Below are 62,209 nucleotides of genomic sequence, written 5' to 3'. Positions count from 1 at the left end.
AACACGCCATAGATAGGTATATATGTCAGCTCTATATACTTCCGGGAGATATAAATAGCAGAGTGAGGTCATTCTTAAAATAGGAAGATGATGTCATTCTAAAAATAAAATTCAAAATGGCCGCCGCGCATGACGTCATTCTCACGCATGCGCAGTCGTGGGGCCAAACCGGCCCCTATACTACTGTCGGCTTTTGTGGTGATTTTCACGATGGGTCTAGTTTTCCCATATGTTTGCGATAACTGTTTTTTCATATACTTTACAAAAGTCTGAAGAGTGATTAACACAGTAGAAAGGTTTCTTGAATCAACTCTATTTTTATTACGTCCTTTTATGTTTCTGACTGTAAAAGTTCGTGTGCAATATTAGAATTTGTGCTTTTCTTCCCATGTAATCATGCATAGCATGTATATGGACAGCTTTTTCATCTGCTTTTAACATAACATTTACAGCCTAGAAATACATGTAGTATAACTGAATATTATCACATCGTTTGCAAAGCTAAAATACCTGCAATACCTTTCTGTTAAATTTAGATTAAGTACTGGACTCCTTTGCGCTATATAAAATAGTTTCACTCGTGCGAAAAATCGACGGGTCTAATTTTCCCATTATGATTCTCATTTCACCGGCAAACACTTCATCACTAATAACACCATCATCAAAAACATCCTGTCAGTATTTTCATCATCAAAATTAGCAGCAGCAGCAGCAGCAAAAGCAGAGGCAACAACAACAAAAACAATGTCGTCATAAATTAACAGCATAACTACATGTCATCATTTCCCTATAAAATAACAACACCATCATCATCAGTGTTATCAACATCATCAGCAGGATTCTCATCATCAGTATGGGGAACATTAGTCAGTTACTTCCCCTGATTATGTCCAAGAAGTAGATTGGTCCTTCCTCTGTTTTTATCGTTGACTTCTTTGTAATTTTCAAAAGCAATCTATATACTAAATTCCATTGGATTGGAAAATGATTAAGGACATGTTTTCTTTAAGTGACTCTCTGCCAAATTTAGGTCCGAGTAATCATTTTTATTTAGAAACCTACACATAAAAAGTATATTTATTTTGACTTACCGCAATATCTTGGACAAAGGTTATAACGAAAAAGTCAGAGGAATCCAATTGAAAGGGACCAATGTTACATTTGGTTATCATTGCGCTTTATCATACAACATTTCAAGGGAAGTAACAAGCTAATTTTCCTCATTATAAAAGAAATATTGACAAAGGCAATATCAGCATGCTTTGCATGAACATTATGATTATCATCCAATGACGCAGTAATAATTATCAGTCATCATCATCATCATCATCATCATCATCATGAACAGCACCAGCGGCATCTCCAAAACCTCCTCGTTACGCTACTTGCCTTCTTTATTACCTTCGTCATATAATCAATACATCTGATATGAACAAAACATTTGATTTTGACTTTGATTTTGCCTCCTAAATATTACTCAAAGCTCACTGAAAAATCACATTTCAGAAACCACTCCACATTTTGTAGTATGCCATGAAATGTGTTATACAATGTACCATTTTTGCTACTTCCTGCTGAAAAGCGAATCAATTAGGGCAGTGAAATATTATTTACTTTTTACAGAACGCTAAAATGATAAAGAAAGTGTTAGTGGTATTATGTGGGATTATTCTGGGATATTGGATAATAGACGATTTCGACCCAGGTACACGTTTTGAAGAGTTTTAATATTGCTATTTAGTCTATTGATTTGAAGTAACGGGTACTGTTAATGTGTATTCATGATGTCCGGATCATGACAGGACGTAGCTTGAAATAAATGTGTATTGTGCATGTAGTGGCTGGTAAATATATATAAAAGTATTAGGATAGGTTTATGTGCATATTATGATCGTTTCTGATTTCCTTTAGTAACTTAATTGCATTAAACTTTAAGCAAGATATTTGTTGATAATGTAAACTTATATTTCTATATTTTATTCTATATTTTTACCACCTGAAATGATCAGCATATGACTGTTAAACTTTACCCAAATCTATTTTTGTCGTATAATCGATAAATACCATAATATGCAGATACTTTGTTTAACATATAAATCTCATAAATGTGTATTAAACAGAATGAAATACAATATAAATTACCACTCACCCACGTTTTACTCCAGATATTCCCTAACAAAATGATACGATTATGTGTATTATACATGCGGTCTATTATTTAATAAATACTTTTTGTTGTTGTTTTTTATTTACTAACGTTTATTTAACATCGCGTAGAGAAATGCCTTAGCATATGACTCCCCTTCATTCTCATTCCCACTCTTCCACTTTAGCATTGTTCAATATGTATTCAACATAAATAAAAAAGACAACTTTGTTGCTATTTATTAAAATAAGATCATCAACACTGTTTTGGTTCAACTTGTGACATCTGTATAAAATATTTTAAGATACCTATCAAAGACTCACCTTACGATCAAACTTAGGTTCTATTGTGAAACGGGTCCATGTTGTTCTTTACATAAAATTATACTTTTTTCATTTAATTGAAGGGACAGTGAAGGGAAAACGTGTAGTTGTGACAGGGGCTTCCACGGGTATAGGAGAACAACTGGCCTATCATTATGCAAGACTAGGGGCTAATATATTTATAACAGCCAGGCGGGAAAACAGGTTAAAAGAGGTATGTTTTGTAGTTTATTCTTTGAAGTTAGATTTGATGCCTTTCTTCGAAGGTATGTCAATAGAAACTTTAGCAGTATAATTCGATTTTGGAACATTTGAACTTATTATATAGTTCTTCGCAAGAAAATGTCAACTTCCGTGGAGAACAGTTCTCTTCTGTCATATATTTACAGATTCATCGTGTCTACTTGTCTAGTGATCGAACTTACAAACTTATTCTCTCCCAGCGGAGCATGGAAAAAGTTTATTTTATGTGTTCTGTCCAGCATATTTACACTTATTTTGTCATACTTTCAGGAATGGACTGGTACCCGGATAGAAATACAAGCCTTCCTTCTGCCGCCTGAATGACTTTATTACATAAACGAATTTGATGTTAATTACTTGAACCAACAGTTTTGAGAGGCAATGGATTCGTAGTCAAAAATTATAAATGCTAGGCCACGGATATTATGTCTTTATTACATAAACGAGTTTGATGCTAATTACTTGAACCAACAGTTTTTAGAGGCAAGGGATTCGTAGTCAAAAATTATAAATGCTAGGCCACGGATATTATGTCTTTATTACACGAACGAGTTTGATGCTAATTACTTGAACCATATAATATTCTATTTATCCTGTCATCCATGTGACATAGCGAGGAAAACATATTTTTGTATCTTATTTCGTTAAAGCAAGTTAAAGGGCTATTTTTTAAACGCTACATATACAAAAAAGTGAAAATGTCGTTTAATCAAGAAAACTGCCTACATACCGTTCCCTTTGAAGTAGAAGGGAATAGAAAGAATACAACGGAATAAACTAAAATCGAATAGACAACATTGCATTTTTTATGGCGGCAGATATCACTAGCTGCATGATAAAATATTTGGTTGATCATGAATATGTTTTCCTCGATATGTCACATGGATGACAGGATAAATAGAATATTATTTGTCTTTGTGTGCTTGAAATTCTTGGGTTTGTCTCTCTGTTCTCAAGGCTCGGGGGCTCCGTGGCCGAATGGTTCAGGTCGTTGACATTTGAATTACTTGCCATCTCACTCGGGGCGTTGAATTCTTCATGTGAAGAAGCCACCCAACTGGCTAACGGAAGGCCGCTTATTCTACCTAAGTACCCGCCCATGATGAAATAATAATACGGAGGGGCTACTGGGTAGGTCTTTCTACGCCACCAAAACCTGGAAAGTTGCCATTAAATTAAAGTACAGAAGATACTAACTTAACATTCCCTGTTTATAGCATATTACCGTCATGTCGGAGCTGTCAGAATTTTCTGCAAACCAAACAGATACGTATATGTATACACTTACTAATAATGACAAAAATGAAACAACAAATGTTAAGGTAAGAAAAACATAATATAAAATGAATATTTCATGTGTAATGTGAAATTTTTCTTACCAGCTTTGTATTTTAATTTCAGGTACTTCAGAAGTGCCGAAAGTTGGGCACAGTAGAGCAGACCTATGGTTATGCCGTCGCAGATATGATGGAGCTGGGTTCCATTGAAAATGTGATAGAGGTAAATAAACTCATACTACAACAGTCCTGAACTGAAATATCTTAAAAACCTAAGAAAATTAAATATATGTTTGCAATGTGATAACAAAAAGTGAACGTATGTGACTCCGTAAGTTCTGTTTATGCTGAGAAATGTTACAGAGATGAATGCAAAAGAACTGAAAGTTCTCACGGACGATTCTTAATTTCTATTTATCGTTGAAAATAGCACAGCGTGTGAAAAAAAAAATTGACATGGGTGAAAGTATACGATTTCAAACATTTTGTTTAACATACAAAAAGTTACAGTGGTGACATTATGCGATTCAAACTTTCTTGTTTATCGTAGAAAAGGTAACAAGTTCACACCTAATATAGTCATAGTTAAATACAGTATAAATGTGCAACACCTCTCAACACTGAAAGTTCTTTATCATTATAATTCATGACTGTTGTACAGACACTTCATCAAGTAAAATTAATTTGATGAGGATTTTTACATATAAAATTAGTATCTAAAATTAACTATTTCAGTGGATATATTTAAGCTGTTTATCTTATGTGTTGCAAATGCAGCGTCACGATTTGGTTTATCGCAAAAAATGTAAGAGGTGAAAGTTTCTGTTTATCGAATAATTTTGAAACTCTCAATTTTCTTTATATTGTAGAACATGTTTAAGAGCTAGATCAAAGCAAATGTGTGGATTTCAAGCACTTCAGTGACTTCTTTCCATGGTTTACCTAAAATAAAAGTACATGTGTATAAATCGTGAAAAATCTCTCTCATTTCAGAGCGCTGTTCAACAGCTGGGTGGTTTGGATGTATTAGTATTGAACCATATCATTTATTTCCCTCTCGGTGTATGGAAAGGTTCAAAAGAGAATTTGACGTCGGTAAATAAAGTGATGACTGTAAATTTTGAGTCCTACGTCCACCTAGCCTCGTACTCGCTGCCTCATCTCGAAAAGAGCAACGGAAGTGTTATCGTGTTATCTTCGGTAGCAGGTAAATTCGGTAGCAGTTAAATTTCAATAGTTGGTAGCTTTGGTTGCAGAGGTTGATTCGGTAGCAGTTAAATTTCAATAGTTGGTAGCTTTGGTTGCAGAGGTTGATTCGGTAGCAGTTAAATTTCAATAGTTGGTAGCTTTGGTTGCAGAGGTTGATTCGGTAGCTGGTAAATTTCAATAGTTGGTAGCTTTGGTTGCAGAGGTTGATTCGGTAGCTGGTAATTTCGGTAGCAGGTAAACTCGATAGCAGTTAAATTTCAATAGTTGGTAGCTTTGGTTGCAGAGGTTGATTCGGTAGCTGGTAAATTTCAATAGTTGGTAGCTTTGGTTGCAGAGGTTGATTCGGTAGCTGGTAATTTCGGTAGCAGGTAAACTCGATAGCAGTTAAATTTCAATAGTTGGTAGCTTTGGTTGCAGAGGTTGATTCGGTAGCTGGTAAATTTCAATAGTTGGTAGCTTTGGTTGCAGAGGTTGATTCGGTAGCTGGTAAATTTCAATAGTTGGTAGCTTTGGTTGCAGAGGTTGATTCGGTAGCTGGTAAATTTCAATAGTTGGTAGCTTTGGTTGCAGAGGTTGATTCGGTAGCTGGTAATTTCGGTAGCAGGTAAATTCGATAGCAGTTAAATTTCAATAGTTGGTAGCTTTGGTTGCAGAGGTTGATTCGGTAGCTGGTAAATTTCAATAGTTGGTAGCTTTGGTTGCAGAGGTTGATTCGGTAGCTGGTAAATTTCAATAGTTGGTAGCTTTGGTTTGCAGAGGTTGATTCGGTAGCTGGTAATTTCGGTAGCAGGTAAACTCGATAGCAGTTAAATTTCAATAGTTGGTAGCTTTGGTTGCAGAGGTTGATTCGGTAGCTGGTAAATTTCAATAGTTGGTAGCTTTGGTTGCAGAGGTTGATTCGGTAGCTGGTAATTTCGGTAGCAGGTAAATTCGATAGCAGTTAAATTTCAATAGTTGGTAGCTTTGGTTGCAGAGGTTGATTCGGTAGCTGGTAAATTTCAATAGCTGGTAGCTTTGGTTGCAGAGGTTGATTCGGTAGCTGGTAATTTCGGTAGCAGGTAAAGTCGGTTGAAGGTAAATTAATTCAGTAGCAGGTAAATTTGGTAGCAGATCGATATTATATAACTGTGATTCGGTCTAAAACTATGGTGTCGTGAAATTGTTGAAAATGTCAGTACTGAATTAATTCTACCTTTACCTTCTATCGACAATTTATATGCAAAATTGGATCTAAGACCGACCTTGTCCTCGATATCCAGAGTTGTTGCAAAGAGGCCAGAGACCTCAACGCGCATTGATTTTAAACCAGAGTTTCATAGCTTTTTTGAATTATTGATCTCTGACGACAAAGTGACTGTCTATGCACGCTTTACATTGGGAACATCCTGTAAAATTGTACCTACCAGGTAAGAGACGGGTTAAATCAAGGCTGACGGATAAGTAAAAGTTTATCTCGCACTAAGTTTTCCCTATCAAATCATTTAATGTAACGATAAAAGGAAATATCTCACGTCATGACGTTACCTATTAAACAACAGGACCCAGGCAGCCAATCGTTGTGTCTCTGGAATTTTTCGCCTTTGGTGTATGTTGTTCATGGGCATTGAACGAAACCCGTTTAGGCTGTAATTATTACGGTGTATATTTTATGATATTTGCGAACCATATTACAATGGATCATAATAGTTATGTGTGAAATTTAGTTGTTTTCGTTTCACTATGAAATACAATATGTATAGGGTAATACTCACAGAACCAAAATATATAGAAGCCTGCAACGGAATGAACATTTAAAGCGATGTATTAAATTGGCCCGGAAGTGGTCTCATTTATGAGAAACAAAGATATTTCGTTTTGGTTTTAGCTTTACGTGATGTAGAGGAGATTACGTATTCTTAGTTTCTGAATTAAATGTCACTATTCTACCTTGCACTGATATAAAATATTTTAAAGGTCCAGTGATACTTGAAGGGTAATACTCATAGTACCAAAATGTAGAAGCCTTTGATGAAATGAACATTTAATTCGATGTATTAAATTGGCCCGGAAGTGGTCTGAATAATGAGAAACAAAGATATTTCGTTTTGGTTTTAGCTTTAAGTGATGTAGAGGAGATTATATATTCTTAGTTTCTGAAATAGATGATACTATTCTTCATTGAACGGATTGTTGTTTCAGGTATCATAGGTCAACCATACATTGCGTTATACTCCTCCTCAAAGTTTGCACTAGATGGATTTTTCAGTTCACTTCGTCAAGAATTGAGATTACGTAACAAGGATGTTTCTATAACGAATTGTATTATTGGACTAGTCGGTAAGTTAAGTTTTAAATAATATATGAACATTTGAACATGACTTTACCATTAACCTTACCTGTAACACATGAAAAGGTTTATTCATTGTAAAGCTTGTAAACAGTTCTTGGCAGGTTTATTCCCTCTAAAGCTTGTAAGCAGTTCTTGGCAGTTTGATTCCCTATAAAGCTTGTAAACAGTTTTTGGCAGGTTTATTCCCTCTAAAGCTTGTAAACAGTTCTTGGCAGTTTGATTCCCTATAAAGCTTGTAAACAGTTTTTTGGCAGGTTTATTCTCTGTAAAGCTTGTAAACCGTTTTTGGCAGCTTTATTCCCTGTAAAGCTTGTAAATAGTTTTTGACAGGTTTATCCCTATAAAGCTTATTAACAGATTTTTGCAGGTTTATCCCTGTAAAGCTTGTAAACAGTTTTTGGCAGGTTTATTCCCTCTAAAGCTTGTAAACAGTTCTTGGCAGTTTGATTCCCTATAAAGCTTGTAAACAGTTTTTTGGCAGGTTTATTCTCTGTAAAGCTTGTAAACAGTTTTTGGCAGCTTTATTCCCTGTAAAGCTTGTAAATAGTTTATGACAATTTTATCCCTTTAAAGCTTGTTAACAGTTTTTTGCAGGTTTATCCCTGTAAAGCTTGTAAACAGTATGTGGCAGGTTAATTCCCTGTAAAGCTTGTAAACAGTTTTTTTGCAGGTTTATCCCTGTAAAGCTTGTAAACAGTTTTTGGCAGGTTTATCCCTGTAAAGCTTGTAAACAGTATTTGGCAGGTTAATTCCTTGTAAAGCTTGTAAACAGTTTTTTGCAGGTTTATTCTCTGTAAAGCTTGTAAACAGTTCTTGGCAGGTTTATATCTGTAAAGCTTGTAAACAGTTTTTTTGCAGGTTTATCCCTGTAAAGCTTGTAAACAGTATGTGGCAGGTTAATTCTCTGTAAAGCTTGTAAACAGTTTTTTTTTGCAGGTTTATTCCTGTAAAGCTTGTAAACAGTTTTTTGCAGGTTTATTCCCTATAAAGCTTGTAAACAGTTTTTGGCAGGTTTATCCCTGTAAAGCTTGTAAACAGTATGTGGCAGGTTAATTCCCTGTAAAGCTTGTAAACAGTTTGTGGCAGGTTAATTCCCTGTAAAGCTTGTAAACAGTTTTTTTGAAGGTTTATCTCTGTAAAGCTTGTAAAAAGTTTTTGGCAGGTGTATTCCCTGTAAAGCTTGTAAACAATTTTTGGCATGTTTATTCCTGTAAAGCTTGTAAATTTTTGGCAGATTTATCACTGTAAAGCTTGTCAACAGTTCTTGGCAGATTTATTCCCTGTAAAGCTTGTAAACAGTTCTTGGCAGGTTTATACCTGTAAAGCCTGTAAACAGTTTTTGGCAGCTTTATTCGCTGTAAAGCTTGTAAACAGTTCTTGGCAGGTTTATTCCCTCATAAGCTTGTAAACAGTTCTTGTCAAGTTTATCCCTGTAAAGTTTGTAAACAGTTATTGGCAGGTGTATTCCCTTTAAAGCTTGTATAGAGTTCTTGGCAAGTTTATCCCTGTGAAGCTTGTAAACAGTTTTTGCCAGATTTATTCCATGTAAAGCTTGTAAACAGTTCTAGGCAGGTTTATCCAAGCAAACCATGTAAACATGGTTTTTAAAGAAGTTAATCGTCGGAGACGCTCCAAACTGATGCTTGTCAGAGTAAAACAAATATTAAATAGATTATCTGCTCTTTTGTTATTTATAGATATTATAGATACAAGATGCACATTTTATACCTAACTGTATATGAAGATATTAAGCATGTGCGAACGAGATGCATATTAGATTTACGTATTTGTGATTACATCCGAAATGGAATGATTATTAAATGTGTTTCTAGATCTTCGTTTCTTCTTGCAGGTACAGAAAATGCTCTCAATCATCTCTCAAGCTTTAAGTACCTGCTAAGTGTTGTAAAGGCAGAATCTCCGAGCGACACTGCTTTAGTTATTGTTAAAAAAGGCGCGCTGCGTGTGCGTCAAATGTATTATCCGCCTTCGACTTATTGGTGTTATCTATTCAGGGATTGGTTTCCTGAACTGTTGGATTGGGTGAATCGATATTTGTATTCTAAAATATAATTAAATTTTACATTACATTTTTTATTTGGCCTTACTTATACATTATTTACACACTTCCACAAGAACAGCGTGTACGTTGGTGATTGCTTAAATGGCAGTTTGAAAAATAACAAAATACCATACAATCTACAGAATTTATCAAATGTGTTAGGGAGGGTACAGTTCAAGTATACAGGGCAACTAAGAAAGCAATATATTAATCCCATATATTACAAGTATCAACATGATGGTAAATTGCATTTTCTCTTTGATCTTTCTTTAACGTTTTTATTTTTTAGGTTTCTCTATAGTCTTTTATGTATGCAGGGAACGTACTTCCATTTTAATTGGAAATTAGATTTTAGTTTTGCGTGCTTTGTCGGCAAATAAAACACGGTTTTGAGTTCAGATTAATTACGACGCATCTGGACGAAGAGATGAAGGGATATTACACGATTTTCATACAATTTACTTTGGGTCGTGTTAGGAAGATGTTAATCCGCTTATATATGTAAATGATTGATTGAGATTTAATTTGAATAAATAAGTTTTATAACTACAACAGCAACTTTGTCTCATTAATATTGTATCACGATACGATTTAATGCCTGCATAGTTAAATTTACAATGTGTGTTTCTTTATCTGTATATGGCACGGTGCACAATCACGTGACTTGTTACGTTTCAACTGGGGTATCACGCCAAGCAGAATTTGTAAACAAAACGTTGTTTTTGAAGGTAAAGTTTTTAAAGATATATTTTTGTAAAATGACTACTAGCTGGTGTAAGTCCTTATATCAATGCGTACCTCCGGTGATATAGCATATGTCAGTGTCTGCTTTAGTTTTGCTGTTAACCTGGACAAACCGCAATGCTTCCACAGCAAGCATATTTTCAAATGGTTTGTTAACCAAACCCAAGCGACTGTTCCTTGATGAACGACCAACTAGTTGGCACTGCTGCGTTCTCTATGACATCTAAGATCATTTTGGTAGGATTTTCGCTAAAAAAATGGCGTATTTCTGGATAGATCGCCGAACTCGAAAAATGTCCGTTCTAAAGTCCAAAAGCTCTCACAGAAAGCACTATTTTAAATCGCGATTTTCTAGTTCCTTTCGTTGAATGCAATGCCGCAATTAACGCAGGTAACGTTTTTCCCTACCAACGCAATACTTTGTAAAGTTTACTGCACGTGGATAGTGATATTTTCAAGAAAATGTGGGTAGCTCAAAAACATGCTCTCAAAGCCCGTTACTTTATACCAATGTTGTCACATCAAGCAAAAATCTTAAGCTGACAGTTTAACCACTTTCTACTGTTAATTTTGCCAAGAAGATAAAGCAAAATGATTCTTATTTGACATATAGTCCTTTCCCAATTGGATTTCACATGAATTTAGTTGTATCGAGACAACACTTGAATAATCAAAAGATATAACGCAAATACTAAATTTGCTGCTAACATGCGGTCAATACAAAAGGAGCATCATGGAAGGCACGTGCTATTTTCCCGCCAAAATGATCGTCTGTTTCCCGTTACATTTGGAAATCCTTTATGGCGTATAAGATTGCCCGATATTTACGCATATTTAAGTCGAGTTTTCATTCGTTTAGGCTGGCTCTTTACAACTTAAGCCCACGTTCAACCAAATGCTCGGAAAATCTACCGGTCAGTTGACGGAAATGTATGGAAGATCTATATTGATCTAGTACAATTTCTACAGAAATACGGTTTTGGAAAAGTCTTGTTGAGCCAACGGCATTATTTTAAAGCATACATGTATCATGTCCCGACGCCGACAAGGCTTGTCATTTCATTGGACATGTCACCTTTATATTTTAGTACGATGTAGTGTAGATATTTATATACATTTACATTTTTATTGAAGTTTTTTTTTTTTTTTTTGGCAAAGAATTTCCTATTTATTTTAACCATACTAGTGTACATGTTTTATCTTCATTCCAAAAAATTGGCGAACAAATATCTCATGTATATGGTAAATATGTATGGAAAGCCGACACAGTATTTTGTAGTATCAAAAATCTATTATCATCGTTCTGTGTTGTGCATTTGAAGTTTAATTTGACAATTTAGAGGAGAATATTCCTCCCTTTTGAGGTAGTTGTGGAATGAAAATTACTTAAGCATGAATTCTTATGTTTCGCAAAAGGAACGTTAAACTATTTTCCCTAGTAGAATATGCACTTTAATTGTAATACACATGTATTTGTTATATCAATTGATTTGACACGATGCTATCAGTTCGACAAAAGGGAGGAATGTTCCATCTTTTGTGTCAGTATAATATACATGTACACCTTATTGCTAAAAGTATGTGTTGTTGAAAGTTTCATAAAAAGGAGGAATGCTCCACTCTTTCGTATGTACAGTATAATCATTATTTGGAAAACATGTATTGTGTTATAAATTTCGAAAGTAATGTGAAATATACACTGTTTACATATGATTTCTCAAGTTTAGCGAAAGGGAGGAACCTTCCATCCTATCAATAGTAGGAATCCGCCTTATTTGTAAAAGACCCTAGTGTTTAAAGAGGAGAAATAACAAGTTTTGCAAAGAGAGGAATGATTCATCCTTGTAAAAACACGTATCGTTAAAAGGGAGGAATATCTCTCCCTTACAAAAAAAAATTGAAATAAAAGCTATATCGATAAGAGAAAATTTTCTTTTCTGGTCTGGAACTCCAAATTTAAGTAGCATGAAAATTACACTACAAAGTGAGGTGTAAAGTCGTAAAAACAAGAAACTTGATAGGAAAGTATTGATGAGTATGAGCCAATATATATAGCCTACAGAAAATTAAAATACTTCTTTCATTTCTTATATTGCGGAGCTTGCAGTTTATTTATGGAGGTGAGGCTTGTTTCCGTACATGATTGTGCTGGATGTAGTATCAAAACAAAATAAATCGTGTTAATGATGAAATGCATATTTCATCTACATATTTTAAGTCCGCTCGCTAGACGGTCTTGAACAATTTTTTATATTGAATAAGCATATCGAAATCTCGATTTATATATGCTTACACAATTATCTTAAAAATGAGAATACAAATAGTATAATTTGTTATTGAATTAATCTTATCAATTTGTATGTAATTGTAATGCAAAAAACACTTGGTATATTTAAATATTAATTCAGCTCTAGCCTAAACAACAGTACTTTTTAAACATTTTATTACCTCCCTTTATTAGCAATTAGGAGTGACCTGTCGCTTTTATTTTTAGATTTGGATTTTCCAGACTGTTCCATTTATTAAATAATGGTTTGAAAGATATTTGACTTATTTAAAACTATAAATACATTTCCAATACCGAGTAGATTGAAATTGCATTGATAGTTCAGTTGGTACAATTGAGGAATCTTGCTAGTGATCTAACTTTTGCGATTAGGAGGCTGTGGGTTCGAATCCCACACAGGGTGATTTGTTTTATGATTAAATTTGTTTTATTTATATCTTTCATGTTTTTTTATCTCATTTTTAATTTCATTCATACAATTTCAATACATTTCAAACACACGCCCCCCGTGGAGCATCCTCACAATCGCTGGCGGCGTCGGTTTCCTCTGAATCAATCAGTGTCTCAGCTAGTTGAATGACCAAATTGTCAAGAGCTATGTCAACCATGTTGAATAATTCACAATCAAAAATATATTTGAAAAACCTATGTTATATGCGAAAATAGCAAAATGATACAAGTAATGCAATTCAATTACATCTTTAACATTATTATCATTTTAAATATATGTTACCAAAATATAAATAAAAAAAAAATATATAAAATGAAAAAAAAATATTGATCTCCGTTGGAATTCGAACTCACAAAAGTTAGGTTCTAGAGAAGTCACACTTACCACTGCACCACGGTGTCTAATTGTCGACGAGGCAGTCATTTAAATATTTATTATAAAAATAAGTTATAAAAAGGTAGGATACCCCTTTACTGAAGTGGTTTATTCCAGTAACCTTTCAAATCTATTAATAAAAGCGACAGGTCACTCCTAAATGCTAGTACATTTTGATGAAATTTATGTAATTGAATATATATCACTCTTTCATAATAGCCCCTTCTCAAATTATATGCATGCTTTACATTCCATTGCCAGAACGAGGCTGAGATGGGTCAGTTGTAAACATTATCTCAGAGCAGTATTACTGCTTCCAGTGTTAAAGTACACTGTTTATGATAAGATAGGAAAACACACAAAGTTTAATAATAATTTACTTTTAATGTGTTCCAAAGTGTAATTCAAATGACTGATGTTATTTTAATCTGAGTTTTTATAAATTTTCCAAAGATGAATTGGGTAGTTAAAATCAGGCGAGATGTGTGTCAGTGAGTGATTTCCAGGTATATAAATATTCATTATAATCACATTTTTTGTATTTTCGAAAATGAAGTTTGCAGTCAAATAATTTTTTTCAAAAATAAACAAACTTCATTAAAGAAGGTTATTAGAGTAATAGTATATTTGCTAGTAAAATGCATTTCCAATTTTACCATATTTATTCTTTATACCATAGATTTCTGTTGTTGTTTTCTGAACAGATCTCTAAGTCAGCAGTTGTTTGTTCTAGCACTTCAAAAATGAAAATTATACAGGCTGACCACAACTTAAACCAAGACGAATTTCAAAAAAGAACACTTAGTCTAATAGTAAGAAAATAAAATAATTGCTGACATTATGTTTTGTATTGTACTTCAGTCATTTCAGTTTTCAGAAATGAAGGAGGCTGTTTTCAAATTCCTTTAATTTATTTATTTTCTGACAAAAAATGTGAAACAATGGACAGTACAAAAGAACCATCTACAACTGGAGGAAGAACATTGACAGCAGTCCTACTTTATGTTGAACAAGGACCCGGAAATATCAACACTGAAGGACTGGAGCTGCGCTAGAAAAATTAAGAATGTATTGTTTTAGCCAGCCAACTTAAAACATTTAAACTTAAATGCTTTGTTATTTCTCCACAATTGTTGAGTTTGTTTTTCACTGTAGTCCAGCCAATCTTGTTTCTATATGATGATCATTTCTTTTCCCTGAATTTAACTTGAAGGTATTTGATCTTTAATAGCTCAAGTGGAGGGATCTCTAGTCGGATCATAGACCTGTCTGTCTGGACTTGTATCTAACCAGGGTGCCCTAAAACTGACAACCAAATAAGGGTTTTTAAATGGTTTTCACAGACTTAAGCATACCGTTTGGCTGCTGTTGGTACATAAGCTAGCCTGTGTTGGTGTCACTTAATATATATGAAATAATATGGTTAGGAAAGAATCTGACTGCTCTGAACAAACTTTACCATGTAAACAACTTACTAGCCCCAATAGTACAAGCAATCAGTGTTTATAATCAGAACTTAAAAGCTGGCCACTTCTACAGCTGCATAAATTGACCAATTAGTTACAGTTTTAGAGATAAGATGTGTATTGATGATTTAGTTTCATACAGGTAAACAAGCTGAAAAACAACAACAACGAAAGTATAGATATTTGATCTTACTTTAAAAATAGTGTATGTAGCTTTCACTATAATATTCATAAATATTCTTTAGAAGAGAACTTGTAAGTTCCAATATAATCTTCAGCAGAAAAAAAATGTTATATTAGGGATTAAACCGGTATATATCACTATCACTATAGTAGCTGCCATTCTGCTTATCAGCAATGTTTACAACTGACCCATCTCAGCCTCGCTCTGGGAATCTCATTCAATATTCAGGAGATAATATTAAGAAGGGCCTATTAACTTGTGAGTAGATTGAGTAAAATTTTATTTAAACAGAATCTAGCATAGATTTTCATTATATTACTATCTGTAGCATTAAATCATTCTCGCATACCAGAGGTCTACCGTGGTTCCCCGTCTCGGGATTTTGACGAACCTCTGATGGATGAGAATGCATTAAATAGGATCCTCCCCAAAATCTGTTCAAATGGTTGCACTTGACTCTTCTCAGGGACAATTAGTTTATACCACATACAGTTATTACTATTCATGGTTCAGCGTGTCGTAAATGCATTCAAGTTAAAACAGTCAGGTCAGGTGAGTGACTTGGGAACACTACTTAGAAGCCCGCTGGTTATACTAAACGTAGTTGTTACCATTCAGGTTTCAGTGTGTCATATTTCAGGTTAGCGACTAAGGGCACTATGGCCCACTTGTGTTCATTATTGTGTTCGGAATTAGATACAAATTTTAAAAGAGTTTAAGTGTTTCATTAGGCTAAGAAGTACATGAGGACAAGCATTACATGATAATTAATAAAAAGAAAACGGAAAAGAAAAACATTATCTTTGTTTCATCTGCTTTTAACATAAAATCTACAGCCTTATGGAACTTTAAAGAAACAAAATGTATAATTGAATATTATCACATCGTTTGCAAAGCTAATATACCTATAATACTTTTTCCATAAATTTAGATAAAGTACAGAGCTCCTTTGCGCTACATTAAATATTTTCACTCGTGCGAAATATCGATGGGTCTAATTTTCCCATATGATTCTCACTTCACTGACAATATCTTCATCACTAACAACATCATCATCAAAAACACCCTGTCAGTATTTTCATCATTACCATTAGCAGCAGCAGCAGCAGCAGCAGAAGCAACAACAACAAAAACAATATCATCATAAATTAACAGCATAACTACATATCATCATTTCCCTTCATTTCTCAATTAATAAAATTACAACAACACCGTCATCATCAGTGTAATCAACATCATCAGCAGCATTTTCATCATCAGCATTATAAAAGAAATATTAACAAAGGCAAACTCAGCATACTTTGCATGAACATCATCATCAGATAACGCAGCAATAATTATCTGTCAGCATCATCATCATCATCATGATAAACAGCACCAGGGGCATCTCCAAAACATCCTCGTTACGCCACTTGCCTTCTTTATTACCTTCGTCATACAATCAATACATCTAATGTTAGAATTTGTTACATATCTTAATCCTTAATTGTTTTAAGATATTCATGGGTATTGTCGTTCATTCATTCATTCATTCATTTATTCATTCATCCACCTATCCGTCCATCCATTCATTCATTCTTTTCATTCATTCATTTGTTCGTTCGTTCATTCGTTCGTTCATTCATTCATTCATTGAAAACAACAGTATAATTTAGTGCAATATGCTCTTTTAATAAGCAATGTCCATATTTATTTATTGCTTATATGATCAACTGTAATTGTGGATGGAATATATAATTAGACTTTTGTAGATATAAATATAAACATAGTAATATACACTGACAGTAACATGGATCAGCTGTTTTTTAATAAGTAATTTTAAGTTATGTAATGATAGTCTCCTATAAATCAATAATAAATTGGCCATGCTTTTTATTGATGTATTTATTAAATGTTTTGTAATATGTAAATATGCATGAATGAGACATAAATAAACTATTAAACTATCTAATATGAACAAAATATTTAATTTTGACTCCTAAATATTACTCCAATTTTTCGCTCCAAGATCACATTTCAGACACCACTCCATATTTTGTAGTATGCCATGAATGTATAATACAATGTACCTTTTTTGCTACTTCCTGCTGAAAAGCGAGTCAACTGGAACAGTGAAATATTATTTACTTTTTACAGAACACTAAAATGATAAAGAAAGTGTTAGTGGTATTATGCGGGATTATTCTGGGATATTGGATGATAGACGATTTCGACCCAGGTACACGTTTTGGAAATTTTTAAGATTGCTATTTGTAGCAACAACCACCACTTTTTGTTAGTTTTAATTTACAGGAATAAAATTATGTTTTTGGACTCTTAATATGTGTATGAATGACAAATCAATTGTGTTTTTGAACATAATTATTACTAATAAAGTTTTATGGGGTGTTGGTCATGTCCTAGATTTTGACACGTAACAACTTTTTTCCGTTTTTTTTTTGTGCAAAAGTGTCCGCAGTTAATTGCATTTTTTCTGCTACATGTTTAAAATGATTTATCCATTATAAAGGAACATTTCCCTAGTTACTTTAGAGAGATCACGAAGCCATTCAATAAAAAAATATACTTTTAGTAAGTGAAAATTTAGCCCCATTCAAATACATGGTACTTTCACTTTGGAAAACAGGTATAATTGCCAATCTGCACATTTCTAAGTCTTAAAAATCATACAGTATGTTAAATACCCTCTATGTAACATGATAAGATAGGTTTGAAAAGTGAATGCTAGAATTTCATTTTTTTTTTGTGGACACATTTTTTGGAAATCCTGAACCAAGGCTTTGCAAGAGTTATATTTCCAGTGATTATTGCTATATTTAGTCTATTGAAGTCAGTGGCGTAGCTTCTATAAGGCACTGCAGGTCCGGGCCTGCAGATTATCCGAGAAAGTGAAAAAATAAAAATGTCAAATATGCAATAAAAATCGAAGGGTAAGGGGGGTTAGGCTGCAGGAGGTAATGAATCAGTCACTAACGGGAGCGTACCTGGATGGTTTTGAACTGTACGCTAGATATGAGCAGCACAGTTACGATGCTGCGAGTATGATGTAGGTGAGGGAGGGGGTCTCCATCTTCCAGAAAATTGAGATTTAGTGAATGTTTTAGGCAAGAGATGCGTTCTCTTGCTATATTCCAGCGTTAATCTATTTTGTTTGTCACATTTGTACTACATATTACGGAGATAATCATTTAAAATCAAAGATTAGCACACCGCTCATGCTTAATGGCAGGGATCGTGACATTGTCTAAAAACAAAAACTGCAACTCGAGCAGCCCAGGATATTATGAGGAATACAACCATTTTTCGTATACTTTATTTATAATGAAGAGTTCTAATTAACTTGACCATGAAATTGTATATCACTCTACCACGGCTGAGACTTAGAACGTTGAAGAATCAGAGTTCTGTGAATTGCTCTACACAATATACTCCCTGTTTTCGTACATTAGACATCAATAGTAACAGTAGATATATGGTTATGTTTCAAAATATTTGTGTCACTGAAACAGTGTGTCATTCTATGAAATATTTTATTGTACAACTGCCAAGACCCGCTCACGCCAAAGGGGCCTAACACTATTGCAGTTTGGGTAACTGCATCTAACTGCTACACACGTGAAAACATCGAATATTCGAACCGTGTGCAAAGCTGTCACTATGATTATTCATTTATTTATTTATTATTCATTTAATATCCTCCACAACATCAAGATCACATAGGCAATGAATGGAACGTTACCTAGCACATTAAAGGTATACTAGGTTTTTTTGGTTTTATCATAATTGAAATCTTCGTCTTTAATTAATGCATTGCGTCTGCATTTTGGTCAGTTTTTGATACCTCACACTTTAAAGGTATACTAGTTTTTTTTTTTACTTTTGTTGTAATCGTATTTGAAATCTTCGTCAGTGTTTAATTTAATGCATTGCGTCTGCATCAACATTTTGGCAAGTTTTTGATTATTTTATCTATGCACACATTGCAAACGTTTCAAGTTTTCTCACGGGAAACTTAACACTTTTTAGTCGTTAAACATCTAATTTTGGTAAAATGCAAATTTAAACTGCGCAAATTGCTAAAAGTACTTCTGTATTCAGATCTGGATATAGATTGATAGATGTTATTGCAATCATTAATAAAGTCTTCGATATCACGTAAGCAGTCGCGTTTTTCTTACTCGAGATAACGGAAGACTATCAGTTTTATTCTCCCACTGCTCTGTTTTATTATATCTTATTGATACTTGAATAGCAGTCAGGCGGGTGATCCTTTGTGCAAACAGATTCCGACATGCCCAAATTGAGTATACCGAGGTTCAATGGGCAAAGTGATATGTAGGTATGTTTGTAGAAACGAGCGCTCGGTAGTTGCCGTGGAACTTGCATGCACAACGGAATCTCCCTTTTGACTGAGTATCGCAATTAGGGGTTTGTGGCAAAATGTTTCACCTGAAGCGGTGGTCTAAATCTAAAACATCCAAACATCCAGTTAATATACATGTACCGGTATGCTGAGATTTAGTGTCAATTAAATGTAAATCATTGGCTACACTTTTTGTAATAGCAGCAAATATTTATACTGTGTTTAGCTATACATGCATTACGTCTTATTTTAAACCTATGGCATATAGTACTGTTAATACAGATAAACCTGTTACTTTATGTTTACCTCAGCTATATGAAGTAACTGTTCATATTTTCAAATATGAAAGTCTTTAGCTTGTATCTGCTTGTATCTTTGTATGTTCGAAACCTCGCACGAGGTGTCTATTTTTTCATTTTTCATTGTGAGGAAACCATCAGGTTGGCTTTCTGAACACTTTATGGCTTTATCCAGGTATCAGTTCATACTACAGGTTGGCTTGCTGAACAATTTATGGCTTTATCCAGGTATCAGTTCATACTACAGGTTGGCTTTCTGAACAATTTATGGCTTTATCCAGGTATCAGTTCATGGCCTAAAGTTATGTCCGAAGGAGACATCCAGGGTCTTCCTCCCAACATTAAACACTGTTAAAAGCTGGACAGTTCTTTTGAGACATAAACACGTACTTGTAAAAATTACAGTTGATGATTTTATACTAAACCTCTGAAACTGTTTAGGGTTTACCTACATAATTGTTTTCCATGGCATTAAAACACTTGCTTTACTTTCATTTTTTGCTTGTTTCTACTTAAGTTTGTCACTTAGGCAGACAGAAGTTTTAGTTCTTGTGAGACATATCTATGCGAAATGTCTTCTACATGTATAGAAAACTTCAACTAAACGGATGCACAATATACATATATGTAATTAAGATCATATGACATTACGAATTCATTTAAAATATACGAAACTTAAAACGATTCACAATATATGTTCAACATCAAATGATATGTCCGTACTCCCTATATAAGGTTTTTTCACATTTACGTTATAGATCACAATAATCCAGATGCTACTGATCATATGAACTGCAAACTGCAAAGAAGATAAGTATGATATACAGAAATGAAGCAGTATCAGTATGCCCAGCTTTGTAAGCAATGTGTAATTTTAGAAAGAAGAAAAATACACATTTATCGTTCGAAGTTGTTGCCACCGGCCGTTCCTGTGCGGTTCCCACTGTGTTCCTTTATATGTCCGTTATGTTCTCGCTGACAGTTTGTGTCGAATTTGAATTGTACGCACAGGCGTATAGGCGTATGCCCAGATACGCGCCTGACCAATATTGAACATGTAATTAGAGCGTATTTATTAGATATTTCCATGATTAAAAAGATAAAACCGATACCAGTAGTTTTAGTTATTTTCTCGCTCGTATACCACCGCCCCGCCAATTATCGCCCCACAACTTTATTAATGTTGGCAAATAGACAGTACTTGCGCCGAAAAAAGGGGTTGCGAATGTCATGATCAAATTACGCGGACGGGATTCGAACCCGCGACCTCCGGGTTAGGAGTCCGACGGTACTTACAGGATTTTTTACCAAGAGGGGAAGGGGCCAAGGCCTGTTATTTGAGGGGTGTGGGGGAGGTGGAGGAGCGGAATAAAAACCTGATGTAAAGTCAATTTTTGTGGAAAACTGCATGATTTAAAAGAAATTTACTGAGGGGAAGGGGCCTATCAGCGACCCCTTTTATGAAGGGGGAAAAACCCCTGATTTAATTCTACCCCTACACCTCGGTGCCTCTCAATAATCCGTGAATCTAATGCATATTGAAAACATAAACTGTTTCAGGTTTATTAAAGTTTGAAAGTATTGTTTTTGATTAAAGAAGTCTAGACTGTGCTGTAAAATCTGTTTCATAGTACAAAATGCATATCTTGAAGTGCGTATACAGCTTATTTTTCAGTTGAATAATTATTGAAATGTGCATCTGTTTAATAAATAATGATTTACTACATTTTATCGGTGAATAAATATAATCAAAACTTCGGATGCTTAGTAATTAAATCAGGAAAGTGTAGCATGAGCGATTTAATTATTCGCATCATTTTATCCATCAACAAAATACAGGAACATATTTTTTATCAGTCACACTGTGAGTGATATAGGTTTGCTATTTCTTTTATTAGCATTCAGCAAAAAATAAACAGAATTTGTTTGTTGTGAATGGATATGGAATATCACATCGAGAACTGATACAATAACTCGCGCTACCTGCTCATGAAAATATCAATTGCATCAACTGTCGATGTGATATATTCCATATCCACTCAAAACAAACAAATTCTGTTTGTTTTGTTTTGCTGAATTCTAATAAAAGAAATAGAAAACTTATATCACTCACAGTGTGACTGATATGGAACTGATAATACTAATGTTGGGTCAGTTATACTTAGTTATGATAACTTAGTCATAAACTGAACTTTGATCGTTTTTTGTGTCTTTTTATTGAATTAAACTCCCCCGCTTAGCATTGGTATTATTCCGCCAGAATGGCTCAGAATGCACCATAGACACTCTTAGTTTTTCCAAATTTTCGTGGGGAGGATACCCCAATACCCCACTACCAAAGTCGCTTCTTCGGGGCATCGGGCCTGCAATTTATAAAATGCCAACTACGCCCCTGGAAGTAACGGGTACTGTTAATGTGTATCTATAATAATAATAATTATAACACATGTCCGAATCATGAAATAAATGTGTATAACACATGTCCGAATCATGAAATAAATGTGTATAGTGCATGTAATGGCTGGTAAATGATATGGAAGTATTAGGATAAGGTTATTACTTAAAGGTTTATGTACATATTATGATCGTTTCTGATCTCCTTTCGTAACTTAATTGCATTAAACTTTTAAGCAGGGTATTTGTTGATAATGTTTATATTTCTATATTTATTCCATAGATCTGCATATGACTGTAAAACTTTACCCAAATCTATCTTTGTCGTATAATCGATAAATACCATAATATGCAAATAACTTGTTTAACATATAAATCTCATAAATGCGTATTAAACCGAATGAAAACAGTATAAATTACCACACACCCACGTTTTACTCCAGATATTCCCTAACAAAATGATATGATCATGTGTATTATATATGTGGTCTGTTACTGGAATCATTTAATAAACAAAATAATTTAGATGTTGATAATGTTGTTTTTTATTTAACATCGCGTAGGGAAATGCCTTAGCATTTAATTGTATGACAATTTTTTGATGATTCCACTCCATTCCCATCCACTCTCTTCCCCTTAACTATTGTTCAATATATATTCAACATACATATCTAAAGTAAAGACAAAACTGAAAATATAACCTCACTGACCGACAAAAATAAAAAAGACAACTTTGTCGCTATTCATTAAACACTGTTTTTGGTCTAACTTGACATCTGTATAGAATAATTTAAGATACATATCAAAGACTTACTTTACGATCAAACGTATGTTTTATTGTGAAACGGGTCCCTGCTGTTCTTTACATGAAAAATATACTTTTTTCATTTAATTAAAGGTACAGTAAAGGGAAAACGTGTAATTGTAACCGGGGCCTCCACGGGTATAGGAGAACAGCTGGCCTATCATTATGCAAGACTAGGGGCTAATATCGTTATAACAGCCAGGCGGGAGAATAGGTTAAAAGAGGTATGTTTTGTTGTTTAGTCTAGTTGTTGAAATTAGATTTGAGCCTGTTTTCCGAAGTATTTCAGTAGTTTCAACTGGATTATATAACATCACCGAGTCCAATCGTTACCTTGAAAAACCGGATCAGTAACGCATGATCGTGGATCAAATGGAGCGGTTTTGGTAAGAAAATTGTCTTTTTCAGTTATTTAGAAATTATTGTCAGAGACAGCATACAGCGCAAGATGAGCTCTGAACATTATGGAATACACCTTGCTATTTGTATTCCAGCAAAGCTAAGCACTTTTCTCAATTACTTCGGAAAACCATGTGAAAATAGCAGGTAAACAATACCATGACTCAGAAAAAGCATTATTTGCAGTACGTTCTCTCAGACTGATAAACATACAATATTACCAATTCCGTGCTGTCCCTGATACATTCATGAAACACGTTGGTGCTACAAAAGATGAATTAAATGTTTTGAAAGGCCAATATAAGGCGATTCATGACTGAACTGATCAGTAACGGGAGCTAAAGGATCAGCGACTGCAAAATGCAGTAATGCAGGAGCTTCGAATTTTACTTCTGTGTTCGTTTTCATCAAGGGAAACGTACCATTATTCATTTAATTTATCTTTCAGAAACAGCGATAAGTATTTTCTCCTGATACCGCTTTAGTCTAAACAGCAATTTATTGTTTTTATATAGTTAATAATTCTTCTAAAACTCCGTGAAATACTATTTTTTAAGGAATGTAATTCAGTCGCACTGTGGTCAAAATGTTTTAGACAATAAAAGCATACATGTACTAAATCCTGATGTCTATATTTTCTACATAAAGTAAAAATACATGTAATATGTACAAATAGCTAGCTTCGTTTCAAATTATAAGCACGGTTTCGAGAGATTTTTCCGAGATCAGAATTAAAATGCTGTTACTTGGAACTACTTTTAATTCCACAATATAATTTTATTTCTCACCTTAGCACATCTATCAATTTAATGCGTTACTAACAAAATGTCAAAAACATTCGCACTGAACACCCACGTATACCTTTAAGAATTCCTCAAGTAAGAACTGGTCTCCAGTCTCGTGACTATTCTTAGATGGTTTTCAACCTTGTGATTTTACTTCTTTTAGACTGGTAGGTAAATTTCCTTTTTCAGACTAAAAGTAAGGCAAAAGCTTTTGGGTCCTTGACGACAATCACAGACTTTTTGCTACGAACTTTATTCAGTAGTAAAATCGACAATATCTAAACTGAAGAATTACGGGATTAGCAATTCTTTAGCAGAAATTTGTCTAAAAATATAAATTATCATACCACTGCTTTGCAAGTTATTCTCTCAAAAATCACGGCCTGTAAACATTAGCTCTACCTCTTTTTTGGAGATTAATTGAAAAAGAGTTAATGATACCTCCGTGACAGGGATATAATTACCGGAACTATAGGAGTTCTAAATGTAAGCAAAGAAATAAGGTGAGTCGTTGCATTATCCTTTCATTATTATGGCTTCAAGCTACCTAATATGCTATCAAACATGCTCAACAAAGTCAAACCTGAAGGGACATATGAAAAGACACAAAGACAAAATTCTCCAGTGTAACAGACGTAATAAATCATACTGTGCTGGCGAGCTGATGTAAACCTTCATGGAACACGGAACTCAATGGTATGTCCACAGAGTGGAACGCTTTTTTATTACAACCAGTATAATTGTATACTTTAGGAATCAGTACTGGATAAATTGGAGCCATCCTGTTTGTTCATCTATTCAATTTCCATATACTTCAGTTTGGTAGCAACATATGGTGACATGACTCTTATCAGAGTGGAGCATTAAACATCTTTTTGATCGTGTTATTCTTTATGTTGCCACTACTTATCACTGTTTTGATAGATAAATACAATGAATAAAGGTATGTTTCCCTTGTAAATTGATGAAAACGAACACAGAAAAACTCTGAAGCACCAATGTTACTGTATTTTGCAGTCGCTGATCCTGTGTCTCCTGCGTTACTGACCAGCAGCGTCATGAATCGCCTTATACTGGCCTTCCAAGAAATATAATTCATCATTTATGATTAAATATGTTACAGGAATGTGTCAGTGATATCGTGGAAGTGGTAATTTAGTGTTTTTGCTGAAGAACGTACTGAAATAATGCTTTTTCTGAGTCGCGGCATTGTTTATCTGCTATTTTCGCATGGTTTTGAAAAAAGTGCTTAGATCTGCTAGAAAATGAATAGCAACAAGTATTTCATAATACTTGCAGCACATCTTGCGCTATATACCGTTAAATAACGGGAAAATATATCAAATCACCAAAAGCGCTCCATTTGATCCGGGATTATGCGTTACTGATCCGGTTTTTCAAGGTAACGATTGCACTCGATGTACATTCGAACTTTATTCTTCGCAAAAAAACTGTCAACTTCCGTGGAGAACAATTCTCTTCTGTGATATATTAACAGATTCATTGTGTCTACTTGTCTGGTGATCGAACTCACAAACTTATTCTCTCCCTGTTTAGATAATGCAGTGGACCATGGAAAAAGTTTATTTACTATGATGTATTCTGTCCAACATATGTACTCTTATAATGTCGTACTTTCAGGAATGGACTAGTACCTTGATAGAACAACAGGCCTTACTTCTGCTGCCTGAATGATTTTATTACATAAACGAGTTTGATGTTAATGAGATTTGAACCACCAGTTTTGAGAGGCAATGGATTCGTACTCAAAAAGTATAATCGCTAGGCCACGGATATTTCCTTTTATCGTAACATTAAATGATTTAATAGGGAAATCTTAAATGCGAGATTAACTTTTACCTATCCGTCTTGTTTTTATCCATCACTTGTAAATTTGGAAAAATAGTTCAGAAGATGTGACATCTTGATCGACCAATAATTTTATCATGCAGCCGGTGATAACTGCCATCGTAAAATGAAAATTGTTCTATTCGATTTTATTCTATTCCGTTGTATTCTTTCTATTCTCCTTTTCCTCAACCGAAACGGTACGTTGGTAGTTTTCTGGATGAAACGACATTGTCACTTTTTGTATATGTAGCGTTTCTTCAGTTCTGGTAAAAAATAGATTCTCAGTCAATACACAAAGTTTAAAGAAATTCTGTCCATAGGAAAATGTTTGCCTGTATACATATAAAATCAAAGTACTGAAAGTACAGTAAGGCTGGCTACCATAAAACACTGAATGAAAACTGTGCAGGAAAGATGTTTTCAAAATTTGAGATATTATGGGTTCTTCATATCAAACTAAGGCGAGCATAGGGCATTGTTGTGATGAACCATCTTGGTTAACTTGTGAAGGTAGTGTAAGGATATTACAGACTATAGATGGTGAGAAAAATACATTGTGTTTGCTTCATTAGTGATACAAACGGCACATAATTCTCACTTGGGAATCTGAAACCGCAAAAAATAAAATCTTACAAAAAAGTCAGGTTCCGAGAACGTAATCCAATCAAACCTCATAGGATAACGAGCGAAAATTATTGTTTATTCGAGAAACCATGTTTTTCAAATGTTAACCATGGTGTACGGTCGAAATATTAGAATTAAAAAAATGGACTATGGTTCACGCCGTGAACCTATATTTACGAGTTTACGAACATGAACCCCTGTTTACGACCGTGGGCCTAGGTTTATGATCGTGAACCATAGTTTACGGACGTGTCATGTATGGAAATTGCCCAATAATAACATGAACGCAGCTTCACAGTCGAAAAACTAGGTTTAACGATGGATAAACTAGGTTTTTCGAACGTAAAAGCATGTAAACTTATTCTTTCGAGCAAAAACATAGGATTACTTCGTAAACCATAGTTCTTGCTTGTAAGTGTAGGTTCACGTTGTACACCGAAGTTAAAGTTCAGTCGAGAAACCTAGTTTATCGAACGTAAACATGGGTTCAAGAGAGTCAACTATAGTTTACTCCCGTTATCATGTGTGTTCGCTCGAAAATTTATTTAAGTATTCAATTATCCTAGTTTTTCGACCAAGAATGTAATTATTGGATAAATTGATTGCCGAGAACCATTGTTAACGGACGTGAACCTATGTTTACGACCATGAACTTGGGTTTACGAGCGTTAACCATAGTTTAAGAACGTAAATCTAGGTTTACATTCGATAAAGTTGGTTTCTCGTACAAAACGATGATTTTTGGTCATTATCCTATGTTCACGAGCGTGAACCTATGTTTACGGTCGTAAATCCATGTTCACGGTCGTTAACCTAAGTTCTCGATCGTTAACATATGTTCACGTTCGTAAACTATGCTTTACACTCGTGAACCGTGGTTTACTTCCGTAAACATACGTTCACGCTCGTGAACTTAGAATAACGGCCGAAATTCAAAGTTCAGTTGAAAAACCTAGTTGAAACATGGGCGTGTTTTCGCTCGAAAATATGGGTAAGTATTACACACTGGTTATTCGGGTACCTACTCGTGTGAGCGATAGCCCTCGTGTGATTTATGTACATGTAGGTTGTTTAGGGTATGTAAAAAGAATGCCAACGTATGACACATATTTAAGAATGTTGAACATTTTAAAGACAGATTCGTCCGAGGTAATGCATTAATTCGCACTGGTGAAAATATCAGTCCTCAATAATATTGATATGACTATAAAATTTGAAGAAATGTAGCGAAATTCACGTATTTTGACGTTTTGAGACATATTTTTCTTTGTTCAAAGTTGCGGTAACTGAATTTGCCACTCACCTTGGTAGAACTATACATACTCAACTACAAAACGTTTGGATCATGTACCTGCAAGTTCTTTTTGTTGATGAAATTTCAATTATATGCATCCTGTTGCTGTTTTTGATGGTACCTTTGACGATAGATGAAAATAAACAAAGATACCTACCCGTTTGCACATGGGTACTGTCCTCGTTATGTCAATGAACATTAATAAAACTCCCCGCAGCGATTGCTTTCGCATACGGTACACTAAATAAACCTAATTGAAGGTAATTGCTTTGAGGATCTGGAAATAAGAACTGGAAATTAATGTGAAACCCGACCTTTAGTAGATCTATTTGATTAGAATTTTAACTTTAAAGATGTAAAGAATGCGAGTGGACCTTGTTAGCAGTATTTCATCAATATTAAATCTTCCCTCACACCCACCCACTGTTCTGCGCATTCTGTCATTTTGCCGCCTTCTTGAAGTTCTTTTTCTCCTTCAGTCTCATTATGAAAACGACCAAATTTGTCGCACACCGAGCAAAAATGCTTATGTTAAGACCTTTTTTTTCTTTCTGAAAGGGAAAGTTGACCCTCTCTCTGGGCATGTATTCGTTTAGGGAGATGCTCCGACTTCATAAATCTGCCTTTTATCGTATCTTGTAATATTTGCCTCTGTTCATAGGCGCACCCTCCATTAAGGTCGTGCTAATTATGCGACTTATTTACAAGTGCATACAATAAACACTACTGTATAAGTGTCTTACAGGTGACTAACTGAAGAAACAAAAGCAGATATGGATATTGTTTGTTCACAGACTCCTCACAGCGGTTGTAAACGTTAAATGTACGTCTAGGGAGGAAATCTGTGAGATTCAAGATTTCAAGATTTTATTTATAACTAGGCCCATACGGCATCATCATTATAATAACAACATTTAACAAAACAAACACTAATACATAAAATAAAACAGTAGTAATACGGTCATAATAGATCTGATACAAATATTTTGTAAGCTAAAAAATAGAAGATGGTGTACATTTAGAATTAACCAGGTTGAAAACATTGTTTTAACTGGCCAGCAAATAACTGCCAGTGACAAAAACCTATCCCTACCTAAAAATTTGAAGTATTTTCTGTACAAACAATGCTAACTTAAAAAGAAGAGTACTATCATTACTTTGAAATAAACGTTGAAATGACATTACATTTAACAGTTGAAAGTCATTTGGTATATATTTTACTATGTCCAAATCAATGTAGGAACATTCTAAAATAAGAATATTGCGGAAATACACTGGTGAAAGTACTGACTGATTCAACCAGAATTCAGCAGATCCAAGTTGTTCGAAAGATTCTTTTACATATGAAATCCAAAAACAATAATTTACATTTTGCTGATGGAGTCTACACATGAACCTGTAAAGTATACAGTTTATCTTTTCTTGTTTACCATTTAATAAATTGTACACCAGTAGTTCAAGATTCATGTGGGGAAGTTGGCAGTTACTTGCGGAGAACAGGTTTGTACTGGTACAGAATCCAGAAACACTAGTTAGGTTAACTGCCCGCCGTTACATGACTGAAATACTGTTGAAAAAAGGCGTTAAACCCAAAACAAACAAACAAACCATTTCTAATTATAATACCTATTGGAAATACCCCAAGCTCACCAAAAACCATGATATAAGGTCTTGACTTTTTAACCTTCAGTAATGTTTTTAAAAATTTAAGCTGAAAACTTGCTGACATCACCACATCCCCATACCTCTGATCCATAAAATAATATTGGTTGAACCACAGACTCTAATAAATGTAACTGTGAATCAATACTAAGCTGCAACTTCCTACATTTTTTCAACAGAGCATACATAGCCTTTGTAGCTTGGTCAACCAAATATATTTTACTTTTATTGAATTTACCATTGTAGTTAAATTTAATTCCTAGATATCTGAAGTCATCTACTACTTCAAGTACCGCATTATTATTATAATAAAGCGTAGACTTATTTTGTACTTTTCCACGTTAAAAAAGAACAACCTTAGTTTTATTTGAATTAACTGTAAGTTTCAAAATATAATATTCTGACATACATTTAATGCAGACTGTAAATCATTTTAAGATTCTGCAAATAACACTGTATCATCTGCATAAAGTAACAAAAATAGCTTGAAGAACATTTCTGAAATATCACCATTAGGCAGGTCCTATACATTGTTTGATAATTCCACTAGTCCTGAACAATAATTAGACATATATGAGACTAAATCATTCTAGAAAACAGAAAATAATATTGGTGATAAATTTTCACCTTGTCGTACACCAATTGAGTTAATAAAGAAATTTGATAGACTTTGGCTACTCTTTACACAAAATTTGGCTTTATCATATATTGCATACTATACAGCCTTAAAGACTTTCCTATCAATGCTATGCTGTAGTAATTTATTCCATAAACACATACGATCGACAGAATCAAACGCTTTCTTGTAATCTACAATGGCACAATATAAGAGCAGGTTGGTTTTTTATACTTTAACTTACTGCCTTTAGATTCATAATCACCATTTGCAATACAGAATTAGCAACAGACTATAAGACAGGTAAGATGATATTTTGTTAAAGTTTAAGTATTTGAAAGTACTTTGAAATAATGTACAAATGGTTACCAAGAACAAGCAAAATTTCTCGTCGCTTTCTTTTTTCTTTTCATTTCCCACCATTTTAGCTCTGCTTTCAACAGTTGGATGATAAGCAAATTGCTCGGGGCTTGAATTGTTCAACAAACCTGCCAACCTACTAAACTTCATGCCCTCTTTATCTACCTTAACAGAACATCACTTTTTCCAACACCTATTTTGCATGAAAGTTCTATCATAAGTTAAAGTAACGATAAAAATAAAGAGGGAGCTGAATAGTTTCTAGTAAAATGCCGGTCAGTTGTGGTCTGCTACCCTAAAATGGCGCGTATATGCTCCTGTCCGCACAAAAACAACCCTTCTTTCGGTTTCGATCTGCAAAACTTGTATGTGAAGTGTATAAACCTATCTCATCTAATTTCATGCATTATGTATTCCAGCAGTAAAAAGGTGTGATTAATGCACTTGTTCTACACGAATTTTCGTACACAAAAATGATGAAACAAGGATCTGTTTACTATTGACTTCTTTCGACTACTCATACGAAGCACATTTTCGACCGAATTACTGGCTTTATTCCTGAAAACGAAGTTAAACATGGGTCGATCGCAATAAAATATTTGACAAAAATCATAGAATTTCTGAATAAATTTAATTTTGTTTTTGTTGCAAACATTTTGTACCCCATAACAACTTAAATAACAAGACAAAACGTACGGAAGTCGCAATATTCAATTGAAAATACACATAAGAATGTGTCTATGTAGATGGATTTTGAAAGCGAACTTGAAGAAATTATGTGAGAAGTTTTTCTTCGGATAGGCTGCTTCCAGTAGCTGAGGGTATAAAAAACCAAAGTTTTATCTTCATCCTAGCTGGTCATTACATATTATCGCTAAATTTTAGAAAAGGGGTCTGCGTCAATGTAATGTTCATTTCAATAACGAGGACGGTATCCGCTAGATTGACAGAAAGAACGAGGATGGTACCATGGTACATCGTCAGAGGTATCTTATTTTCTAGACAGTGTCTTCGAAAAAATCGATCTAATTTTACTGTGCTTCAAGTTTTTGTGAAATGAAAGCAATGGCTAATACACAGAATGACTGCTTTTAATTTTCCTAACAAAAAATTCCTAATATATTCCGAAATAATACCATTAATCGTGAAAATATATACAATCGCCTTAAAATATCTTCATTTCCGCGACAAAAAAACGTATTTTTTCACAGTTATTCAGGTCATATGAGATAGATATTTGACAAGGATATAGTTAAGGTATGATCTTACACATTTAATACTAAAACGTTTCAAATCTTCAGTAAAATACGGAGTAATTACCTGTTATAGGTGTGAATTTCCTGTTCACCAACATGTACATTAATCACACGAGGGCGGTATCGCTCACACAAGTAGGTACCCGAATAACCAGTGTGTATTAGAAACATCGGGTTTTACGTTCGAAAAACCTAGTTTATCGATTGTTAATCCTAGGTTTTCGACCGTGAACCTAGGTTCACGTTATTATTGGACAACTCGCGTGCCGTAACCTTTTATATAGGTTTGTAAAGAAGCGATAATAAACATTGTGGGACATAATACCAGGTAGAATATAAAGGTAACAAACATAACATCTATATTTCGGTATGCAATCCCCCCTACCCTCCAAGACAAACATCATGTATGAATGTATGAACACTGATCAGATGGGGTGATTTTCTTGTCGGTATAGGGGGAATATTTGGCTCGAATCCCGCTATAAACCGGACTGTTAATGATTATTGTCTAGTCAAGTTCCTTCCCTAATACGATGGTTAGGAAAATTGACGTACCCGTAATAATGTACTCCTTTTTGAAGAGTATTCAGTTCCTACCGTGAGATTACTTTAACTAATATTTCAGGAGGGCGTAGGTTCAAACCGTACTAGGACCAAACTTTGTTCATTATATTTTTTTTTCAAGTAAGATAAACTGTTTATAAAGACTTATTATCATTGATCTGTCGTACAAAAGCGGAGATGTTTTATTAGACTAATCATTTCTTGCTGTTTAAAATGAATTTAACCCGAAGAGTGAATGTTTAGAAATCTTTGAAAATACTTAGTTACATTTGTAACAGTTCTTAATTTTACATTTATTCTTAAGTTTACAAAGTTTGGAAGAAATGTAGGTAGGTAGGTTTTACTACTATCCTATGGTTATTTATGAATGCAGAGAGCAAGGCCATAATTTTAAGAATTGGAGCTCAATTTCTGTCCGATTAAATCCTTTAACTCGAGGCTCCGTAGAAAAATTGTTATCGACAATTTTATTTTGTGTCTTATAATTGTTACGCAATACTTTGAGGTTTCATTTAGAAAAAAATATTTGGTAAAATGAATTCTCTGCGATCGTTTTGAATGGCCATCACTTTGAAATTTGTCTCTGTTTCAGCTGTAGGAAAAAAACATAATTTAATCAAAATTAACAAATAATAAAAAAATAACAACAAAAAAAAACAATGACACGGTAAAAGTCGTTTAAAGATGAATCACAGTGCGAAATATGTTAACTTCAGGACTGTATCAAGTTAATGCAAAAGTTAAACATACCAATACGAGTCCACTATCTTAATATAACCTGAAAACTGTTGAAAACGTGACACTGTGTTTAAACAAAACTCGTTTACATCTATTTTATAATGCTTATTAGAGCCAGTTTTCGAAGTGAGCATTTTAAAAGTGTTCTTTTTATGGCAGTTTTTAGTAATAGATTAGCAGTGGTAGCCTAACTTTTAATAAATGTTATTGATATGTGATACTGTAATATTGTTGTTATCAACAGTCTCTTATAATTCTTAAATAGAATGATCATTTACATTTTTATCTTACTTTATGTATATATGCTTTTAGATGTACCTACTGTATAAATGTAGGTGGATGAGACTTAAATAAATAAATATATATACATCTACGTCCCCATCCCAAATTTGTCTCTGTTTCAGCTGGAGGAAAAACAACAACATAATTTATACAAAATTAACAAATAAAAACAAACAAACAAACAAACAACAACGACACGGTAAAAGTCGTTTAAAGATGAATCACAATGCAAAAATATGTTACCTTCAGGACTGTATCAAGTTAATGCAATTGTTAAAAATTACTAATACGGGTCCACTATCTTAATATAACCTGAAAACAGTTGAAAACGTGTGTTTAAACAAAACTCGCTTACATCTACGCCCCCACCATTAAAGCAAATTGGTGATAAAGTACTTTTCAGTATTCGTCAGAATGTTTAAAACGAATTTAGTAAAAAAATAGCATTAAAAACTGCTGTTAAATCAAGTAACGTTATAGTTTCTATTGTAAATGTAAACATTATTTCTTAGCAAAATATTAATATTTAGGTATATAACACGTAGAATGTGGTCATTTGTTTCTTCTCACGTTACTGTGGCAATTCCACGCAGCGATTTCGTCCCGTAGTACCTATAGCAAATGATCTGAAAGAATAGATTCTTAAAGCCCACAATATAAGACCTGACATAACTCATATCACTATATATAAGTTCATTTTAATCAGGAAGGTCTAACACGTATCAGCTGTTCCAGTTTTAATTGATATTTCATATTTCTTGTTAGGTCGTCGAATAATGTGCAGTATAATATCGACAATTGTTTCTCGGAACCAGCATTAATTTTGTTTGATTAGCATTTGTGGACCGGGGTCATAATCTATAACGAAGCGGTCAACAGTATTGAGTTACGAAAAAGTTCCATTCATACTGACATTTCATTCATAGAGGCGAATTAGTTTACCATCATTATGTAATAGTTTCTAATGTTATCTTTCAAGTATTTACCGTTGGAAAAATAAAACACTATTATAACATGTTTGAACAAATACCGGTAGATCTATTGAAACAGAAAAGTTTAACAATCTTTACACAACACTATGGCAAAACTGATAAACGTGGCGGACTATATGAATTGCGCATGAAATTATATTTTATGTTGTCAGTCTCAGCACCTGTTTTACTTTGTGGAAATTCGATATATGGTTATAATAGTCTGGCGAATATCGCCAGCCTAAAAACTGTCCGATATGTCTTTAAAGCATATCACCATAATATCGGAGATTTTTACCCAGGTGCCCGCTTATGATGAAATAATGCACAGAGGGGCACATGGGGTCTTCCTCCACCATCAAAGCTGGAAATCGTCATATGACCTATTGTTGTGTCGGTGCTCCATTAAATCCAACAAAAACAAAAATAAATTCTCCTCAAACGTTGTACCGACAGCTGTCAGAATTTCTGCAAAAAAACTAAATACATATACACACTTACTAATAATGACAAAAATGAAACAACAAATGTTAAGGTAAGTAAAACATAATATATAATGATATATTCCATGTGCAATGTGAAAAACTTCTTATCTTATATTTAATTTCAGGTACTTCAGAAGTGCCGAGAGCTGGGCACAGTAGAGCAGACCTATGGCTATGTTGTCGCAGATATGATGGAGCTGGGTTCCACTGAAAATGTGATAGAGGTAAATAATTTAACCTATGTTTGCAATGTAAAATTTGCATTAAATTATGTATCAAATAATGGTAGGAACTTGTTACTGTCAAAAATGACAAAATAATACAAAAGTGAATCTATTGGACTCCAAAAGTTCTGTTTATCCTGAGGAATGTTACAAGGATGAATGTAAAGGAACTCAAATTTATCAGAGCAATTCTGTTTATCGTAGAAAATATTACAGCTGTTTCTCCCTTTTGTTAACCGTAGAAATGGATAAAGTATGCGATTTCCAACCTTATTTTTTGTTTATCATTGAAAATGGTACAGAGGTTAAAGTATGAGATTCAAAAGTTTTCTTTATCGAAGTAAATGTAAGAGGGATTCTATTTTCTTGTTGTCGAGGAAAATGTTACAGGAGTGAACGCATGCGATTCCAACATGTTACAGGGGTGAAATTATGTGATTCAAACTTCTTGTTTATCGTTGAATATGTTACATGGGTGAATGCAAGCGATTTCTACTTTCTTTTTTCCATAGAAAATGTTACAGGGGTGAAAGTATGCGATTCCTACCTTTTGTATGTCGTAGGAAATGTGACATGGGTACAGTTAAGCGATTTCCAACATTTTGTTTAATGTTACATGGCTGAAATTATGCGGTTCGAACTTTTTATTAATCGTTAATTGTTACAGAGGTGAAAGAATAAGATTCAAACTTTTGTATGTCTAAGGAAATGTTACAATGGGTGAAAGTATGCTATTCCAACTTTCGTTTCATTTTAGGAAATATTACAAGAGTGAAATTATGCGATTCCAACATAATTTTTATCGTAGAAAAAGTTATCTTAAATAGATATGAAAGTATGCATCACAAGCATCATTGGTTTGCCTTTGGTAGCAAATTTTAAGCTGTTTATTTTATGTTTTGTGCGACTTCAAGATTTGGTTTATCGTAGAAAATGTTATAAGTCTTTGAAAATCGTATGCAATTCCAAAATTTCTGCTTACCGAAAACATATGTTTCAGAGTTGAATCGAAGCAAATGGGTGAAATCCGACTGCCTACCGTTTGTCTACTTTAAAAGTATATATACATGTTTCTTAATCGTAACCATTCACTTTTCATTTCAGAGCGCTGTTCTACAGCTGGGTGGTTTGGATGTTTTAGTATTGAACCATATCTTTTATTTCCCTCTCGGTGTATGGAAAGGTTCAAAAGACAATTTGACCTCGGTAAATAAAGTGATGACTGTAAATTTTGAGTCCTACGTCCACCTAGCCTCGTACTCGCTGCCTCATCTCGAAAAGAGCAACGGAAGTGTTATCGTGTTATCTTCGATAGCAGGTAAGTTCGATAGCAGGTGAATTTGGTTGCAGATAAATTCTGCTGGAGGTAAATTCAGTAGCAGGTGAATTGTAAATTCGGTTGCAGGTAAATTCAATAGCAGGTGAAGTGTAAATTCGATTGCAGGTAGATTCAATAGCAGGTGAATTTAGTTGCAGATAAATTCGGTAGCAGGTCATTGATATATAACTGCAGTTTGGTCTAAAACTATGGTGTTGTGAATTTGTCGAAAAGGTCAGTACTAAATTAATCTGTCGAGAATTTATATGCAAAATTGGACCCAAGAGTATCAGACTACAAAGTGGCTGTTATATGCAACGTTGGCAACGTCCTGTAAAATTGCACGTATCTCATGTGATGACGTTATGTATTAAACAACTGGACCCGGCTAATCGGTGTGTCTCTGGAATTTTCCGCCTTTGGTGTCGAATGATTCATGGGAATTGGACGTAGCTTACCCGCAGCTGTCATTATTACAGTATGTATTTTGTGATATTTGCGGACCATATTGCCAATAGGTCATAATAATTATGTGTGAAATTGTGTTGTTTTCGTTTCACTATGAACGATTTTATTGGTCCAGTGATACGTATAGGCCCGGAAGTGGTCTCATTTATGAGTAACAAAGACATTTCGTTTTGGTTTTAGCTTTACGTGATGTAGAGGGGGTTATGCATTCTTAGTTTCCGAATTAAATTTATTTATTTATTTATTTATTTATTTATTTATTTATTTATTTGGGTTTTACGGCGCACCAACACGGTATGGGTTATATGGCGCCAAACAGGACTACAAATTTTGGTTCCACATCTCATTTACGTCGAAATAAAAACATGAGGTATGGAATCAAAATTTGCATACCTGCTGGAATCACAGATTCACAGCAAAACCAAGTGTTAAGACCCTATTAGTCGCCTCTTACGATCATGCAAGGGTGAGGCAGTGGTTCCAATTCGTTTCATACACAGATCGTCCCAGAACCACATGGGGCTCAGAATTAAATGACTCTATTCTACCTTGCACTGTTTGTTGTTTCAGGTATCATAGGTCAACCATATATGGCGTTATACTGCTCCTGCAAGTTTGCACTAGATGGATTTTTCAGTTCACTTCGTCAAGAATTGAGATTACGTAACAAGGATGTTTCTATAACGAATTGTATTATTGGACTAGTCGGTGAGTTAAGTTTGAAATAATATATGAACATTTTGAACATGACTTTACCATTAACCTTACCTGTAACGCATAAAAACATTGAATGACATGTTTATTCCCAGTAAAGCTTGTAAACAGTTATTGGCCGGTTTATCCCTGCAAACCATGTAAACATGGTTTTGAAGGAAGTAAATCGTCGGAGATGCTCCAAATCGATGCTGTTTAAAACAAATATTAAATAGATTATCTGCTCTTTTGTTATTTAAAGATACCAGATGCACATTTTATACCTAACTGTATATGAAGATATTAAGCATGTGCGAACGAGATGCATTTTAGATTTACTTATTTGTGATTACATCAGAAATGGAATGATTATTAAATGTGTTTCGAGATCTTCGTTTCTTCTTGCAGCTACAGAAAATGCTCTCACTTATTTCTCAAACCAGAAGTACCTGCTAAGTGTTATAAAGGCAGAATCTCCGAGCGACACTGCTTTAGCTATTGTTAAACAAGGCGCGCTGCGTGTGCGTCAAATGTATTACCCGCCTTCGACCTATTGGTATTATCTGTCCAGGGATTGGTTTCCAGAACTGGTTGATTGGTCATTTCGATATTTGTATTCTGAAACATAATTATATTTTACATTCAATTTTTTATTTGGCCTAATTTATACATTATTTACACACATTTCAAGAACAGCAGTGTATGTGGGTAATTGTATAAATGGCAATTTAAAAAATAACAAAATACCACACAATGTACAGAATTTATCAAATGTGTTAGGGAGTGTACAGTTCAAGTATGCAAGGTAACAAAGAAAGCAATATATCCATCCTATATATTACAGGTATCAACATGGTAACTTGCATTTTCGCTTTGATCTTTTTTTAACGTTTTTCTTCTTTTTTTCCTTTTTTTGTCTCTCTATAGTCTTATATGTATACAGGAGTCGCGCTTACATTTTGATATTGGATAACACAACACATCATAACTCTACTAGTTGCTGATAATACTATATTTCAGATTCGTTTAGCATTTTCTTTTATCAAAAGCGACATTCATCTAATTGATTAGATGAAGGGATGTCACACGATTTTCATACTATTTGCTTTGGATCGTGTTAGTGAGATGGTTCTATGTTAATATGTACATGATTGATTGAGATTTGGTTTGAATAAATAAGTTTTAAAACTACAGCAGCAACTTTGTCTCATTAATATAACATCACGACACGATTTCATGCCCACCTGGTACGATTTCTTTTCTCTGGATATAGCTGAGTCTACAATTCTTTTACTCGCTTATTTGCTGTAACAACTAGAAAGATTATTATGGACGACATTGTAACTACATGTAATATACTCACTGTACTCTATGTACACATAGTTTTGGACAGTATCTTTCCAAATGATTTATGAACAAACTTGTTGACAAATATTGTAAATAACATGTGAGAATTACAGCAAATTCAAATGGCACTATCACATAATATTTTCAAGCTGTAGTTTTAGAAGTGGTAAGCGAAATAGTTATTTCAGAATGAAGACACTCTCAAAACTGAAGAATAAAATTAACTTTTGCTATGCTTTACAATTATTTATCAAGTTCACTCTTTTTTTTATTTACAAATGCCAGAGTTTATTGTAGCTCACTTCTGCCATCACCGCCAACACGACATCCCCGCCAACACGACATCACGACATCACCGCCAACACGACATCACGACTGCACGATGAATATTTTTGACAGAAGTCATGTTAATGCCCTGTTTTGTCATGATCACAAGTGTGCTACGAGACATCACGACTACGCAACGAAGTAAAAAAGAAATCGTTGTATTACCGTGCTGGCGGGCGCAACGCTACACCACGAGGACAAAACAGTGTGGCGTTTTGTAGCTTCTGTTGAACCGTCATGCTGGCAGGGCTCGACGCGACACCTCGAGGACGTGAAAGAGTAGAATTTTGTCATATTTTCATACTGTCGCGCTGGCGAGACTGCCACGCGACACTAAAAGGACAAAACAAAGTAGCGTTTTGGAGCATTTTCGTGCTGGCAGGGCGCCTAGTGGTGGCACGAGGATACGGCAGATCATTTTTTTGTTGGTTCTCATAAAGGTTGACATGCACAGAAGGGTCTATAATGCCGTTTGAAAGTCACCATAATTACAACAGAGAATAAACTTGATCGTCAGCGTACTTGCTTTCATTTACCTCCATTATAAATTGGAAATTGCATGTGTAAACCGGAGGGGAAACAACAGCAAAATAACCTGTTGAATCTTTTTTGTTGTCGCATGGCGACCCGACAGTGCAACAGAACGACGACACGACAGAAATCTACTTTTTCATGTTTGCGCGTTGCGCCTTCACCAGTACGACAGAACAGCAAAATGTTACTTTGTCATGTCCTTTTTTACAGAAAAATTTGCCGTAATCTCGTGCAGTAGTGGCGGCGGGAGTGTCAATACGACAAAAATAAATAATCGTGCTGTCATGTTGTTCTGGCGGGGGCGCCAACACGACAGCACTGCATAGTAGAAACGAGCCTCCAGACAGAGATACTTTCTTTACCAGATTATGAGCATATGAACATTTTCCTAATAGTAAACTAAGCGAACATTTTCCGTATAGTAAACTAAGCGTTAAACTGGCGACCCTAAATTAAACGGACACAGTTAAAGGTGTTCATACTTTTCTCAAAAATATGCTCAAATGCTTACTTTTCTTTCTAGCTTTGAAAATTAATGGTGTCATTGTACGTTTTGTGATTAGTTTGTATGTCAAGTTAATGTCATTTTATAATTATTCAAATGTTAGCAACGTTTCTAAAATGTACAAAAAGACAAATTTGAGATGAAAATGCGCACAAAACGGCGATACTTACAGTTAGATATTCACCCCTCAGCATTAAATGAGGCCCTGACAGTATATAATATATCTACTAAGCTGTGAAAAATTGGGGGCAAAATAGCTAATTAAATATGTATCTTCACAAACAGAACTAAAACCATGAACTGTTAAAATGTATTAGATCTAATAATGAAATGGAAACACTCTGGCCACTTTTAAATATGTTGTTATTTTCTATATCAAATTAAGGAAATAAAACATTAAAATACTATACAGCTTGATACGGGTACATGCTATTGAAAAACGATGATAAACCCAAATAAATTAATTTTCGAAAAAATGAAAATAAGGTTATTATATAAATGTATAAAAAATCGAATTTACCCACCAGGACTGATAAAAAATGTACCTGTATAAAATACATTTGTAAGAATTAATTATTTTAGCTATGTTTTTCATATGTCTACAGTGCATTGCAACCTTTATTAGCCATCGGCAGTGTCATGTTCCATCCCTTTGTCTCACAAACTAGCACAATTGGTGCATTTTGAGCGGATTACGTTTATGATTTTGGAGATTCGAACCCCAACAGTTGTGACCAAAGTTTACAGCGTTGAAGGTAGTGTGGTGCTACCCATGCTCTATCTCACAACCTCACTATAAAAAGAGTTCCATGGTGAAGAGTGGACACAGTGGTCTAGTGGTAACACTGTCTGACTACGAAACCAAGTCATGAGTTCGAGTCACCGTTCCTAAAAATGTATTACTTGCACGTACTTGTGTGCCGAACGGCTGCAGCTATACTGCACTGTGTAATTTCATATTGGCATTAGACGACGAACGTAAAATTCTTGTCCGCTTCACTGCTTTTGTCTTCACCTTAATTTGTCCGAAACGACGTCAACGTCATGTTTCCAAAAATGGTTTCAACAGTATAGGCAACGCAACTGCACTGAATGGCTTTATGTATTTAGAAGTTTTTGTGGTACCATAAATTGCATAAAGAATAACAACATGTGTAGTATGAATATTTGTATGTCATAAAAGTACGGAATCCGGTAAGTGCCACATTGAATGTCGTGTGTCACCCTTTGGGGGCGACACACGACATGGCGCACGACATTGCAACGCGACGGACCACAATGTACAACGATACACGACATTTTAACATTTGAATGTCTCATTGTCGCGCTATTTTCGCATGTCGAGGTAATTTATTAAGGGCGACACACGACATTCAACGAGACATACGACAACGAGCAATGACACACGACTGTATCGCGCAAATGTCGCGGAATTGTCGCATGTCGAGGTAATTTATTGAGGGAGACACACGACAATCAACGCGACACACGACACGACTCACGTTGTACATTGTCGTCCGTCGCGTTGCAATGTCGTTCGTTGTGTTGCGTTGAATGTTGTGTGCCGCGTTCTTAGTGCGACACACGACACGGCACTCGACAATGAACAACGACACTCAATTTTTACTGCAATATTTTTTTGCCAAATGTTAAAATCTCGTGTGTCGTTGTACATTGTCGTCCGTCGCGTTGCAGTGTCGTGCGTCGTGTCGTGTGTCGCGTTGATTGTTTTTCGTCTCCCTCAAAGAGCGACACACGACATTCAATGTGGCACTAACCGGATTCCGTATAAAAGAGAAAATAAGTATATAAATTCGGGTGACTGCTGCCCGTAGCGAGACATATACAAGCAGCAGTAAACGTAGTATTAGTAAGTTGTCTCGCTTATATTAAAACTGTCCTCTTTTCCAATAATTATTTGATAAATCTTACAGCATTCAATACTCCGTATTTAACAAACCATTAATGTGCCTTTCACGTCGTTAGACGGACGAGAGGCTGTATACAACGGAAATACAAAGAAGATAAGTGAGTTCTGTGCTGAATTTCACGTGAATGTTAAGGTATGTCACTGTTGTTGTTAAATGTTGTTTAGACTATAAACATAAACGTTTTATCACTTAGTGAGCTAAAAAGGGATATATAATTGTACAGGTATTCAGAATAACAATGTTTTGCAGATATTTTTATCATTAACAGAGTTCGTTGCTGCTGTTTCCATGGAGTCTTTTATTTGTATATCTATCAAAGTTAGATATCTGACGTGTTGATCATGTATACATGAGAACGACATATAAATACTTGTACATTAGTAAGATTTTTTTCTGTTTTGCGAATTTTTGTATTTCGATCAGTGTGACGTACATTTTATATTTCTATCGAATGTATATTTACATGATTAACTATGTGTCATTATTAGCTTTTACGCAATTCAGTTTCTTGTATATTTTGAACATTCTGTACAAAATATATAATTGAGCCGCGCCATGGGAAAACCAACATAGTGGCTTTGCGACCAGCATGGATCCAGACCAGCCTGAGCATCCGCGCAGTCTGGTCAGGATCCATGCTTTTCGCTTACAGTTTCTCTAATTGCAATAGGCTTTGAAAGCGAACAGCATGGATCCTGACCAGACTGCGCGGATGCGCAGGCTGGTCTGGATCCATGCTGGTCGCAAAGCCACTATGTTGGTTTTCTCATGACACGGCTCATATCAAAGTGTTAAATACGCGTGTACGTTTTAATACATGATGCACAAAATTCTTGTCCGCTTCACTGGTTTAGGAATGTAAAAAGTATTTATATTTATTAATGTAATACAAATGTATGTATATACATATATTTAAGGATAGTGAACCCTGGGTATATTTGTTTCGATTTAAGGTGATGCATGGATTGAATACGGGTCAATGATCGGACATCTGTAACTTGTTCGTCGGCCTATGAAATGATTATTTCAGCGTGTCCTCATATATGAACACATTCATGTTTCTTAAGTTCTGACTTGTTTATATATGCCTTTAAGTAAAAAGACCATTTATTTAAAAACATTTTCTATTACAAAAAGTCCAATTTCTTCTTATATCTTATTGCCATGAAATCATTGTTTATACATTTTATTGGTGTGGATAGAAATGAAGTCTGATGTGTGCATGAGCATTATCAAATGTTTTGTGTTTTCTTCTTTTTACCGCGGACAATTTACATTTCAAGTAAAATAATCAAATTTGCAAAATCATACTTTGGAGATCATTCAATTCCAGGCAGGCGATTTTATTATGTAGCAGCTATTTTTCATAAAAAAAATGGAGACCTATTTTGTTTTCTTTAACCAGCTTAGAAACCTTGTTCATATATACATGGCTCGATCTATATAATGCAAAACTGCCTTTATACAGATGTTGAACTTTCCCAGTTCAGGAAATGTTATTTTACCGAAGTAGTTCACTGTCTCTACTCTTTGTTTAATAAAGTAATGTAAATAGAGGCGTAGCTTGAATAGGGTCATGCTACATGTTTTTCTTCTAGCAGCTCAAGTAAAATCAATATACCTGTACATTTCTAAGGCAATACGATTCTTAGTTCACGTATACTTCTCTTCCATCAGGAAATTATAACTATATTAAAATATGGTTATTCTTTCAAATCTGGTAGACTGGGGAGTTTTCGGGCAGGATTTCGCTGCATAGCAGATACTTTTCGTACCTTTGTTTTGAATGCACACCTAAACACAATTAATAAATTAAATGTACTATTGGTCATGGCCTGGGTAACTAAAAAATAAGATTTATATTTATGTTACAGTGCAGACAGGTTGCATACAAGCATGATATTGAATGGACTATGTTGGGGCTATCTGTAAAGCCACTATTTGTTTATATTTCCCAGATGACTTGCAGTTCAGACGAGCTTTCATCGCTGTTCCAGGTAGCTGAGGCGGTAAAAGAGAAAGGGCTGGGGACATGTGGTCTTATATTCGGTATCTATGTAATGCTATGACGATGAAATGCTTTGTTCAAGTCAACTTTGTTGAATAAACTTCTTTTCTGCTCCGTCCAAATATCTAAGTGTTTATCCGCTAAATTGTTTATTGTTTAATCACATACTGGCTAAAATGTTTATTGATTAACCATACATAGCTTATACATTTCTGCGAAATATAAGTCTGATCGAAATAGCTTATGTTCCTCTTTTAAGTTGATATTTTGCACTTTGTATCAGTATGTTTGGAGTAGAATAATGTAACAGTTTTCATTTGACTTTATACGTAGTGGTCTTGAATACACTATAGAAACAGAAGCACTAATAAGTAATAATACATTTTGACGGATTAAATTACTTTCAATATATTAGACAGTAGTATATGTAAGACATTTTTTCCAGTAACGCCGTTATTATCCATATTCAAACGGTGTGCAAACATTGCGTGCAGCACCTGATTTGGCATTATGAACGAGAAGCAAAATATACAGAAAGTTGTCTGTCTATATATATATACTTTTTTTTGCAGAATGATATAATATTTTATTTGTCATTTAAGGTATAGACTACACGATGAGCAACAAGGTCCAGGGAGAGAAAACTTTCCGTGGGAGAAGTTTACATGACATCAGCGAAGATATGAAAAATCCGTATCAGCAGGTGATTTGTCCAAAATCTGTCAATTATTTCAGCCACTGAGCAGCTCTAAGCAAAAAATTACCTTGTGATATACTATTATTTAGCTAATACTACAGTCACACATACGGTGCGGATAGCTACGTCTAGCCACGGATAGAAACGTAGTAATCCGTATCGACCCGTACCTGTGCCGTACCTTATTGTAGTAACCCGTATCAATCCGTACCAATCCGTACCGCTCAGGTACGGGTCGGTACGAATTACTACGTTTCTATCCGTAGCTAAACGTAGCTGTTCGTGCCGTATGTGTGACTGTGGTATAAGGTTATCTGATGTAGATTTTCATGTTATTTTATGGCAGGATATTGTAGAACATTTCATAAACAAGTAACAGGTAAATCTGGTATAAATAATAATAATAACATATCCACATGCAGGACACGAATGTCCGCACTATAGGATATCAGGACACAGAAGTTTGTGTCGAATGAGTTATAATGACACTTTGTCTTCGTAAGTTACAATGTAATTTGACACGTCAGTATTTTTCCAGATCATAGAAAGAAAGGGTTGTTTCAAAAGAAAATTGAACAACCAATTAAACATGTATATTACTATACAAAACAATTGTCAGTATACAGTATTCCGGAAAAGGACTGCACAAAGGGGCCACACTTTCGGACAGTTCAACGCCTTTAACAACTCACCATTTTCAAAGACCTGTTACATATCTTCGTTTTGATGCATTTGCAATAATGTCCCAGTGCTGAAATTTCACATAACTATGTGGAACGTGTATTTCTTAACAAATGACATTCATTTTTATAGAGGGACAACTTTTTCAGAATATTTTAAATATCCATCATACGGGACAGTACGGCAGAACATGTAACGGTCAGGTAGATTGTTGGTAAAGATGATGTTCGTTTGTGTTTTGATGATATACTCCTAAACCTTACAATAATGACGATATTTTGAGAGTAATTATATCATTATATGCCTAATTAGATAAAGAACTAGATATATTGACTTTTTGTGCAGTGAAAACATAATCATTCTATGCTTAAAGGTGATAGAAATCCTTGGAGAAACTTTAGAATATTTCGACAATGACAGAGTTATTCCGGCATTTGGATTTGGTGACTTCGAAACTAAAGATCAAGGAATATTTTCTCTGACTGAAGAGGTATGTAAGAAAATCCCAGAATCAGTTGAACAAGCTTCTTGGAAACAGATAAAACTTATTATTATGTCGGAATAAAGTAAGAATACTGAATGGCTTGTCGGTTTGTTATCAAAACACTTATCGTTTTACTGTTTGGTCCATCTTTTAGGTGACTTACCTCTCTTTTTAGCATGAAACAATGCTAGATTCTATTTGTACTTAACATTATTCGAAATAACTTATAGCGTGGTTACAAAACTTTCAAATTTTCATGATATCCCAATAAGCGTTGAATTATATTTAAAAAAAAAACATATTTCCCAATGCAAATTTCAGTCATGTTTTAAAGTTATGACTTTATTTGTCAATGGAATGGTATAATTGTAAAATTCACCTGTAAAGCTTCTAAAAAAAATGCAAAAAAGTATTTTCTCGAAATTTTTCATGGACAATAACTTTACACAAGAAACCATAAAATAAATGTTTTAAAAATACGTTAAAAAGTCGGACCTCCCGTAAACTAGAATTATTCTTAGATGATGTTGCAAAATAAAGGCGTGACAAAACAGGTAGTTACAGATTTTGTGAGTCAGTCAGTCATAGAGAATAATGTCAAATCTTATTTAGGGGTATTGCCATGGATTCAGAGAAGTTTTGGATACTTATAATATGGTGACACCGTGTGTAAAGTTGTATCGGCCAACGAATTTCGCCCCGATTATTTACAAGGCAATCAACATTGTTGAAGAAACCAAAAAGGTAATTATTCTGTGTTGCATAGATATTTTGCACTTTTTAACAGTATATTTTACAGTCAATATTTTCCATTTAAGTGTGATCTAGTACCATATTTACTTCCACATTCACTGTGCCCCAGAGGAGTACATTGTTCTGCTGAGTGTCCGTCTGTCTGTCTAACTGTGTGTTTGTCCGTCGGTAGACCATTTAGTTTCTGATCAATAATAAGATGCTTGGTCTCATATTAATCAAACTTCATAAGATGAGTTCTTGTGGTCAGTAAATTATCTTTATTGTTTGATTAAGGGACCGGTAGGTGAAAAGCGAATGTCACATCTTCCAATACGTATACCACATTTCTATAAATATTCTAGTTCCACATTTCTATAAATGTTCAAGTACGGTATCAATATTTCAGTACATGTACACTATTTATATAAACATTTCAGTACCATTTTGTTCCAGTATTTCAGTACATGTACACTATTTATATAAACATTTCAGTACCATTTTGTTCCAGTATTTCAGTACATGTACACTATTTATATAAACATTTCAGTACCATATTTTAGTGATAGTAGCGGACGGACAGATGACTAGTGAAGAAGACACTGAACGTGCTATAGTGAAAGCTTCAGAGTGTGCACTCTCTATCATAGTTATAGGTAACAACTTCGTACTATATTACAATTTGTATATAGGGACCACCGGAGTGATGGATGGACAAAAAGTGACCTCTTAACACAAGTTGTCTCTTATTGCAGAGAGAACTGAAAAGGTGGTGTCTTAAAGCAAGTGGTCTCTTGGTAGACGTGGTCTCTCAAGCAAGTATGACTGTAGTTATTTTTATTATATACAGAACAAAACACATAATACACAGTTTGTATATTTTGTAATATCCTTTTTGTTTTAATTTAGGGTTCTCTCAGACAGCATATGTTAATGAATTACACATCACAATTTCGATAAAATCAAACTATACATTCACTATTAAAGATTTACTCATTATACCACTTCAGCCCATTTTTGAAAAGTCACAAAATACACTAAAATCAAAATCTGCATCTCCGAATTCTTAGTGTTTGAAATTATTTTTTGTCCAATGACATTGATTTACTTTTCAAATTTTCAGCAAATTTATTTTAGTGAATCAACATTAACTTGCAGTCATTTATTAATCAGGTTAGTCATGTGTATAGAAGGGACAAGAGGTGTATTATTGATTTTATTTGCTCTGACGTCATCCAAAAACAAAAAAATAATTTCAAGCACTAAATAGGTTAGTGTTTATTAATGTGCATTTACAAAAGTTAAGCCGCCGCTCGTAACTGATTAAACTTTGTAAATACACATTAATAAACACTAACCTATACTAAATGGAATTCAGCCGTTTTATAAACATGCATTTTTAGTCTTTTTTTTGTGTGAAAAGAATATGAGTTTGAATGAATGTTTCTCTAAATTAAGATTTTGTCCATTTTTTTTACATGTTAAAATACATTTTAGTCACAAAATTGATATTATTCAATTATCTTTAAAATCCAAGAAGTTCCAGCTACCTTTAAAATTAAATAAAACTTTTATTTTGCATAATGAGCATGATAAAGCAGAAAGGACAAGGTTTACTGAAGCCTTATATGGCCTACACAAGGTAGAGCATTTTCGACTTGGTTATTCGTATTGATTGCTCCCAGAATGTTTATCTTCAATAGTGAATTTAGTTTCACTAAAAACAAATTTATTGTTTTGTTCAAACATGTCACCGAAAATTGCTGATAGCTCTATCACACATTTTTGAGAAAATGATCATTTTTGCCATATTTAAGTCACATATGAATATTTTAGTAGTGAGCACACTCAAGGACCATAAAAATATTTTGACCATAGGTCCAACTTCTTTCATAGAAGTTATGGTCTTTTTTTACTTGTGGCCGACAGCTGATCTCATATTGAAAATTTCAGATTTGTTTAAAAATTAGGTCAAAAACTGAGGTTTCCCATATCTGTAATGTTATTTTTTTCATTTACGTCAGATATTTTCTTTGATGGTGAATGAAAATCAAAATATTGGATGCAGTTTGATAAAACAAGACTTCTTGGTGAAAGAAAAGTCTGACTTAATATTACTACATTTAGAGACTTTTAAGTTTTAGGCCATTTTTTGGTCTCCTTTACAACAGAAAACTGTTAAGAATTAGGTTGGTCAACAGTAGATTGGTAGAACTTCTGGAATTACTTTTCCATAAAGTTAGAGCGTTTTGTTCTTCATTATTATAAAACCTGTTGTGAAAGGTCACCATTTGATCCTTTAGTTGGAAACAAGTCATAATTGTGATATTTTTCAGGTGTTGGAGATGGACCCTGGGGCGTAATGAGGGAGTTTGATGATAAACTTCCCGACAGATTATTTGATAATTTCCAGTTCGTAGAATTCAACGAAGTGATGGCGTCATCTATGCATCCTCCAGCTGCCTTCGCCCTCAGCTGCTTAAAAGAGATTCCACATCAATATAAAGCTATCAAAGAACTTGGATATTTAGAAGATTTGTAATCGTTTAATTTAAAATTAGAGACTGAATGTTGAAATTATTATATGATCTGAACGCTGAATGTTAAAATCATCATTTAATTAGATATAAGACATTGAAAACTAAAATTATCATTTAATTTGAAATTAAAAACTGAAGATTAAAATTATCATTTAATTTGAAATTAGGGACTTAATGCTAAAATTGTGTTCGTTGAAAATAACATTGACGATTGTATACTTTTCTGAAATTATGTTCGTTGCAAATAACAAAGACGATGGTATACTTCTGAATATGCAAATGCTTTGTTCATTTGTAACATTTTGCTACATATATATAGAGGATTTGGTGTATCTGGGTACTTACTGATGTGAATATGTTGTCGCTTCTTTTTTGTTGTTGTTATAGTTGTTATGATATGGGAAACTGGAAACTTATTGTCTAGCAATGGAATTTCTAGTCTAAGATGAATTCATGTATATAGCTCTTTACAAATACAGTACAACCTCTATAGAGCAACACCCTTTGGGTGATACTAATGTTGACTGTTATGTGGAGGTTGTTGTTCTGGAGAGGTAAATTTGATAATATATTTCAGCTTAGGGAAATTTTGACGATGTGGCCGCTCTGGAGAGGTTGTACTGTAAACAGAATATAGAATAGAAACGAATTACTCTTTCAAGCACTTTAAAGTTCCATATTGCCTTTAATTGTATGTTAAAAGTGAAAAAAAGCAGTTAATGTCCAAAATGGAATACGCATAACAGCACTAGAGAAGAATTACTGTCAATGTTGCACATGAACATAAACTATCAGTGTAACAAAAGGAGGTAATGAAAATGAATGGAATCTATGACATTATTTACATCACGGGACTCCTGTGGTCGTAAGATGAGTTTTTTAAGCACAGATGCAAAACCCCGAAATCTCCTGTCCGGTATGTAAAAAATAGCCAGAATTCGAAGATTTTAACAAAAGTTGCAAGCAATGCTACCCATTTGCATTGCAGTTATAGTTACTGCGGGACGTTGTACATTTTCCTTACCTATCATGAACAGACTGAGTCAAACCAAGTCTGCTATTATTTCATTTGGCTGTGTCCCGTGGTTTCAAAGGATTTTCTCACATGTTTGATTGGGTACAACTTATAAAGTATATATACCTACACGCGTAAATGTATAGTTTATATGTGTACGCGCAAATGTGTAGTGCACGCATGTATGAGGTCAGACGTATGTATAGGAATACTTGCAATTACGCGTGCACTTGTAAAATTACACGTGGACGTGTCTATATCACCGTTGCTCTTTGAATGTATAGTGCACACATTTATGTAACACCTCGCTAATACATGAGTGAACGTGTAAAATATACATACACGTATACTTTTTACACGTGCACGTGTAAACTTGTAGGTGCACGCATATATGCACATGCCTTTACATGTACTCAGTATCTATCTGACCATAATAAATGTATGCTGAGTTGATCCTGACTAATGAAATTATTTTGAATGAAATTATAATTATTGTAATAGGCTTACCTTTTAGAACAATTTCATATGTTGATAAATATTCATGGAGGATTTAATTCGTTTTATACTTTAGGTGTGTGGGGGGAGGGGGGTGGGGTACAAAACTTCACATGTTTAATTAAATGTAATAAATACTGATCGGAAAAAAGAAAAACAAAATGTTGGGGTGGAGTGCATGGTCAGGGTGGTGGGGAGACTGAGCAAAGTCGGGAGAGGGTACAACTTTGCATGTTGATAAATATTCATGGAACGTTTAAGTTTCAAGAAAAAAGAAAAAGATTGTGGGGTTGGAAGGGGAGGAGGTGTGACCATGGCGTTGGGGTGACCGGGTGTGGGTACACAGCTTCACATGTTGATAAATGTTTATGGAAAAAATGCAAGAAGTTTAATGAAATTCTACCAATAGGTTAGTTTGTAATGTACAAATAGTGGATTTTTTAAAAGTTAAAGGGCAATAACTATGAAGTTAATAAAAATACGTCACAGGATAAGAAGCAGAAATTGCCATATTTATAGTTCCCTATATAGTTAACACTAGAACCTACTAAGAGGCATAATTCCGGTGTTACTTGGGCAGTCCGACTGAAATTGACGGGTCCCATTTCCCTATAGTGGTGAACATGTATATGAAGTTTTATTTAAATATTCCGAACCACTTCCTAGACATGGATCCGGACGGACAGATTTAAGTGACCTTTGTCAAATTATATCAAGTTTCTTTATGGGCGCTTTAAGTAAAAGGTTTTTAAAACAGTTTTGACAATGTTTTGTGCATAATTTTCTCTACAAAAATGAAAGTATTTTTCCTTTTCATATTGTCTACCGATACCGAAGTACTGTTTTGGTATGCTGGCGATAATTATCCTGCATAAATCTTCCAGGTAAAATTTCATAGGGTAACATACTTTCACGGCCTTACATGTACACTATTTCCACTTCCAACACCTATATAAACTGAAGTACGAGAAAGATTATTACGCCATAACTTCTACGAATAAACGTAATTTTCTAAAAGTAAATAAATTCCTTAAATGTATATATTCTGTATCAGGAAAATCTTTCTTCACGCTCTCGGTGTTCACAAGAAGCCCGTGCGCAGGTCTTTCCTACAGAGAAAGACCCTCGTACTTGGTCGATATCCTATACAGATTTTTGCCCGCTTACGAAGCAGGAAAGATGCCAAGCATGTCGGTTTCACTTTTTACACAGCGGTACAATGATCAGGTGTCTTTTTCAATATACGGAGCAAAATATTGAAAAATCAACAAATGAACTCTGATCGATAGAATTAATGTTGACATAAAAAATAAACTGTACTGAATTCGGTGAAGTTCTCAATACATAAAAAGTCACTCACAATGCCTATCGCAGGTCCAGTGTAAAAATGAATTGTAAATTATAGTATAAATAGTGTAATTTCACTTCTTTATAAAACAAATGAACAGTGTTTTGAGGAAAAATGAATTTCAAAAATTAAAAAAAAAAAATATCTCTAATGCATTATATCGTTTCGCTAAGATGAATATCAATATGTTTTAAATGTCCTTGAACGTATTTTACCGCATTATAAACTATATTTGCTAAACATTCAATACGTAGCATTTCAACCGTGACAGTGACCTCTAAACAGGTCATTTAAACGTTGGAAAAGTGTTCGTACTTTCTGTTTGTTTTTTTTTCAATGAATATACATACTTTAAGAGGAGGAAGTGAAAGGATAATGCCACTGTTGTTGTGTCAATATTAAAGTGAAAGTAATTTCAAAATATGTACAGTTATATCCTGATGTGAACACATGTCTACATTACATCTTAAGTAGAGACACTAAAGATAACGTACGTGACGGTTTTAGCCGATATATATTTTCCCTGCTATGGATTTAGATCGATTATTTCTCTATTATGAAAGTGATTTGTGAGTGGATGTCATTTGACGGTATTAAGTCAACATAATTCATACACTGTTGCCAACATTACACTTACAAAAAAAAAACATTGGGATTATTTTCATTTTCATACGGAAGACTTAACGGACGGAATTAATTATTGAGAAATAACTTATAGTCTTATACAATACTGGTAAGTATTCGTGATTAGTACATATAAATGTTATCGTAACCGTGACTTAAATTTGTTTATGTATCATATATACGTATATGTACATGCATGTTCGAGATGTTCATATTATACATAGATATAGGTCAGTTGTTTAACTACATGGTGACAGTGATATTTAAGACACCATATCACTTTTACTATTGTACTAAATACCAACACCCGTGGCAAGTTTCAAGATAAATATCTCATTGACATAGGGTCGATTTTATCATGTTAGTCGGTATTATGAAAACTCTAATGCTATGTAACTTTTAATTATGAGTGCCCTGGTGATGTATTGCAAAATTAAAGATATATGTATGTGTATAGGTTGGCGTGGCACTTATAAAAGTGTCTTTGCCGATGTATTCATGAGTCATGCAGCATCAAGCTGTATTAATGAAATGAATGAATTGGCACGCAGAAAAGTGCCATTCAAATATTCCACAAAATCACTGAGTTCGAAATTTCAAAATGAAGTAGGAATAATTTCATTTCAGTTGAACACAATCACACACATGCATCAAGCCCCACCACGATCCGACAATTAATTTAAAATTTAAAATAGAATAAACAATTCCAGCATGTCTATGTTTACTGTATTCTTCAAGATTTTTAAAGGTGTATTCAGTCATATATCATTGAAAACATTTTTAAAGGCCTATTATGGTGAAACAGATTCTCTTCATACTTTTACAATTAAATTTTACCTTATTAATATTTTAAGGTAGTTGTTTTATTTCTAAGGTAGCAGTCCTAAGGCAGCGACTTGTATACATTTTAGGTATTAACCTTAATAGAAAACGAAAATAAAGTAAAATAAGGTGGCATACATCCTTAGCCAGTATTACATACATTATCTATCGGGTTAACCTGTACTGGAACAACCCAAGCATATATGACATTATGCATTCCTTTTGAAAATGTACTCATATACGTGTAAAAAATATAAATACATTAAAAAAACTAAGCTTTGCTAAAAATAGTTTGATACCTAATACAATGGCGGTTGTAACTCTATATTCAAGTGACGCTATTATTTTACATATATACATGAACTTGTTTACGTTAAGTTATATACTTAAAATCAGAAGCATTCCCTTAATTACTGAAGGAATTCTGCTTCATCTAACGCGGGTATTTGCAAGTTATCATTTCTTATTATCAATAAGTTCTTGTGTCTTGTATTTCTTTTTTGTCTTGTCAATGTCAATAGATATTCACCTTCTCAATGTCATAGTTCTTCACCTTCTCAGTTGCTCGATGACACGATTTCCCTGTCTCTGTGGGTTGGACCATAATAAACATTGACTGACTGACTGACTATAACACTTGTCTCACTAACAAAATATGATTTTAGAATATTCATAACTCAGACAGACACCTTCGCTTCTAACGAAGACAAACACATAACTTAGGAAGAAACATACTACAAAATTGCATTACATGTCAGCATCAGCATCATTATCATCATCATCATCATCATCATCAACAACAACAACATTGCTATTATTATATAAGTACTAATTTAAACAAACTGTGTTTTTCACCGAAATAAACAAGACTTTAATACGCATGAATGAAAACATTGTACATTCAAACGAAAGGGAAATTCTGTCCATGCCATAAATGTCCATACATAAATGTACCTTGTAGCTAGTGCGAACGACTTCGGTTTTTCAATAAAACTAAGTAACCAATGCATATGTAACATGTTCATCTGACACACACCATATATGAATATCGAAGATCGACTATAAAGTTGATTTAGAATTAAAGAATTCTCCTTAAAATCCACTTAAATTTATTTTAAATGAGGAAACGTTAGTCTTCCGGCTTGAATAAAACTTTTACGGATGTTGTTAAAATGATAAGGACTGATTGATATCTATATCTTTCATGGTAGGTACTATGACCACAAAAGTTTTTACTATGTGTACATCAAATACATATAGTACATGCATTTCTTGTACAACAAAAATATATATTGCATTCATAAGAAAGTAAATGGCGTCTAAATTCTATTCAACTGTTTATGAACCGTGACACACCCTTACTTAAATGTGCATAATATCTCCATATTTAGAGATTTTGGTAAGAAAATATGTTATAATAACTGGCTAGAAAATGGTTTTCCTGCCATCCAATTCCCTAAAGTACTGAAAATGATGTACGTAGATGTAATTGTTGTATACGAAATAAAGAAGAAGCTGTATTTGTATCCCGCAACTTATATGATCTTGAAGAAATCGCACAGTTCAAGCATCGCGTACATACCCTGAAATCATCTTTCATTTTATCCAATTACTTTTACGTATCATTTTGAAGAAAATAGCACGATATAAACATTTTTCTGCCACAAAATACTTCTCTTCAGTATCTCGACATTTATTACTACGGTTCATTGCTGTCGGACTTACTTTATACACTTTTCACATAAAAAGTTTATTTCACGATGGAATGATTATAGTTCGCCATATAAACTTGTACAGTGTTTAGTATTTTTAGTGTATTCCTGCAAAGTTTTCTTCTGTTGAGGAGTTGTACTGTCATACCTTATCAAATATAGTCTCCAACTTCTGCTAATAAATGCCAGATTCCTTTATTACATGTTTTAGAATGGCTTGCCGGTCAGTAGTCAAAATTGCCCAAGGTCTGAAGGGCAGAGTGCTGATAGTTTTGACTATAGACCGGCAAGACATTCAATCAGTGTTTCATAACATTGCATTAAAAGTAATGTTTCAGTTCTCAAAAGTTTAATTATAGCCCAGCAAAGCCGAACTGAACTAGTCATTAGCGTTTTATATAAAGAGTCAATGAATGAGAATAATTAAAAGCCCTACTGAAAACTGTCCTAGGCGTCCGCGTCGCCAGTTTGCACTTGAATTATTATATCTCTGATATTACTTGATGTACTTGCTTCTAACTGAAAACAGTTGTTCCGCATCATTACCAGCATCATATCACAAAAGGATCATAACTCCGGTACTATTGTATCATGAATTATCCCCATTAGTTAAAATGTTGATACGCTTTCCCTCTATTTTCTTTATTTCTTAATGGATTTGATTTAAACTTAACACAGTTGCTATAAATTATCATCTGCATCACAAGGTCCGCACCTTCGACTTATATATTTCATGAATTATGCTCCTTATTTACTAAGAAGTTCAGGCAATTTCACTGAATCTCGGTTATTACAAAATGGATATGATTCAAACTCAAAATAGATGTACTATGTCATCACACGTATCATATGAGACAAGATGTCAGAAAAAAATCCGTTAATTATGTTCATTTAGTTCTTAGAAATTCAGGCTTACGTTTTGTCGTATTATCATTCTACGATTTTATATTTCAGATGGCGAGCCGTTCAATGCGGTTTCGTGCATTTGCCGACCGGTTCACGACAGTCCCTGAAGTAGCACAAGCCATCAGAGAAGCTGGTCTCGGGAAATGCGGACTTATTTTCGGTACTGAGCTTTTTTTTTCAATAAGTATCAATGTCTCCTGTCTGTACATATATAAGCACATATATTGCCGTTTGTCTATCTTGAAGCCTGTACATATTCAAGACAAAGGTCTGTTTTGTCCTCAGACAGGTCTTATTAAATAATTATATGTGAAGTATTAAAATATATTTACTTGGGCTAGGAATTTCTTATTAAAAGGCCGCAAAATTCAATTCAATTCAATATATTTATTGCATTAAACATGTTACACATATTTATAGCAACACAATGCATTAAATACAATAGAAGAATACGTCTAAAGACAGTGCGTACAGGCATACTAGCAGGCTGCACTCATTTTGAAGTAGTATAACTTCTTGAAATTACCGCAAGAGTTAAAGCAGTTTTATTTGCAGCAAACTTGCACCTCTCGGTCTATTCAGTAGATTGACTTTGGTGAAGAGACCAGATTAATAACACTGCTGATATTGTCTCTTGCCTTTTCCAAGTGACTTGTACTGATCTACAATACTGGTCATGATTTTGCATCAATTTACATCAACAAAACAACCATTTTAAGTCATGGTCATTTGCATTGAATATGTTTTACTCTTTGATGTAAAGACAACAAACACGCATGGTCTTTTGTTTGAAATAAACCCGACGAGTACATGTGTGCAGTTAAAATATCTCTTTTCTTCCGTTTAGCTTTTTTGTTTGTTTCTGAACTTTTTACGAATACTTGCAGGTATTGATTACACGATGAGTAACAAGGTTCAAGGGGAGAAAACGTTTGGCGGAAAAAGTCTACATAAAGTTGAAGATGATTTAAAAAATCCATATCAAGAGGTTTTCTAATACATTTGTTTGATACATTTTAACTATATTTTCTGCTTTTGAATTAACTGCTGGTATAAAAAAATGATATGTATGTACTAAACGTTAGAGCTGTTTTGTAAACGAATCAATTTTATTTTATTACTGTTAGAATGCAGGATAAAAATAAGTCCCAGAAGCATTGAATTAAAGTTCTGTCTTAAATTTTGTTGGATTTTCTTGAAACTTTTCTTGCACTTAGTCAAGCATTAAATAATTATAGAAATGTGCAATATTGAGAGTGTAAGTACTGAAATGACATTAAACAAAAAAATTACCATTTCAGGTTATTGAGATATTAGGACAGACGTTAGAATGTTTTGACGATGACAGAATTATACCAGCGTTTGGGTTTGGTGACAAAACTCACAAACAAGAAGGATATTTTCCCCTGAATGAGAAGGTAACATTCACTTTTATTACTGTGGGGTTACTGTAGACTAGTGAACGGCAGTACAGAAGTTACAATACATACGATTATCTGATATTTAACATGGAGAGGGGAGGGGGCGGAGTGCGGTGTTTAACTTGCAAATGGGCGCTAGATTAACAAAATAGCGATATATCAAGTATAAATATGTCCTGTTTTAAACTTATTAATATATGGAGGACGATGGTGACGATACGTGTTGTTGCTGATATAGTGATGAGTGTTGTTGAGGACAGTGATGATGTTGTTATTGTTTATGGTGATGATGATGATTAATGAGATGACGATAAGGAGGAGGAGGGGGTGGATGAACGATCATTGGTGATGAATTTACTAATAAAACACAGGGTTAAGTTGGGACCAAACAGCGTTTTGCGAAGGGAAACCCAGTTCTAGCTTTCAGCCTGATATTCCGCAGGGAAAAGCCAAAAACATTAAATATAACATTAAGTAGCAGTTTCATCACCAATAGAAAGTAGTTAATTTACAGAAAATATAAAAATTAAAGCTTTTGCCCGAGATGCAAAGGACCGAGAGCCGAAACTTTTTACTATAAGCCGATAAGCCATCCAGTAAGAGTTTCATTACGTGCGATCAGAAATAATTTTCATAATTATGCGAGCAAAATTTTGCAAAGCTTTTCTCCGATTAAAGAATAATGTCCTTTTTCAACCTGCACGAATTGATAAGTACATTAATCTCACGATCTTATCAATGTCAATCTATACAATACAGAATAGTCGGTATATGTACTAATAATAAACATACGCGTTGAGGAGAAAAGAAATGCCGATTTAAAACTTTACGTTAAGCAATATATATCAAAATTAAAGGTCGTAGTGACATTGGCACTGAAATCAGTTTCCGCTGAATATATAGCTAAAGAAAGCTTTGGTCTATAGTTGTTATAAATTTCGTAAGATGATTACTGATTACCTATAGTCAGTATAAAGTTTTTTGTGGTCAGTATGTCATTAGACAGGGCCAGACTGACCTCTAGAATGAAAACAGCTTCCTCTTAACAACTAGAGAACAATATGCATTTCACAGAGTTATTGCCTGTACTCAGTCTTCCTATGATGGTTACCTATAGTCAGTATATGAACATTATTGCTTCTGAGGTCATTTGGTCAAAGGTCAAGATCAAAACATACAAAATTAGATGATTATTTATTTATTTACTGTGTTGGATTTAACGTCGCACCGACACAGATAAAGGCCATATGGCGACTTCCCAGCTTTGATGGTGGAGGAAGACCCCAGGTGCCCCTCCGTGCATTATTTCATCACGAGCGGGCACCTGGGTAGAACCACCGACCTTCCGTAAGCCAGCTGGATGGCTTCCTCACATGAAGAACTCAACACCCCGAGCGAGGCTCGAATCCAAATCGACGAAGGGCAAGTTATTTGAGGTCGGAGACCTTAACCACTCGGCACGGAGGCCAGATGATTATTTATCAAAGTAGAAACACGTAAATATAACAGACACGTGAATGTTTTTTAACATACACGAAAAATTCAAACACCGAAGGTCTAGAAATATTTTATATATAGTGTCCAAGAATAAATTAAGTGACAACAAAACAGACAGTTTTAGATATGTTCACTACTTGTTCTTTTTATCTAGAGAGAATGTGTCGGATTCCGAGAGGTTTTGGATACTTATAATAGGGTTACGCCGTCGGTAAGTCTACATCGGCCGACGAATTTTGCTCCACTCATCCATAAGGCTATACAGATTGTTCAGCAAACTAGGAAGGTACCTTCTTCTTTATCGTTTATTTCTTAACTACATTTGTCTAGCTGCATGAAGCATAAGTATGAAATTATTACCAGTCGTCAACCTGTTAATAAGTCATGATAACTGCAAAGATTTTTGGTCTGTAAGTCAGCCTTATCTTCTTGGATTTATTGTGTTAAAACATCTTCTGAGGACCTTAAATTTTCAGAGTAATATTTTAACCGTACTTTGCCTAGTCAAGTACTTTTTCAGAATGTAACTAAATCAAGTATATGAGGAATGATCAGGTTTTTAATCCTGGTACATGCATTTATTGTAAGATTTTCAAGAAATATTTCCAGGTCGAAAAATATTTAATATCAGTCTGATATAAACTGCTGCAAAGCTTGTCAATTTATGTATTGTAGCTACTTGTAGAGAAGGTGTAATTTAATTATTATTATATAGAACATAGAACGAAATATGAGAACCTACCATCCATGTATTAGTGCAGACGGAAAGAAACATTTACCTAGAAGGACACTTTAAATTTTGATAAATTTTACTAAGCTAATGGTGCATGCCGATATTTTTGTTCATGTTTTAATGTTCATACCTAAATGGGCCAAGCGTTAATTATAAACTCTCCAGTTCATCGTTTCAGGAAGTATGTTTTTTACGTATATGTTAATTGGAAAACATGGCAGATATCACGAGTTCCATACCAGTACTACTATTGTATAGTAGATGTTAAAAATGTCTGTCAGTTAACAATATTTGTGTATCACAATTTCAGTACCACATACTGGTGATAGTAGCAGATGGTCAAGTAACTGAAGAGCAAGAGACTCAGCAAGCCATAGTTACTGCTTCACACTATCCGCTGTCGATTATCGTTATAGGTAATTGCTTCACATTCCCTTTATCGATTATCGTGACAGTTTGTTGCATTCCCTCTGCCAATCATTGTGATAGGTAATTGCTTCACATTCCCTTCGATGATTTTTATGATAGTTTATTGCTTCGCATTTCCTTTATCGATTATCGTGATAGGTAATCGTTCACATTCCCTTTGTCGATTGTCGTGATAGGCGATTGATTCGCAGTACCCTCAGTCAATTAACGTGATAGATCATTGCTTCACATTCCCTTTGTCGATTATCGTGATAGCTTATTGCTTCACAAAACCCTCCATTGATTATCGTGATAGGTAATTGCTTCACATTTACTCTACCAATTAGCATGATAGATAATTGCTTCACGTTCCCCTATTGATAGAGTTAGGTAACTACATTACAGTACTCTGTTCTTCTTCATTGACAAGGACAATTGCTTCACCATAGTTGCTGTCCATTATCATCGTAGGTAACTACTACACAATTTGCACTCAGTCATAGCTAATTGCTTCACATACCCCGCCAGCAGTTTTCATTATAAGTGTCTGCTTCAGATGTCCCGCAGTCAGTCAGTACATGTACTTTATAATTGCCACTTACCACCATTGTCTTGGTGATTTCTTCATAATTCCCACTTTCTACACTGTCGTTTGGAATTGCTTTACATTTTCTATTCTAGTTCATCGTTATAGGTAATTTCTTCGCAACTCCCACTTCCTACTTAGTACCACTATCGTGATGAATTACACTCTGTACTTTGTTCGTCGTCATAAGTAAATTCACTGGCACCAGAGCAGAAGGAAAATGACATTGTTCATGTTATATCCGACCGTTAGGTATACTATGAGAACCATGGTACACAACGGGAAAATATACAAGTCGATTTAAATTGCGCATTTCCCACCTATTATAAAACGCGCAGTTCGGCAAATGGTTACTATGAATGTGGAGCAACTGGTCGTGCACCAGTCGAATTTTCTCAACGTTTCTTGTTGCAGAGACACACCGCATAATTTATATTTTCGTCAACGTTACAGTCTTGGTCCAATGTAACTGCTTCGCTTCTTACTCCAAATAGTCGTCATAAGTAACTACTTAACAGTCGCCATTCCAGATCGTCATTACATGTAAAGTCTTTGCAGTTCACAAACTCAGTTGTCGTTGTAGATAATGTTTTACATTCCTTTGCGCAATCATCGTCATAGGGAACTGCATCACGGTATACACTTTACAGGTAACTGCATTACAGTTACCACTTGATAGGTACCTGCATTTTTTCACACTTTATAGGTAACTGCATTACAGTTACCACTTGATAGGTACCTGCATTTTTCACAATTTATAGGTAACTGCATTACAGTTCGCACTTTATAGGTAACTGCATTACAGTTAACACTTTATAGGTACCTGCATTACTGTTCACACTTGATAGGTACTTGCATTACTGTTCACACTTTTGATAGGTACCTTCATTACTGTTTACACTTCATAGGTAACTGCATTACAGTTAACACTTGGTAGGTACCTGCATTACTGTTTACACTTTATAGGTACTTGCATTACAGTTAACACTTGATAGGTACCTGCATTACTGTTTACACTTTATAGGTACTTGCATTACAGTTAACACTTGATAGGTACCTTCATTACTGTTTACACTTTATAGGTACTTGCATTACAGTTAACACTTGATAGGTACCTGCATTACTGTTTACACTTTATAGGTAACTTCATTACAGTTCACACTTGATAGGTACCTGCATTACTGTTCACACTTGATAGGTACTTGCATTTCTGTTCACACTTTTGATAGGTACCTGCATTACTGATTACATCACACTTTATAGGTAACTTCATCACAGTTTACACTTCTGACAAACGTCATTTTAGGTA

At 34.3% G+C, this 62,209-nt stretch overlaps 3 protein-coding genes across 4 annotated transcripts in view; all 3 read left to right on the top strand.

Annotated features, from left to right (window-relative positions):
* The first annotated feature begins 1,536 nt into the window (after positions 1 to 1,536).
* On the top strand, positions 1,537 to 38,740 carry LOC123540221 (hydroxysteroid 11-beta-dehydrogenase 1-like protein). The gene is made up of 10 exons (XM_045325056.2): positions 1,537 to 1,705; positions 2,553 to 2,683; positions 4,114 to 4,212; positions 4,983 to 5,196; positions 7,377 to 7,514; positions 23,051 to 23,181; positions 34,970 to 35,068; positions 36,173 to 36,386; positions 37,425 to 37,562; positions 37,956 to 38,740. Exons 1-10 carry the CDS (start codon positions 1,633 to 1,635, stop codon positions 38,174 to 38,176), a joined length of 1,458 nt encoding a protein of 485 aa, XP_045180991.2. The 5' UTR covers positions 1,537 to 1,632; the 3' UTR covers positions 38,177 to 38,740.
* Positions 38,741 to 40,509: 1,769 nt separating this feature from the next.
* LOC123540792 (uncharacterized) lies at positions 40,510 to 49,730 on the top strand. 2 transcript variants are annotated; one of them, XM_045326078.2, is made up of 7 exons: positions 40,510 to 42,323; positions 44,150 to 44,240; positions 44,802 to 44,902; positions 45,951 to 46,067; positions 46,674 to 46,805; positions 47,549 to 47,612; positions 49,130 to 49,730. In XM_045326078.2, exons 2-7 carry the CDS (start codon positions 44,150 to 44,152, stop codon positions 49,333 to 49,335), a joined length of 711 nt encoding a protein of 236 aa, XP_045182013.2. In that variant the 5' UTR covers positions 40,510 to 42,323; the 3' UTR covers positions 49,336 to 49,730. The 2 variants fall into 2 exon arrangements, with proteins under 2 accessions (XP_045182013.2, XP_053383194.1); XM_053527219.1 differs by lacking the exon at positions 47,549 to 47,612 and adding an exon at positions 47,344 to 47,449 and having other exon boundaries at positions 40,519 to 42,323.
* A 2,719-nt stretch (positions 49,731 to 52,449) lies between these two features.
* LOC123539829 (copine family protein 2-like) overlaps positions 52,450 to 62,209 on the top strand; it is a 10,406-nt gene continuing 646 nt past the window's right edge. The window contains exons 1-6 of the mRNA XM_053527218.1: positions 52,450 to 52,924; positions 56,304 to 56,415; positions 57,143 to 57,243; positions 57,557 to 57,673; positions 59,328 to 59,459; positions 60,217 to 60,322. Of these exons, the coding sequence (XP_053383193.1) occupies positions 56,304 to 56,415; positions 57,143 to 57,243; positions 57,557 to 57,673; positions 59,328 to 59,459; positions 60,217 to 60,322 (568 nt within the window). The 5' untranslated portion in view covers positions 52,450 to 52,924. The remainder of the gene's footprint in view (positions 52,925 to 56,303; positions 56,416 to 57,142; positions 57,244 to 57,556; positions 57,674 to 59,327; positions 59,460 to 60,216; positions 60,323 to 62,209) is intronic.

Source organism: Mercenaria mercenaria, chromosome 16 (genome assembly GCF_021730395.1).
Source record: "Mercenaria mercenaria strain notata chromosome 16, MADL_Memer_1, whole genome shotgun sequence".
In the NCBI taxonomy this organism is placed as follows: domain Eukaryota; kingdom Metazoa; phylum Mollusca; class Bivalvia; order Venerida; family Veneridae; genus Mercenaria; species Mercenaria mercenaria.
The sequence above is the reverse complement of the archived record's forward strand: the minus strand, read 5'-3'. Positions and strand labels throughout refer to the sequence as shown.

What these genes read in the sequence shown, in the direction of transcription:
- LOC123540221 (XM_045325056.2), top strand. Translation starts at nt 1,633, where the DNA reads ATGATAAAGAAAGTGTTAGTGGTATTATGTGGGATTATTCTGGGATAT. An exon ending in AATAGACGATTTCGACCCAG is followed by an intron (nt 1,706 to 2,552) that starts GTACACGTTTTG and finishes ATTTAATTGAAG; the next exon opens with GGACAGTGAAGGGAAAACGT. An exon ending in CCATTGAAAATGTGATAGAG is followed by an intron (nt 4,213 to 4,982) that starts GTAAATAAACTC and finishes CTCTCATTTCAG; the next exon opens with AGCGCTGTTCAACAGCTGGG.
- LOC123540792 (XM_053527219.1), top strand. Translation starts at nt 44,150, where the DNA reads ATGACTTGCAGTTCAGACGAGCTTTCATCGCTGTTCCAGGTAGCTGAG. An exon ending in TGAAAAATCCGTATCAGCAG is followed by an intron (nt 44,903 to 45,950) that starts GTGATTTGTCCA and finishes CTATGCTTAAAG; the next exon opens with GTGATAGAAATCCTTGGAGA. An exon ending in TTGTTGAAGAAACCAAAAAG is followed by an intron (nt 46,806 to 47,343) that starts GTAATTATTCTG and finishes TAAACATTTCAG; the next exon opens with TACCATATTTTAGTGATAGT.